Raw genomic sequence first — 71,533 nt, 5'->3', positions numbered from 1 at the left:
ACCCTGTCTTTAAAATTAATCTAAATAATCAAATAAATAAAAAATCTGTAAGAGGTTAATATGTCCAGGCCACAGAGCTAGAAAGGGGCAAAGTTGAGATCTGAACCCAAATATGCCTTGCTACAGGCTCATATCTTTAGATGGCTTCTTAGTTCCTGGTGCTGGTGCCAGGCTGCACTTTGTACACGCTAGGTATGCACTGCAAAGAGTCACAGCCAAGTCTCACACTGCCTTCTGTGGTACTCTACACTGTGCAGGTACCCCACACGGTATCCCCTAAGATGAAACAGTCATGACTTACTCATGGCTCACGTGAGGGACTGTCTTCCCCTGGTGGCGGTGGCTGTCTGGCTGTGAGGATGGGTGAGGCCTGCCCTCACAGCACTCTGCCTCTCTGGTCTTTCTCCCTGTGGTCGTCAGTCCTCTGGGGGTGGTTTCCTTGTCACAGGCACCACCTTGTCAGCTCACCCTCAGGACCTTGACTCTACTCCCTCAATTAGTTTTGGTCCCATGGGAGAGGGAAGAGTGTCTGTCAGACTAGGGGAGAGCTCATGACGGGATGTATATGGAGCATGTATTGAGTCATGGGCTCCACCCCAGCACTGGCAGGGGACTGGGTCAGGAGTGGGCTTCCTCTGAAGCCACCTACTATGTATCCTGCATATCAGATATTCACACCACGATTCCTAACGGTAACAAAATTTGGTTATAAAGTGGTAAGGAAAATAGTTTTGTGCTTGGGGCTGGGGAGTGCGGGGGAGGCCAGCACAGCACGAGGAACTGTGTTAGAGACCCGCAACTTTAGGAAGGTTGAGAACCACTGTGCTGAAGTCTGCGAGTTGGTCATCAGAAGGTTCAGAGCACTTGGGAGGCTGAGGCAGGAGGATCAAAGCCAGCCTCAATGGTCATATGAAATATTGGTCTAGGGTTTTGACTGTCTCAAAAACCTAGACCAATATTTCATATGACCAATGACACTTTGAGACAGAAGACAAATCGTCCACAAAACAACTGGCTTGCAGGCTGGCCGCCATGAGTGATTTTGTGTAGCCCGTGCCCTGCACAGAGGTTGCCTGACCACAGACGGGACTGGAGTGAGGCCTGAAATCTAGCCTCACGTTCCACCCACAAGCATTTTTGTCCTGATGAGAGGCTATGTCTGCCACAGGAAAAGCATTGCTTTTTCTAGTTTGCCCACCCAGAAAGGGGGCTCCTTTCGCTAACTCAATGAAGATACCATATTCTGAGCAGCAGCAGGGAAGGACTGCAAAGTAACAAAATAATATATGAACCCATCACATGGCACAAGCCACAGAAGTCAACCTGATTAAACCATAACAACATATTTATTAAATTTCCGGGGGGGGTGGTGGTGGAGAATTGAACAACTGAGCCCCTGCAAAGGCAGAAGCCATGGCAGGTCTAAGGAGCTAAATACCTCTCCTCATTAGAAACAGTTCCACAAAAGCAAACATGGCAGTGTTTCCCAGGCTCCACCTCAGGTCAACATCCCACCGTCTTGAGAGGAAGACTCTTGGGGCGGGGCCGGGGGTGGGGGGCAATATCACAGCACACAACGAAGACCAGGGAGCCTGGTGTGTGCAGTGAATGTGAGACACCGCCTGAAGCAAGGCAGAAGTGAAGTTTACACCCAAGGTTGTTCTCTCCTTCACATATGTGATGTGATATGTAGACAGACAGATACACACACACACACACAGATGCATGAATGCACACATGAGTTCATGCACGGGCACATACATACATGAACACACATGTGTGCTCCCCCACACACAATACTGCAAGGAAATGCTGGGTTGTTTGTTTGTTTGTTTGTTTGTTTGTTTCAGTTCGTCACTGACCGCCTTCCAACCTCCCCACAGTGCTTTAGAGGTGAGTGACTACTCTTGCCTTCAGTGACAGTCCTCTAAAGAAAAGAATATGAATCTGAGTCTCGGAGTACTAACAACACTGTTACACAAGAGTGGCAAATGTCTCCTGTAGGTGCATCTGGAGGGAGGGATAACAGCCAGGAATCCCCTTTGTGAATGGTCACATCAGGCTGGCCCCTGAGGATTCCGTGGGAAAACCGTCTATGACCTGTTGGCCTTCCTGGAGACACAAATCTGAAACAGGTCACAGACTACTGTAGCCAGCACTTGGAGCACTGCACAGCTCACAGTCAGAACCGTTACTCTGGGGACCACCCCGATACCCATGGGGATCTCTTTCAGAGGGCTTGTCCTAGAATTCTCATGCTATTCAATCCTGGCCTTCGCCTCCTCCAGGGAGTCCTCTCTGACTACCTCCTGCTGATCTCTCTCCCTTCTAGGAACTACAAATCTCATTTAATTATATCTATTCTCCTCTTCTTCTCCCTCTCCCTCTCCTTCTCCCTCTTCTTCTTTTTCCTTCCTCCTTCTTCTTTTTTCTTCATTTTGTTTTGTTTTTTGAGACAAGGTTTTACTATGGATGGCCTGGAACTCATTACATAGCTCTGGCTGGTCTTGAACTTACAGAGATCCTGCCTGCTTCTGCTTCCAGGGTGCTGGGACTAGCTAATTATACCTCATTATATCTAATTCTAGTTTTTATTATTCTCCCTAAATCATATTGAAACCACAGTGAGGGAAAAACTATCTCTAGGTTGTTGTTGGTTTTTTTTTTTTCAATTACATTTACTTATTTATTCCGTGTGTGTGTGTGTGTGTGTGTGTGTGTGTGTGTGTGGTGTATAAAGAGAGAACAACTTTCAGGAGCTAGCTCTTCCCTTCTTACCTTGTGCATCCGAGGGATCAAACTCCGATCACCAGGTTTGGCAGCAGTCGCCTTTACCCACTGAGTCATCTCCCAGCCCAACCTGGTGCCTATCAACACTTAACATGGCGGACTTTTACAAGTCTAGAGAAGAGAGAAGAGGGCCTGAGAGCAGAGTTAGGTTCCCAGCACCAACACTGGGCAGCTTGCAACTGTCTCTAACTCTGGCTCCTAGTTGCTCTACTTCCTCAAGTGAAGGATATGGTGCACACAGTGCTCTATGAAGTGTGGGGGGGGGTGGGGGGCGGGGGGCGGCAGGCACACCTCCATCCTGGGTGACTTCTTGGAGAACAGCTCATTTCTAGCCATCTCTTTAGCTTGCCTTTCTCTTTTATCTACTTTAGAAACGGAGTGAAGCCTGGAGGTGGTAGCACACAGCACACACTTTTAATCTCAGCACTCTAGAAGCAGAGGTAGATGGATCTCTGAGCCAGCCTTGTCTACAGAATGAGTTCTGGGCCAGTCATGTGTGTCTGAAAAAGCCACTGAGAAACCTCATCTGGGAAAACAATAACAACAACAACAACAGGAATGGGATGATCGGGGTAAAATAAACCAGGGTAGTTGCATAATTAACCAAAAGCACACCCAACAGGGTAGTTGTTCTGCCTCCTTGTGTGTGTCAACTTGACACAAGCTAGCATCATCAGAGGAGAGAGAAGAATGCCTCCATGAGTTCCAGCTGTAGAACATTTTCTTAATTAGTAACTACTCAGGGAGGGCCCACCCCATTGTGGGCGGTGCCATCCCTGGGCTGGTGGCCCTGGATTCTATAAGAAAGCAGACAAAGCAAGCCATGTTGAGCAAGCCAGTAAGCAGCATCCTTCCATGGCCTCTGCCTCCTGGATTCTGGGCATGCCTGTGAGGAATTATCTTAACTAGGTTAGCTGAGGTGGGAAGACCTACCCTAAAAGTGGGTGACACTATTCACTATGCTTGGATCTTGGATAGCCTAAAAAGGGGAAAGTTAAAGTGGGTTAGTGGTGGCACACACCTTTAATCCCAGCACTCAGGAGACTGAGGCAGGAGGATCTCTGTGAGTTTGAGGCCAGCGTGGTCTAAAGAGTGAGTTCCAGGACAGTCAAAGCTACACAGAGAAACCCTGTCTCAAAAAAAAAAAAAAAAAAAAAGACAGAAACAAAGGAAGGAGAGGGGGAAAGCTGTCTAACATGAGCTTCCAGGGTGTGAGTGCCGAGTAACCGCCTCATGCTCCTGCCTCCAGGAGCTCCCCACAATAAACTGGATCTTGGAACAAGCCCTTTCCTCCTCAAGTTGCTTCTGTCAGGGTGTTTTAGCAGCAATAGAAAAAGTCACTCAGCCAGCATCCAAGAATGTGAGCTCAAAACTGTGTGGTTCCTTAACTTAGGCATGGAGGTCCTGGGTGGTAAATGAATGAATGGGCATTCCTTTAAATAAATGAATAAATCAATAAGACAAGTAAGGGTGTTTGTGGGGAATGGCAGAGACAGAGTGCCGTTGAAGTTCTGCACCCTAAGGGCCAAACCAAACAGGAAGCTGAGGCTAAAATCCTTCGTGGAGGGCCAGGCTCAGGAAAGGGTGCTTACCCAGCATGAGCAAAGTCCTGGGTTTGATTCCTAGTACCACGCACACAGACAACAGCAACAGCAATGACAACCACACTTGGAAGTGTCACTAGCCAGCCACCTTTGAACAGTGATCCTGACTGTGGGGGTGAGGAAGCAGGGTACAGGCAGGATTTGTCTGCAGCTGGTGAAAAATTAGCATGGGGGTGAGGAGTTGGGGGCGGGGTCACTGAAGGGAGGGGCTGTGTGGGCTTTGATTAGTTCTTTTTTTGCACCTCTTAAATATATCACAATACTTACAGAATACTCTAAGAGTCTCAAGCCAGATCCTGCTGGCCCGAGTTGGAGGATGGCTCAGTGGGCATGAGGCTCCAGGAACAAGCACGGGGACTTGAGTTGGAATCCCCAGCGCTCACCCCATGTGCTTGTAGCCCCAGTGTTGGAAGGCAGAGGCAGGAAGATCCCAGAGCACACTTGCTGGCTGTCCAGCCTGAACGGAATGGCAAGCTTTCCCATCAGTGAAAGACCCCATCTCAGAGGAATAAGACAGAGTGATACAGGAAGACACGTGATCTCCTCCTCTGGATTTCATATGGGCGTGTACACATGTGTATGTATGTATGGGTATGTACACACATGTGTACATATATATACAACGCACACACAGTCCTTGGAGCTCAGGCAGTGAAATTCCACGTCACAGCAGTTAGAACAGCTGAACTCAAAACCTTTGACAATGCCAAGTGCTGACACAGATGCAGAGTAACTGGAATGTAGACACACTTCCCCTATGCTATGAGACACACAGAGTGTAGGTGCTTGAGAAACAACGCCAGCCTGCTTTCTCTTTTTTTTTTTTTTTTCTTTCTTTTTTTTTTGTTTTTTTGAGACAGAGTTTCTCTGTATAGCCCTGGCTGTCCTGGAACTTACTCTGTAGACCAGACTGGCCTCAAACTCAGAGATCCACTGCCTCTGCCTCCCAAGTGCTGGGATTAAAGGCGTGTGCCACCACACCTGGCTACCAGCCTGCTTTCTTACAATGGAATGCCTTCCCAGCAACTCCACATCTAGATATTTACCCAAAGGACACAGGGAAAATATGTATACAAAATGATCACATATGTATCACAAAATGATCACAGCGGCTCTTCTTACAGCAGCCACAACTTAGGTGCCTAGTGTCCATTAGCCTGCAGATAAATTGTTTAATAAAGGAAACTAACTCTGTATATACACTGTATGGATTCCAGTAAGAAATCCGAGATAAAGCAGCACACATTGCAGGACTCCATGGGTCTTCAATCCAAAGCCACATGAAATTTAGAGGATATGTCACCAACAGCAGAGCCTGGAAGGGTGGGGCTGGTAGGAGGATTCAGGGGACATTCTGGACCGATGATTGTTCTGTCAGTGTGCTGTGGATGACACAGGGCATAGATGTGGCAAAAGGCACACTGAGGAGCTGTGCCATGAAGGGCCTTCCAGAAGGGTCATCAGCCTTCTGTTGCTGCCCTTCTGTTGCTGCGGAGTCTAAAGAGCTGGGGTTAGTCTCCCAGGATCCACATGGTAGAGAGCAAAAAACGGACTCCCACAAGTGGTCCTCTGACCTCCATCCACATGTGCACTGTGGTAAAAGCACAGAGGACATGCGTGTGTCACACACACACACACACACACACACACACACACACACACACTAATAAATTTCAATACTTTTCAAGGAACTTTAGTTTATACGTTTTGTTTCACTATTCCACGGTAGGTTTTTAAAAACTTTATCTGTGATGCTTAAAGGACACTCCACACCGACTAAGTCAGGGACTCCTCTGGGTGACTCTCAGGAATCTGCCTGTTCAGAGCCCTAAGGTCCAGGTCCCCAGGGGTGACACCCACTCGCCCCTCCCCCACTTTGGCCCGTGACACTTCCAACAGGGCAGGCTTGGCGTCCCCCCTCCCTCCAAGCTCCCAACCCCTCTGCCTAGTCGCCCCTAGCAACCAAGAAAGGACTTGCAAATCCTCAAAGTGCAGCCGCCCGGGGAGGGGCGGCCGGTGTCAACGAGACAAGGACACGTCCAAAACGCTGGGTAATTGCCGGGCTGCTAATGCTCAGCCCTTTGTGCGTCCGCGCGGAGCCAGCGGCCGCGCTCCCAAGCCCCGGCTTTTCAGGGCGGGCGCGCAGGGGGCCCGACGGCCGCGCTCCCGCGCTCCGAGGCGCATAATTAATCGGCCTTCACAGGGTCGGGGACAAAGGCGCTCATTCACCCGCCGCTCCTCCCTCCCTGGGATATTGTTATTGCGGAAAAACTGCAGCCAGCTGGGCCGCAGGGCAACGTCAGCGCCATGGGAGAACGGACCGCACCTAGGAGACCCAGTTCTCTCTCCTCCAGAGCCCCCCAGAGGGATCGGGGCAGCCAAGAGCCAGGGTGGGCAGGACGCAGGGTCCCTTTTGCGGGCTACAGGACCCTGAAAGCGTCGAGGTTTCTGTCAGGCCCCCATACGTTGGAGCTGTGGAAATGGGAACTGCAGGTGCCTACACTGGCTCCTAGGAGAACTTAGATGGACTTGCTTGCCCAGGCTAGAGCCCTACCCGGCAGGCTCTCCACAACACCAAGAAGAACGGGCCTGTAGTTAAAGTCAAGGACCCCCCGAGGAGTGTTGGGGAAACTTGCCTAGGCCCACTGTACCCTTACCAAATCTATAAGATGGCTCCGTGGATAAAGGTGCTTGCTTTTAAACCTGGAGACCTCCACTCGATCCCTGTGACCTTTATTAACCATGGAAGCAGAGACCGCCACGTATGTGTACCACCGCTCAAGCAGGTTCCCTGCCCCACGGTAACGATAGGCTGGACATCTACCTGCATTTCCCTGTTCTTCAAGCCCTCTGGAAGCTCTCTGAAAGCAGCGGCAAAAGTGGCTCAGCGCTCCGCCCCAGTTCATGGGTGAGAAGACAGTCTTCAGAAGTGACAGTCCACGGGGTCACAGAGCAGGGCTGCTTGGACCCTGGGTATACTGGTTGTGCGCAAAGCAGAGCAGAAGAATGAAAAAGCTGCTAGAAATTGAGATACTGACCTTCCTCAAGCCTAAGCCCTCCCTGACTTCAAAGCCCTGGACCAAGGCTCTTATTAAAACCCTGACCTCTCCTTGTACTGTAAAAGACTCTGGCATGTTCTGTTCATGGGACCTATGGGGGTTCCCCTATCAGCTCCATCAGAGGTGTCTTTTGAGAGACCAGGCCCAAAGCCTTCATGGCTGTGTCAAGGCCACTGCCCACCAAACCTGAGTCATGGCTGATCATGGCAACAGACTCTCACCATTCAGAGGCCCTGGCCTGAGGGCTCCATTCCTCTTAAAGTCCAGTGTTCCCCCAGGCCCAGCAGAGGCCCGGGTTCCAGGCTGGCAAGGCTGGGCTTCACCTTTCCCTCTAAACCTAAGGCATTAGGCACCAGGCCATTCCTCCTCCTCAATGCAGCAACAGTTGTGATGAGCCACCATGGCTTTCCAAAACCTCAGGGTTCTGAACAGCTCCCAGAACAAGCAGGGGCTTTCCAAAACCCTGCCTGCCCAGCCCAGCCCAGCCCAGCCCAACCCAGCCCATCTCCTTGAGACGTTCTGTCCCTCTTAGCCATGCTCTGGAAAATGTTTCCTTTGCCTAAGACTTCTAGTCTTGAGCAGGACCATAGGACAGCAAGCCAGACCGCCATAGAGCCTCAGTCCTCCTGGCAAGATGAAGATAGGAAAGCTCCCTTGTTAGCTAAGGAGCCCATTCTGACCTCCAGGGCACAGAGGGGGCCCAACCAAGCTAACTCATAGTCAACATACAGTGCTAGACACTGGAAAGCCAATACCCTATGACAGTCATATCTGTGGATTGGGGAAAATGCACAGAAAATTCCAGAACAAAGCGGAGAGAAACAAGATAAAACAGAGTTCAGCCGAGGCCCAGCCAGGCCTCTGAGAGCACAGACCAGCTGTCCAACAGAAAGCAAACCCAAGTAGGGCTCCTGAGGTCAACACAGTTCTGACAAGGCTTGGGGCTCAGGCATCCCCCAGTGGTCAGGACACCAACATCATAAGCCTAGCTGACTCCCGCAGAGTAGGCGATATTTACAACCTAGAATAGCCCACCAGATACGGGATACGGCTTCATCGAAAGGAAAGCAGACTATATTAAAGAGCATCCTTGAGAATATCACCTGAAGTAATTAAAGCAAAAAGGTCAAGATGTCTAACTTTTCCTCAGATGTTTTCAGAAGCATAAATCATGGGTGAATCTGGGGAAGGCAGCGCGTCAGTGATCCCTTGGGCTAGCCTTGGAGGCTGCTGAATCATCCTGGACACACATGTAAACCGCAGGGCCAGCATCCCCACATTCAGTCACTGTACCCACCTCCTGTTGCCTGCAGCCCCATCCCCTACCACATTCCCTCCCAGAAGCACTTGCCTTCAAAGGCAGGTGTCTTCCATCAAAGCACTTTGTGAACCCCAAACTGGCTTGACAATCCTTAAGGGAATTACTAGCCTCTGAATCTCAGCTCAGCTAACATCATGATCTGTGAACACTGAATGCTCCCTAAACCTGGAGTCCAGTCATTTGCCCATGGATTCCAGTGCTGATGGAGTGGGGGTTGGAAGGGGGGGAAGAAGGACAGAGAAATGATCAGGGCGGAGACTGAATTGAGAAAAACAGGAGAAAACAAACAAACAAGCAAACAAACACCAGATGTGGTGGTGATGACCCCAGGACTTGGGATGTGAAGGCAGAAGGATCAAAATTAAGGGTAAGCCTTAGCTCCATAGCAAGTGAGAGGGCCAGCCTGAGCTACAAGAGAACTTTACTCAAAAAGTAAAAGAAAATGACAAACAAAAAGGGGAAGCTAGTGGAGACCACGTAGATTTTACAGTCTACACATCAATACTACATGTCAACACTACATGTCAGTATCCCATGTCAATACTACATGTCAGAACTACATGTCAATACACGTCAGCACGACACATCAGTACTACATGGGTATCACACACTCAGGCCAGAGCTAATGGGGCTCTTCTTTAGCCAAGGCTAGTTAGTTAGTTAGTTAGTTAGCCAGGCCCACGTACAGAGCCCCATAGTCTGAATCTTGCCTTGTGTGCTTCAATGGGTCCGTTACTCTCAAGCACACACTTCTTAGCCCTGAATATTTCAAGTTGATGACTAGTATTTCCTCAGTGAGATGAGTAAGATAGGGGGCTTGCTTGCTTGCTAAGCCTTCACCGGGCTGTGCTCACAGCCTGGGAGAAACACTGACCCACCAGTGAACCCTAAGTAGCCTCTTACCCCATGAGGAAAGGAACTGCATTGTCTCCCTCTGGCACTTGGCACTCAGCAGAGTCGCTGACGCACAGCTGGCACAGAGTCCTGAGTTGGGTTGAGATGAACAGCTGTCCTCCCTCACCAGGGCACACTGAGCGGGCTGTTTGACCTTGGATGGTCCATGGCAGAGTGAGCGAGCACCCAGAAGCCCTTCTTAGCGCCCATCCTCGGAGCAGGCTTCTTGCTACGGCTTGGAGAAAGGTCCCAGGCTGGTTTGTGTCTGGTATTACATGTCTCATGTTGGGACGGGGTCCTCTCCTGGTCCTGGGCATGGGAACTCGTCTGGAAGAGCAGTTCCGCTCAAGCGCATGACGTCTCTGGTGGGGGCAAGACCTTCTATAAGAGTGGTCTTGGTTAAAATCATCGTTGTTCCATCCCTACCCAGCACTCCCAAGTCTCCAGTGCTTGAGCAGTGAATGTCACCCATCAATAAACCACCCCAGTGTGGGTATTTTATTAAGGTGACCGACCGGAGAGGACTGAGAAGCAGAGGAGTCTGGCCTCACTTTGGAGGAGACACCCAAAGCATCTCCCTTCTTAGCCTCTGTGCTATCCCTCTGTCCCCTAAGGGTCAGTCACCACCTGGGCCTCTAGGGCAGTGGGGCATGTGTCCAGCACAGTCAACCTCTGCTTCCAGCATAAAAAGGCCAGGCATTCTGGTGAGAGCTCCTTCTCCCCTTCCTTTTCTTCTTCCCCCCTCTTCACTCTGCCCCTCCTCTTGCTCCAAGAGCTTCCCAAGTGACATGTGGACCCAAATCAAGCCTTTGTCCTCGGGCCCCTGCTGAAGCCTTTCTGGATGGCTGCCTGCCTTCCTCCCCAGCTCCTCCAGCCAGCCGCCTACCTCACCCTCCTCACCCCCACCCCCGCCATTCCTGTTTGTGAACAGCTTTCTAAATACAGCCAAACTTCCCCTTTCTGTCCATAGGGCCCACAGAGTAGCTGCGGCAGGACAGTGCCTCCGCAAAGGTTCTTTTCATGAAGTCTGGCTGAGGCCTACACCCTCTGGCTCTTGCCACAGTTTCCCCCATGCAGGCTCTGGAAGAAACCGTGCCCTCCAAAAGCAGTCCCAACCCTCTGCCCATCTCGTCTAGAGAAGGACGGAATCTACAGACCAAGGGTCCAGGATAACTGGGTTGGAGAGGAAAGAAGACCAGCAGTTGAGCTGTCTTCGGCCTGCCCCTGCCCCTGCCCCTGCCCCTGCCCCTGCCCCTGCCCCTGCCCCTGCCCCTGCCCCTGCCCCCTGCCCCTGCCCCTGCCCCTGCCTCCTGCCCCTGCCCCTGCCCCCTGCCCCTGCCTCCTGCCCCTGCCCCCTGCCTCCTGCCCCTGCCCCCTGCCTCCTGCCCCTGCCCCCTGCCCCCTGCCTCCTGCCCCTGCCCCCTGCCCCTGCCCCCCGCCCCTGTCCCCTGCCCCCTGCCTCCTGCCCCTGCCCCCTGCCCCCTGCCCCTGCCCCCCGCCCCTGCCCCCTGCCTCCTGCCCCTGCCCCTGCCCCCTGCCTCCTGCCCCTGCCCCCTGCCCCCTGCCTCCTGCCCCTGCCCCCTGCCTCCTGCCCCTGCCCTGCTGCAGTGCTGTGAGGCCCTAGGTTACCTGTTCCTTCTAAAACTCTCTTTGTTTCTGGAATGAAGGGGTAGCTTAGTAGATTTTCCTGGCCCCTTCTCTTTCTTGTCCATTTCTCCCCAAGGTACTCTCGTCCAGTGCCTGGAGAAACTGTTTGGCCAGTGACATGCCAGTACCAGAGGGTAGTCACCATTCCAGACTCCTGCGCTATACCTAGTGTTCTTTCTGTGGCACTCTCCCCTCAGGAAGGCAGTTCTCTCAATCCTGGCCACAGAGTAGGGTCACCTGGGGAGATGTTACAGTACCCCCAGCCTGTCCTCAGGCACACTTCATATCAAAGAAGTCAGTCTGTCTGGGAAGTGTCAAGGCTACCTTGGCTGATCAGGTCAGGGGTGAAGGCCTTGCAGAAAGGCTCCCAGAGGCTAAGACAGTGCTGCAAGCCAGAGTTAACACTACCGCCTTCTATGCTGAGCGAGGGTTCAGCTATGGAAAGAGCCCTAGTGTGAAGTGCATGTCTGTCGTGAGTGGTGAGGTGGGCCTGGGCCATACATATATTTGCCACCTAGTCATGGAGGCCCAGAAGCCCCCACTCTAAAAATGTGGTACAAGGCCAGCCTTCAGACTGTGGTCAGCAGGGGGATCACTTAGAGATTGAGAAAGGTTAAATAGAGAAGGGAAACCCAACTGGGGCAGAGGCTGTGGGAGAGATCAGGGCAAGAGGAAGGAGACGGGATGAAGAAGAGTCTATGAACAGCATGTGGACATCAGAACCCCTCCGTCCTCCCTCACCGTCTCCCTCCCATCAATCACTCCTGGGGAAAAAAAAAACCACTCAGCTAGCGGGCCACAGGGCACAGGATACAACACCCTGTCAGGATGCAGGACATGTTCTACCTCCAAGCCTGAGAGCCCTGCATGTCCCCTCTGAGCCCAAAGCCCCCATACGCATGCACACACAGATGCTGCCAGACACCCCCACCTCAGTACACCAGAACCATGGTTTCTTGCAGATATTGAAGCACAATCATTTGGCCATCCCTAGGCCAAAGGGAATGTTAGATCAGATTCCAGAGACACCACCGGACATCACATCAGGGCACCCAGATGCTTCGGTGATTGACTGTCTCTGATGGAGATCTTTCTCCCACATCTCATCTGCCCTCTGTCAAAACATCCTGGCAGGGAAGGAAGGCCAAGGACTCTGCTGCTAGCCAGCTCTGCAGCTGTCCCCTCACCTATCCAGTGAGTAGACAGACATGACAAAGGAAGACTACAGGCACCACGCCCCTGGAACATACCACTCATCATCTCAACTCTACAAGGGCTGCCCTTGGCAAACCTAAAGAAGATTAAATCTCCATAGAAAACATATGGAAAGGATAGCTCGGACCCGCGCAGAGCATTTAATTAACATGCTTACACGAGGCACTGCAGGAAGGAGGGAGGTAGAGGCAGAGAGAGAACTGAGCAGCAGTTGTGTGCAAACAGTTATCAGAACTGAAGGGATGTATGTAACTTAGAGGCTATGGAGGAGGCTCACCCGAGTGGCCACCATCAGAAAGTGAGTGCAGGGAAAGATGGGGACCCCAGGAATGCTGGTACTCAGTCAGGGGGCTTTGATCTTCCTCTCCTCAGAGGACATTTGACAATATCAGACATTTCTGGTGGTCTCACACAGTAAGAGAGACCAGCAGGGTTGTTTAATGTGTTACACTGCACAGGAAAGCCCCAAACTAGCTGGCTTTGAAATGTCAGCTGTGCAAAGTGAAAAGACTATAGCCTAGATAAAGGAATAAACAAACAGATACTGCACCACGTCGGACCATTAAAAATTAAAGGGGTGGGGTGGCAAGATGGCTCGGCAGGTAAAGGTGCTTGCTGCCAAGTCTGATGACCTGAGTTCAGTCCCACAGGACAGGAAAGAATTGACCCTCAAAAGTTGTCCTCTGACTACACACACACACACACACACACACACACACACACACACACACACCTTTCCATCATATGCCTCTACATACAAAACAAACTTGTTTGGTTTTTTTGAGATAGGGTTTCTCTGTGTAGCCCTGGCTGTCCTAGAATTCACTATGTAGACCAGGCTGGCCTCAAACTCACAGAGATCCCTGCCTCTGCCTCTCAAATACTGGGATCAAAGGCATGTGCCACCACACTCAGTGTTTTATTTAAAAAGAGCGAGTCTTGCCTGGGTAGTGATGGAGGTATGTTAGGAACTAAGGCATAACATTAATTAAAATAAATGAAATGAAAGAGCAGCCTTCGCAGCAGGCCCTGGTGTGTGCTGTTGCTATCCTTGGATCCATGGCTGCTCGCTGAGCCATCTCAACTCCTGTTCTTTGCTCAAGTGTCTACCTGGGGCCTTAGGCCTGCCTGAGGGAGCCCTGTCTCACCCAGAGAGGAGGGGGGCAGGGTTAGTACACAGCTTAGCAACCACCTCTGCAACCAGATGGAGGGTAGGAGCCGAACGAGATGTACTCAGAAAGAAGAAGGGTGGGTTCGAGTGACTGGGGTGACTGGGAAGAGGAAGAGAAAGGGGTGCTGCAAGTTTCAGTGTTTCACAACGTTAACAAAAATACCAGACAGCCTGGGGGCCGCAGGGACAACTTCAAGTTGAGCAACGGCTGTAGCACTGTTTCTAATCCAAGGAAAATTCTCTTTTCATTAGAGCCCCTGCTCGAGCGAAGCCAGACCCTTCATTACCACAACAGCGACTGAGAAGGAGACATTCGTCCTGTAGTCACACCAGGCCTCTCCTTGTTCTTCGACACACCCAAGCCAGTGCCCCACCCTGACTAAACTTCTTGGGATACCAATTACTGTGTTTACTGACCCCCCACTCTGGCTTCAATGGAGTCCAAAACATCCGCAGGACTCCCACAAAAGCATCACTAAAAGACAATGTATGTATCTGGCCAGTATCTGGAAAAAAAGCCATTTCCCTCAAATGGCAGCCCACACGGTCCTTCAAGAGTCTTAAGGTGCACCTCAAGTTTGCCTGTAGTTTCCTGGCGACCCAGATGAAGAAAAAGTTGTTGGGCATCAGCCTCACAAGTCTTGGGGTCTGCACGTCAGAATCCCCTGCCCCCAACTCGTCAGCAGACCCAGCGTTTTGCTGAACCACAGTCTAAAATGTCTTGTGCTTATGGTCTGAGGATCTGGAGAAGAGCACCCACAAAGTATACGCTACTGGGGGACTGGACTCCCCACGCCATAAGGGAGAGATGGATAAAGATTCTGTGATGACCAAGAACAGCACAGTTTCCCTGTCCTCTGACTGGCTGGGGCTAAGTATCTGGAAGAACGGCTGGAATGTGTGCCCTTTAAGTGACCCCCCCTTGAACTGTATTTCTCTCAACTGAGCTTTTGATAAAACCCAAGCAGGAGGAGGCAGTTGGAGGGTGTAACCGCTGACGATGGTCTGGCATGGGTACCCTGGCATGAGTCGAGGGTGGAGCCATGAGATTCTGGCACCTGCGGAGACATCATTCAAGGGCTACTCACACACTCCGGGAAAGACCCAGAGCATTCTCTTCTGGTGAAGTGTCTAGCAGATGTAGAAGCAAGATGGAGACCCCATGGGGACTGTGCGTCCACACCCACCTCTGAGCTCCCACCTCACTTTGTGTTGTCATGAGAGTAAAAAAACACCCTGATTTTACTCTGCCCCAACACTGTGCCAGTCTCCAGTTAGTCTTCCCAAGCAAGCTACTAGCCTGACGCCATGCTTGTTCATTTTGCAGACAGCAAACCAAGGCTCAAGCAGTCTGGCCAGGTGCAACCCAACTGAGAAGGGCAAAAACTGCGTTGCAAAGACTATGTTGCCCACTCAAATCTGTTTGGTTTCTAAGATCACATCCTTTTAAGGGCTACCTGAGAGACCCTAGGACCAGAAGAGATGAAGCTGTCAAGAAAGTGACAAGGTAGTTCATTGTCAGCATGAGTCAGAACTCAGAACTCTTAAGAAATAGTGACTGCGACGGGGACAACACAAAAGTGCCTCTTCCACTTGTCCTTTCTGGTTCCAGGACTCAGAGATCCAGTGAGAACAGAGCCACAAAGTGGGAACCGGAAATGCCTGGAGGAAGGCCGCCTGCCCAGCCACAGCATCCAAACCTTAATGAGGAGCAAATGCACTATGAGCACCCTAGGTTTTGAAGAAATTATGCTATTAATAATAATAATAATAAAATAAAATAATAATAATAATTTGGCAGAGGTTATAGTTTGGGTAAGAAGTGTCCCTCTAAAAAGACGTGGCCCCCCAAAACCGAGTTCAGAGGTGGAGCTTTCGGGAAGTGGTTGAACCCTGATGTGCTAACCACATCAGTGGAGTCTCCATTGATGGATTCCTAAAGGAGCTGGCGGGCACTGTGAAGCTGAGCTTAACCATGAAGATGCTGCTGAAGGTGTGTCTTTGCCTCGGCCTCTTCCTGTCTGTCTTTCTCTCACACCTGGCAGCCGCAAGGCGGGAAGCTCTCCTGCATCGTATCTCTGCCTCATCATAGATTCAAAAGCAAGGGAGCCAGCAGCCACTCCCTGCAGAGCATCCTCTGTATGCTGCCCCTTCTTCGTGGGACATCTTAAGCTTCCCCTGAATGCTCCAGATCTGTCACTTCAAGAACTCTTCCTGAAACTTCTGGACTAGGTGGCCGGCATTCTGCTACTGCACAGAGTACTGCTATGCTATGCTATGCTGTGCTGTGCTGTGCTGTGCTGTGCTGTGCTGTGCTGTGCTGTGCTGTGCTGTGCTGTGCTGTGCTGTGCTATGCTATGCTATGCTATGCTATGCTATGCTATGCTTGCTTACATATGGTGCCATGAGGGTATGTCTCCCTCATAGGATAGGGCCTTAGTCTGTGTCCAACACACAGCAGAACCTACATGAGAAAGAACACAGGTATCTGAAGACTAGAGCTGAACTCTAAGACATCATGGTCCCCCAAAAATTGTCGTGGAGCTCATAGCACAGATAGTTCTTGGCTTAGGAATTTTTAAGGAGGGTGCAAAAACAATATGCATTTGGTAGAAATCGTGCTTCAAGGTTTGAATTAGCTTCTTCTGGCTATCCCAGCCGGCCCTGGGTGACTACTATGAAGATACTCTTCAATGATACCAGTCAATAGCACCGAGTCACCACTACCTGTCAGCCTGTGGATGGGTAGGGGTGTGTGTGTGTGTGAGAGAGAGAGAGACAGAGACAGAGAGAACCATAGAGTATTGACTTAGCAATTATGGAGGCCAGCAAAATTGGAAACTTGCAAGGCTAATATCTGTTTAGTACAAAGTAGCAGGCTGCCACAGAAGCAGGAAGAGCTGACATCTCAGTCTGAAGGCTGTCTGATGGGGGACTTCTCCCATCTGGGGTTAACCTTCTCTTCTAGTCAGTCCTCCCACTTACTAGGTAAGCCCCACCTACACTCTTGCTGAGTAATCTGCTTGGGAAGGCTTAAATGTTAATCCTATTAAAAACACCTTTATAGAAATGGCCAAGATATTTGACCGAATATCTGGGTACCCGGTGTCCCTGTCAGGTTGACATACAAAGCAGAACTGCCCAGGAGTCATATAAGAAAGCGGATGTGATAGAGGCTTGGTAAGTATCAAAGACCAGTGAGGCACAACACCAGCAGGGGGTTAGTCACTCGCTCATTCCAAACGCATTTATCAAACGTCTATGACAAGATTCTCGGTTCTTATTGCTGTGTAACAAACCACTCCTAAATCTAATGGCTTAAAATAACACGGCTTTATTTGCTTGTGGTTTTATAGGTCAGTAATTTGGGAAGGGCTCAGCGCGGTGCGGCGCTCCTTCTGTTTCCGGGCACTTCAGGTAGTCACTCTCGCATTTGCGTTAGCTTGAAGAGCCCACCAAGACCACAGCGAATGATCTAGTGGGCGGCCACACTTTGTGCTGGGCGACCTCATGAGCTTACACCTCGGTCTTTTCATAATGGTGTCTGTCTTCCCTGAGAATATTCCAGGAGCACAGGCAGGCATGAGGAGAGGCCAGGCTTCCCAGAACTCTTCTCGGCCATGGTTGTCACGTTACTAAAAGCAAGTCACATGCTCATGGAGGAAGAGACCTATACAAGACATTTGTATCAGAGTGTGGCTCGCTGGGGCCCCTAGACAGCTCTCTACCCCAAGACACAAGGGACTCTGTCCTTCTTCCTGTTCCCCGAGGATCCTGAATTCTACCAAATGTCAATATCACTCATGCAGCAAACAAGCCCATTTGAGTGTTTCTGACATGTTCACACCCTGTAAGAGCAGGTTGGGATACGACAGGGCACTCATAGCTTAGCACTTTCTCATGCAGATGTCTGGCTTTCTTTCAAAATATTAGTTTAACTTAATCTTGAAACAAATTCTTTCTTTTGATTTTCATTTTTTGGGGGTTTATTTTTCCAGACAAGAATTCTCTGTGTATCCCCTGGCTATCCTGGAATTGAAATCACAGACCTGTCTGCCTCTGCTTCCTGAGAGTGCTGGATTAAAGGTGTGCACCATCATACCCAGAGTAATTTAATGTTGTTGTTATTATTGTTGTTTCTAGGTACATGTGTGGTGGCTCATGTGTGGCAACTCATGTGGTGACTCATGTGTGGTGGCTCATGTGTGGTGACTCATGAGTGGTGGTGCATGTGTGATGGCTCATGTCACATGTAATGAGGTCAGAGGACAACATCAGTTCTCCAGTTCTGCCTGTACACAGTTTCAGGGATTGAAGGAAGATTATCAGGCGACAAGGACTTCGCCTGCTGAGCTGCCTCACTTCAGAATAATTCTCTAAAGAAAATTGGTACCACTGTACTTGTAGGAAAATACCTAGAGTTTAAATGTTCTCAGCACTTCTTTGGGGGGGGGGAAGCTAACAGCAGTGGTGGCGCACGCCTTTAATCCCAGCACTCAGGAGGCAGAGGCAGGTGGATTTCTGAGTTCGAAGCCAGCCTGGTCTACAGAGTGAGTTCCAGGACAGCCAGGGCTACCAGAGAAACCCTGTGTCAAAAAACAAAAACAAACAAGCAAAGAAAGAGGAAATTGGATTCTACTTCCTGGTGGAGGAGGCAGAAGAGGAAGTTTAGGAGAGAGGCAAGATTTCCAGAAACTTCCTCATAGCTTCCTCCTCAGAATTGCTCATCCTATCCTCAGTATGGCTGGTCCTGCCTACGCCTACCCTTCAGGGCGAAACCCAGCTCTGCCTGGCCCACAGCGTTCTTCCATGCCTCCCTCTCAGAGGCTTTGGCCTGCCTGGTTAGGTGAACGGTAGGCAGGAGGCCTTCCTTTGCTTTCTGTCCTCTGTGCCCCAGGTCCCAGCCTCAGGGACTCTGGGCAGGTTGCTGAGAACGGAGGAGTCAGGCCATATTCTCATCATTGCAGGACAAGGAGGTTGAAAGGCCTGGGGTAGCTCAGGGACTAGTACAGCAGGCTAGCCAGTGCTGGGGAAGAGGGGACCACTAAGTGCTTTCAGCACCTACACACTGACCCATACCCTCAGGCCACCCTCTGCTCTCCTCCGTATTTCAGCAATGATAGCGCTGGCCTCCATTCCCCACCACCACCACCACCACCTCTGCCCTGAACCTCTAGACTTCCCTCTCAGGTAGGCGTCTTACCCAGGATTCATAGCTGCCCATCCTCCTCACAGGTCTGGGAAGAGAATGCAGAGCTCCATGAGTTTGGATAAGGAAGGGTGTGTGTGTGTGTGTGTGTGTGTGAATGTGTGTGTGAGTGTGTGTGTGTGTGTGTGTATGTGTGTGTGTGTGTGTGTGAATGTGTGTGTGTGAATGTGTGTGTGTGTGAATGTGTGTGTGTGAGTGTGTGTGTATATGTGTGTGTGTGTTTATGTGTATGTGTAGGTATTGTTACTAGCCTTTAACTTCGAGTCTGCTCTTCCTGTCTATGTATAGGAAACATGTACAATAGCAACAGGCACAGATCACTTTAGACTCGTTGCAGAACTTTTAGAAAGCTTACCCGTCGCCACTGCGGCACAACCTCCAGGTAAGTGTTACTCAAGGGCAGGTGAGATGGCTGGGAGTTAATGGCGGGTAAGAGTGCTTGCCACACAGCCTGGTACCCCAAGTTGGAACCTGTCACCTTCCTAAAGCTGGATGTGGCAGCTCAAGTCTGAGATCTCAGTGCTCCTCTGATGACATGGGAAGCAGAGATAGAGACTCACCTGAAAGTTGGTGGGCCCTTGCCCTAGAGACTAAAAAGCAGGAGGAGAAACAAGATGGATGGGGGGTGAGAACTGATTCCCAACAGATGTCCGCTGGCTCACTGGGCAAAGGTGCCTAACACCAATCCTGACGACCTGAGTTCAATTCCTGGAGCCCATATGATAGAAGGAAAGGACCAAGCCCCTCAAACTGCCCACTAATCTCTACAGAGTGTTATGTGTACACACACACATACACACATATACAAAACACACTGAGAAACACACACTCAAAGTCACAAACACACACATATACACACTAAATTAAAAATAAATAAACTGTAAAATATTCATCAAGAAACACCTCAGGGGAAAGGGGCTGAAGAGATGGCTCAGTGGGTAAGAGCACTGGCTGCTCTTGCAAAGGACATGGGTTCAATTCCCAGCACCCATAGGGCAGCTCACAAAAGCATGCAATGCCAATCTCAGGGCATTCCGTGCTGTCTAGGTTCTACAGGCGCTGCTTATGTGTAGTGTATAGACGTGCATGTTGGTCAAACCCCACACATACAAAATTAAAATAAAGATGAAAACCTTTTAAAAGAAACTCTCCACTCCTCTCAGGGCTGCCTCCCTGGCTGGAGCTCTGTGTCTTATTCTCCTTGGTTTCTTTGACAGTCCTGATTTGGTTCTACATGTTTGAAACCTTCCTCAGAGAAGGACCCACAGTTCTCCCCAGATCCTAGAGGTTCCAGAGTACAAGGAGGTCAAATTCTAGGTTTGTGTGGTCAGTCTACAAAGCCACACCCGGCCCCCCACCCCCGAAAGTGACCTCTGCTTGCTTTGCATTTCTGATGTTCTCAAGATGGAGGACAAGCCTTGAGAGCCGAGAACTGTTATGTAACGCTGCCCTCAAAGATGACAGTATGGCTCGGCATTTGCAAACCAGGCTGGTCTGCGTCCAGAGCCTCCTGGAGCTACCCTGACCACTGCTTGGGTTCATGGGGTTAGATTATGTGAGGCTACCAGGCACTCGCTGTGAGCCTCGGGGTGAGTCACATCCAGTCTGAGCCCCAGGAGACACAGTCAACAAGTACAAACTGACTGGAGTGATCTGAGTTGGCTGGCTGGCTTTCCACTTCTCCATCAGCTCTTACCTCACTTAGGTGTGGAGGAGGAAGCTGTGGGGAAGGATGCCTGGACTAAGCAGAAACAAAGGGGCCCACTTGTTTAGATTTGTAGCAAATAATAACTAACTTTTTAACATAAATACCTCCCAAGTAATATTCAAGACATGTCTATGATGAAAAAAATTGTGTGCTGTCTGTCAGAAGCCTACTCCTTAGGGGCTGCTCCGGGCCAAAACCCCACAGAGCCAGGAAAGCATAGAAAATAACTAAAAACAGCTGAACTCAAAAACATTGACAGTGCCAAGTGTTGACACAGATGGAGAGTAACTGGAACGCAGATACACTCACTTCCCATGTGCTGTGAGATGGATGGAGTATAGATGCTTGAGAAAGGAAGCCAGCTGCTTTCTCTTAAAACTAAATGCCAGCCAGGGGTGGAGGAAGGAACACCTTTAATCCCAGCAGCTTTCAAGGCTAGCCTGGTCTACAGAGTGAATTTCACGACAGCTAGGACTACAACCAGAGAAACCCAGTCTTGAAAAACAAAGCAAAACAAAAATAACAAACGAGAGAGAGAGAGAGAGAGAGAGAGAGAGAGAGAGAGAGAGAGAGAATAAAGGATGCCTCTCACACCAGCAGAGCCTCAGCCTCTAAGCCCAGTGCTCCTTGGGGGCAGGCCTGTGTGACCTCCATGGCCTCCTTCATAGCTGGCATGCCCACAAGACCTACAACTCTGTCAGAAAGGCTGCAATAGCCAGTCCCTCAGCCACACACTGCACATGCGGAGAGACACGCTCAGTGAGGGAAGTGAGGCCATCAGATTGTGAGACGCACACACCAGACCATCCACGAAGAGCGAGATCCAGGCCCACAGGCCTACACCAACACCCACGATGAGATTGCTCACAGACCCACCTGGTTACACACTTGTCCCACACACACATGCTCAAACAGGTCACGAACTACAGTCACCCACCTGCACACACTGACACACACAGTTCCTTAAGGTGACAGGAACCCAGCCAACCCTAGCTGTAGCCCCAGATATGCCACACCTGTCGTTTTTATCCTGAACCCAAGTGCCTAAAATGTTCCTGGGGCCCATCTCTCTCAACTGCCACACCTCAGGGCTCCTCCCAGAGAGAGAGCCTTGCTTTCACTCTAAGCTAAGGCAATACAGGTTACCTTAAAACTTCATGCCAGGCACTGAAATGGCCACTGTGAAGATTACAACACTAGATTTATAATATAATATAATATAATATAATATAATATAATATAATATAATATAATATATATTATATATATTATAGCCACATTTGGCAACATGTTGTGAGCACCAACTACACACACACAGACACACACACGCACACACACACACAGACACACACACGTACACACACACACAGATACACACACACACACATACACACAGATACACACACACGCAGACACAGCCACACCTCTAGTACCTTCCCTCCAACTCTCCCAGTAACCTAGAGCACAGGAAGTGTCAGTAAACCCATTTACGGATGAGCAAGCCAAAGCTTTGGAGGAATTAAAGTTCTTGTTATATTGCAGCATCTGGCTCCAGGACTGGTCCCAGAACATTCCCTGCCCCACAATACCATGGGATAAGATCCAAGGATTGTGGGACTGTTCCCATGTCTCACGTACTTGTACTCTCCTGGCCCTCAGGAGATGCTGTGGGGCCTCGCTGTGGAGAATGTGGGAGCAGGGAAGCTTGGCTTCCTGTTCTCCTCAAAGCCCCATCCTTTGCTTAGTCAGGTTTGGGCCCTTTGAAAGGAAAAACAGGCTGGAGCCCTCACAGGGAAGTGCTCCTGCTCTCCATGGCTTGAAAGGGAAAGAGTCTCTCCCTCCCTGCACCCTCACATCCCTGCCCCTCCTTGGAGCACCACCCCCAGGAGGGAGCCAGGCCTTACAGAGTTCTCCACAGGCGACAGGGGGGCACCAAGAACCCCGGATGGCCCAAGCCCACCTAGAATTATGCAGAGGAGAGCTGTGTCATGATGACTAGCCTCTGGGACATTCCTAACCCCAGCTAACGGGGATGCCTTCCTTGGCCTCCAGCGCTGCACTGGGGCCTGGCCAACAGCTGTTCCTGGCTGAAGGCTCTGCTCTGTCCCACCCACCCAGTCAGTTCCTAGGAGACGTGCAAGCAGCTTTGATGCGCTCGTCAAAGCGGTCCTGTTCTGACAGCTGTTTCCCAGGAGGGCAGTTATTGCCACAACCACCTCCCACATCTGGCTATGGGAAGAGTGCCCCACCCATCAGCAGACAGAAATGCTGAGCACACAGGAACAGCTGAGGACCTCAGTCCATTGGGACTGAAAGGGGTCACTCCATCCCCATTTATAGGCACTCTCTGCTCCCAAGGGCTGGCCACACTACCCTAAGGACTCTAATTCAGGTCTGGACCCTCCTCCTTGGCTCAGGCCCACCTCCACTTGCACAAGCCACATTCAGATCAGAAAAGTGTTTCAGGGCATCCAGAACTCCAGAACTATGGAGGACAGAGAAGGAACAGTTACAGTTGATTCAGACCTTGCTCTGTCAATCCTCCAGGGAGTGCTCATGTCTCCGGTGGGACCCACTGACCCTGGTCACTATAATAAAAATACCAGATCTGAATTTATTTCAATCAGCGCTCATAACCTGGGCGCTATTCTTTGTGCCTTGTAGGACAATGGCTGTATCTCTGACACTTATTCTAAGATACCATTAGCATCCAGGCCCCACCCACACACCCAGACATTATCAATGGACATTGCCGATGTGCCCCAGGGGCAAGACCACACCCACATGGTTACAGCTGATCTTAAAATCACTTTAGTCGCAGCACTTGTGAGGCTGAGACTAGAGACCAGTAAGTTCAAGACTAGCCTGGGCTACATAGTGAATGTGAGGCCAGCCTGGGCTATGTGAGACCCTGTCTAAAACAAAATAACAGGCATGTTCTGTCCCCCTAGACCTTCCCAGAGCTCCAGGAAAACAGGCAGCATGAGGTCTTCCACCTAGTGGTCTGAGCTTCTAAAGATGGGATCAGATAACACTTGCACAAGACAATGAAATATGTGTGAGAAGTCCTGCAAAAAGCCTGGAGCCAGAGAAAATCCCTGAAGCCTGGGGCCATCTAGGAAGGCTTCCTGGAGGAGGGGGAATTTTGTATTTGGCTAGATACAATCAGCCTGGGAAGACTACAGTGTAGGGAAGTCTCACCAGCAGTAAAAGAGCTCAAGGTGGGGCTGAGGCTGAGTTTGCTGACTTTCCCAGAGGCAGTGGGTAAAGCCACCGATGTGGAGCAAGGGTCTGACAGAGATATGCAGGCAGGGCTGAAGACCGCCCTACCTCCTTCTGCTTCTGCCTTCTGCAGATCTGATGAGGGTCAGGCTCAGGGTACACAGGTAGGGTTCCTCATTCCTCAAGCCTGCCCTTATGTGATATCCCCCACCAGTCCATGTGGGCTTGGACTGGCAGACTTCAAAGACTCAGGAGCCTACTAAACTTTATCCTGGGAACCCCGGCTGGCTTTCCAACTCCACCCGCCAGCCTGGACTTCATGCTGCCTAGGCTTTCTGGGGGCCACTTTTGATTTAAAATGGGCGTACAGAGGGCAAGACCCCATCTGTGAAGGAATGTGGGGTTCGGGCTGCCCACAGGGAGCTTCTGAGAGAGCCTGCCAGCAGGGGGCGCTGTGAACTCAGGCACACGGCCCAGGCTTGGGGAGGGAGGCGGCAGCCACATGGTGAGGCCTCCAGACTCTGAGCCTAGTTCTACCCCAGGGAGCTTGCCTGCCCGCGCTCAGCAGGGTGTGCACCTCCTCGCTGCTTCCCAGGCTCACCCACCCACCCTTCCCCCTCCTCTGAGGAAGGAGAAGGGACTGTGCTGACCATTTGGCAGACGATGAGACCAAGGTCAGAGAATGCAAAAAAACTACCCGAGACTCAACAGCCTGCAGCAGATGCCGGTTGACCTGCATGCCAGTGTGTCAGCCCCATGTGGTTGGGGCAACCTTTGGGCCTTGTTGGCAAGTCTACCCTGTCCCCAGGCTAACACTGCATGCTGCAGAGGATAGCGTGGACAACCCCACGTTCCTGAGAGGAAGGGCTGGGGAAAGAGGTACATGTTCAGACTTAAGTGCCATTTCAACTGGCACCCAGCTTGCTGGTGCCCATCAGCACCCAGGTCCGACTGGAGAGGAAGGCAGGAGCTGCCAGGAAAACAGGGCAACACATACCTGAGGAAAGGACACCAGAACTGTGGGTTCCACCGGCAGCTCTCAGGAAAAACTGGAAACACGCACCAGTTTTTCTTTATTCAAGAGGCTAAGGCAGGGGAAATTCTGAGCTCCAGGAGTGCTTGGGCAATTTAGTGAGAAGTCTTCCCAAGATAACAGTAGTATAAAATACATTTTTTTAAAGAGGTACTAGGGATACCTGGCATGGTATTATATACCTATAGTCCTATAAAATAACATTAATGTTTGGTTTTTTGTTTCTTAAGAGAGGGGAAAGAATTCAAAAGACGGGCAGCCCCAGGGTGTGCTCTTACCAACAAAGACAATCAGAGTTGAGTAGGATTAGACCAGGCCTGCAGCCAAGGAAGGGGTACAGGAGAGCTGGCTAGGCTATGTTCTAGAACTTGGAGGTCTTAGGCAGACCACAGGTGAGAGTTTAGCAGTGGTGACCAAGTCTGAAGAGGTGAGGTGTACCTCTTGGTTGATGAGAATTCAGCTCAGGGCAGAAGGGTACTTAAGTAGAGCTTGGGGGCCTAGTCAGCTGGCCCTAACCCAACTAAGGAGTACTCTCCTCTCTGAAACTCTCCTACTGACCTCTTCCCATGCCTTCTCAGCCTCTCTATTATCACCACAATGCTTGTCTAGCACTGGCTGTGTGTGACAACAGAGCACTGAAGTCAGGGATGCTGCAGGAGAGACAGGAGGCCGAGGCGGACTGCGTGCTGGGCAGAGCTGCTGACTCCTAGGGCCGGCTCCAGTGCACCCAGCGGCTCTGGGGCTCTGTTCTTCAGCTGATGGTGAAGACGATATGACCTTAGTGGTGGGCTCTCTTGCTTTTGTGGTTTCCTTTTTCCACCTAATGAACAATTTCTTTTGTTCCAGATAACTGAAGGGAAAGTGGATGCTGTTTAAAAGTCTAAACTTGAGGTGCCTTCTCATGGGGTCCCCTCGGTGGGCAGACATTTCTCCCTGTCCCTCCACTCACATTCCCCCTGACTCCTTGACCTGCCAGGCTCAGGTAGCCTCCTAGCACGGGGTGGAGATGGGGGTGTGTGCCTCATATGATGCTCTCTCAGCCTTCTCTTGCAATCCAGCTCCATTGATAGAGAAGATGGGTGGGGACCCGCCCGGGGACCACCCTTCCATCCTGCCTCTGCCATGAAGTCCTGTGTGTGCATGGTCACTGCTCTGCTGATCCTCTGGTCCTTCCATATGGCAACATCCACAGGTTACCTTTGAGAACAAGGACAAGAAGGCAACAGATACAGGGCTGACCCTCAGCCCCCAAGAAGCTGCCATGCCACAGTGGGCCTAGGTGAGCTAAGAGACCCAACGACCCCATCCCAGAAGCTCTAGGGACACCAGGCCAACAATAGGTAGAAGTTGGGGAACCCAGGCCCAGGCCACAGTGTGTGGGATTCAGGGCTTCCATCCAAGAATGCAATTTGGCATCCTTCCTAGGAGATATTCGGCTGAGAAAGGAGAGGGAGTAACTATGGCACATGGTAGAAAAGAGCCTTCTATGTTTAATCCCTATTGGTAGGCAGGGACCTGCACAGCAAAACCAGGGCTGGGCTGAGCCTCCACGAGGACCTCTTAGGCCCTCTGTGGAGATGCCCTGGTGGTCTTACAGGCCAGCTCGCCCAGGATATGCCAGGGCATTTAGGCTATGGTTCAGTGCCGAGAAGGAGAAGGCAGAGGTGGGTGATGTCACCCAGGATGAAGCAAGCGAGGCTACTGATAACATCGCCAGTCGGGCTCACTGTGGGCAAGGTGACTCATCCAGACAGCCAAAGCCACCAGGACATTGTTGTTGTGCCCAGCCAGTAGGACTGGGAGGAGTGGCTCCTGTAGCTGGAACAGGTCCCCACTGAGGCCTCAGTTTGAGACCTCAAAACACCATGTCCCCAACCTCCATTACCCCACCAGCTCAGGAAATAGCCCTCCCCGTGGCGGTTACCATTATCTTGGTCCCCAGCATTTGGTGGGTGTCTGTGGGGTGTGTCGGGTGATTTCCCTACCCGCCCACTGAGCACAGCAGGTACCAGAGATTCTAACAGCACACCAGTTGCTCCCCCCCTGGGTTGGACAACTGTCTTTGGAGACAACACCGGATGGCAAACTGCTAACCATAACCACGTGGCACCCTCACAGAGGGTACAGCCTGTTCTCCTGCTGAAGATACCTTTGAGCCTGCCCCTAACCCATGCATTTTTTTTCCACCCCAGAGCCTGCCAAGGCCAAGGTTGTCCTTCCCCATCTGTGGGGAGTGCCACAGACTGTTGTCCATGTGGAAAATTGAACAACTGCAGAAGGTACCATTGAGCTTTGAGGTCTCATGACTATACGTGGTGGGCCCTGTTCCTTCTCGTTTCTAAAGTACTTCTCGTTCTTCTCAGCCGCCTAGAGTTATCTCTTTGGCTTGCCTTTAGTAACTACCCTCCCGCTGAACTTTCCCCCACTTAGCTGTTGTCTTCCACAGCCTAAGTTTCTTCATTCCTTCCTTTCTCCATCCCATGAGAGATCAGCTGAGCATCCTTCTCCGTAAGGAACCAGAGAGACTAGGACCTCTGAGGGTTGCAGTCTAGCTGGGGATTAATTAACTAATAGACAGATTGACTGGATGCATAAACTAAGTAGACAGTCCTGGTGGCACAGGCCTGTGATCCCAGCTACCTGAGAAGCTGAGGCAGGAGAATGGACTGTAGTGTAAATTCAAGGCCAGCTTGGGGAGTCTGTGGAGAACTTGTATCCAAATGAAAACATTAGGACACCCTGAATGGTGGCTCCCAGTTTAATCCCCCCCCCAACACACACACACACACACACACACACACACACACACACACACACACACACACACACTCAGGAAGCAGAAGCCTGCTGAAGTATTTGGAGGCTAGCCTAATCTGCATCACAATGTCTGGGCTAGCCAGGGATACCTAGTGAGACCCTGCCTCAAAAGAAAAAGCAACAACAACAAAAAAAAAAAAAAAAAAAAAAAAAAAAAATCAAGAAAAACAAAACAAAAAAGGAGCCAGGGAATGTTGCTTCATGGCAGAGAGTTTGCTTGCCTGGCATGGTGTGTGCGAAGCCCTCAGTGAGATGATCCCAGATACTGAGGAAAATAAACCAGACCAAGCACGGTATGCTATAGGCAGAGAGCAGAAGATGTCAGTCAGGTCCTGCTCAGCTGGGGCTATCTGAGAGCCCTAGAGGTCCTCACCAGGAGCTTTCCCAGCAAAGCCCCTCCCACCAGGTTCCCTTGCCAAGGGACATTCTCCACCCCAGAGAGGTTCTGCCAGAAGCCCATGGCATAGCCTGGGGCACTTGCTTCCTTCTCGACAAACAGGAGGCCTCTGAGGACTCTTCCAGGATGAATGAAGTCTCTCACCCCTCCATAGGCCCCAGCTAACAGGAAGCCATCAGGAGCCCCCAGGTGGGAAGGGCTGCTCTGCCATCTCTAAGCTACATACCAGGCAGGGGCCCTACTGTCACTGGGATGACTTTCTCACTTATAAAGGATGGGGTGGCATAGAGGCTCAAATGAAGGTCTGGCTATGAAGTTACCTAGCCCATAGTGGATACTAAACAGTATTTCCCAGGATAGCACTTGGGGGAGAATGGTCATTTGCAGTGGGGGGTGGGGGGGTGAGGGGGGTAGTTGGGGGGTGGTAAATGGGTCATTCAGAGTTTCACCCTGTCACTACCCACAGTAGCTGGGGGTGGGGGTGGAGAGGCACTCCCCATGACATCAGCAGGGTAAGAACCAGGCAGGAGATGCGTGAGGCCCTGGAACTGTCACACCACAGCCCAGTTCCACAGCCCAGCTCCGACTTCCTCTAGACAGGGCACCCAGCATGCAGCCTCTTTTCCTTCCTTCTGCATTTGGAAAGAGCTACCCACCCTCCAATCTAGTGCTGGGCTGGGGTTTGGTTCCCAAGACCCAAGTAAGGGGGTAGGGATCGTATGCTCAGGTCCCGGGAGCAGGCAGTGACAGCCAGGTATCACCTGGCATTATCTGTGCTGTGGGGATTCTTGTACCCTTCACACTTGAGGACCCCAGGTCTTCAAGAAATACAGGCTATGAGCTCTGGGCAGCAGAAGAGAAGCCTGGCAGGGTAGAGGCCTGGAGAGGGGTGGAAGCTGGGACCATGGCAGCAGAAGCAGTCTGAGGCTGGGTGGAGAGAGGCTGGGTGGGTTCCTGTCCCACAGATGATGAGATGGAGAAACCCTCCCCAGCTCTCACCCTTGTAGCATCATGTTCCTGTCTCCATGGAGACCCCAATGTCCTGATGGTTTGCTGGCTGGGGCTGCGAGGCCAGAGCAGAGAGGTCATGGCCTGTCCCTTCTAAGGCAAAAAACCAGATGGTGCTGACTACTGTCTCTGCACAGTAGACTTCAGGGGAACTCACAGAGCTCTGCCAAAAAAAAAAAAAAAAAGACATGGAGAGATGGAGAGGCCATGTGGCCTACCCCAGGTTCTGCTGAGCTGGCATTGCTGCTTGGCTGGACCCTACCTCCCAAGTCCATCCCCAAAGCCAGGAAGCCTGGAGCAGACACTGCAACCTGCAGTACACATCAGCCTGGGGAAGTCTGGGGCAGACAGATCTCCCAAAAGCCAGGTGGGTTTCTAAGCCTGTCCTCAAACTGGACACACAGGGTGCCAGCCCCGTTGAGCACAGAGCGAGCAAGCTGGGCCCCACTGAGGGCTGAGTGTGGAAGCTGGCTTATGGGGAAGTGGTTTTGACATGAGAAGGCAAAAGAGCCATGCTTCCCCCCAAGACAATAGCTGATAAACAGCCGGGTACCCTTTGTGAGGTCCAGAGAACCAAAGGTTCCTGTTCAGAGGCAGGAAGGTGCCCTCGCCGCTTCCTCCATCTCCCTGGGCTCCAGTACGGTTGAAAGCGGGGTGCTGTACCTGAGCCCAAGGTCTAGGGGTGTCTGGACCAGAGCAGCTGTCTGTCCATGTGTGCACCACACACATGTGCATGCTGGACAATGCAGTAAGCGCCGGATGGACGACTGCTGCATGTATGCATGTGTGTGCGCATGTGTCTGAGTGTGTGTGTGTGTACACGTGCGCGGTATCTGTTGTTACCCCACCCCCACCCCCACCTGCACCATAGCCTCTGAGGACAGGACGCTCTGTCTCTGACTCGGGTCTACACCAAGGGCTCCAAACCACAATGACGTCAGCAGCACATGCAAACTGTCTGAGAGTGAGGCCACCTCTGCAGGGTTCCTAGCTTGGCACCAGCATGCGTGTACAGGGTGGTATGCAGGACAGTCACACACCCATTCTTCCCCACCCCGACCCCAAGAGCCAGCCAGCCAGCAGCAGCAGCAGCAGCAGCAAATAGGCCATGGAGCCCATCATGAAAGCGCTATTTCAATATCTTGGGGAAAGGAGCCACCCAGGGTCTGGGGAGGATGTTCCTCCAAGCCTGTGTGTTACACTGTTCCTCTCTCGCTTCCTTTCCTCCCTCTCCCTGCCTCTGAGGGGCCCACTGGTCTCCCAGCACCTGATGTCACCCTCCTGGCTTCTTCATTAGTACTGACTCAAGGGAACACCTCTAGTCAAATGTCTAAGCCACACTGGCCAATGACAGGCAGTCCCATGTCTTCTCCTCCTTAGCTTCCTTCTCCCTGACCCCTCACTCTATATCAGCTGTTTCTCTAAAAATGAATTCTGGGACAGCAGCAATGGTTGCTAGCTATGATCTGCTATGATCTCTGACTTCTGGAGTGGTATCTGGGTCAAAGAATTCAAGAACTGTAGGATGGGTGGATGGATAGATAGATAGATGGATGCAGGCAGGTAGGCATCTATAAAGTCAGGTCAGAGGATCGGAGCAGGACCAAGCCTAAACAAGCCACCTCTCTGTCCCAGGATATGTTGTCCCAGCATTTCTTTCCTATCACACACTGTACCTCTAGGGGGTGAGCAGGATGGTTTTCATTTTAGAGCCAGAAGCCTGAAGACCACACAGGTCATGACCTGGGGTTGCTGGGCTGTCCCAGCCTCCCTCCCCTCTCTGTGAGGAAGGCTCTTCTTTCTCCAGAGCCAAAGTCTGTTTCTCCTCCCTCATTCCATCCCTACTGCAAGGCTTGGGGCTGCCCTTGTGACCTGCTGCAGCCAAAAGAATGTGGCACTTTCCATTGCCACTCAGTACACAGGGTTTAAGCCAGGCATACACACAAGTATACACACCATACATTCACAGGCACACACGCTCATGTACATGCTCACATACACGTATTCACTCATATATGCATATAAGCACACACGTGTGCACACACTCACATACATGCTTACATATACACACATATACACATACAAACGCACACTCACAGCAGGCATACACACTCGCACACACATGCTCATATACACGCATACACTCATATATACATATATACAACAAACACATACACAGATTGTTGCTATCTCATAATATCCTATATAAATTATAATTTTTAAATATTCTCATACTTATAATCTCAGTACATGGAGGTAAAGGCAGGAGGACTAGGATCATCTTTAGTTACAAAGCAAATTCAGGGTCAACCTGGGACACAGGGAGAATTTATCTCAAGAAAGAAAGTGGGGTGGGGGGAGGAGGAGGGAGGAAGGGTCAGAGAGAGGGAAGAACTGCTAACAAGCGTGAGTGCTGTACACCAGTGGCAGGACTTGGTTGGTTGGTTGGTTGGTTGGTTGGTGGCACTGGAGTGCACAGCGAGGGCCTGACACCCTCAGCTCCACTCCTGGGCTGCACTGAAGAAATTTTCCCACGTTTTATTTGAGGCAGGGTCTTCCTAAGTGCCCCACTTTAGCCCAGGCAGGTCTTGAACTCTCAAGCTGCCTATCCCAGCCTCCCAAAGAGCATGGGTTACAGGCCTGGTTCAGCAAGAGCGTGTGTGTCCTCTGGGGACCTACAGTGCTCATCTGCGGAGCTTCCTTCTTCTCAGTGGGGTGGTAGAGCCACACTGACTCCTGGCCTAGTTTGTTCTCAGCCATCTACCCCGCGGATGAGGAACAACGGGAGGAAGAGGGTGAGACTGGGAACGGGTCCCCCTCAGGTCCCTCCATTCCCTGCCCCATCAGACTTTCTGAGACATAACTCCATGCACAGACTACACGAGCTGTCCTCCAAGCCCTGCCCAACTGCCAGAGATAGGAGCAAATGAGTTCCTCTTTTGAGCAACTAAGTTTGTTCTTTTTTTTTCATTTTGTTCATTTGTTTGTTAATTTTTTTAATTTTGTTAATTTTTGAGACAGGGTCTTATGTATTCCAGACTGGCCTCAAATGCAGCCGAGGATGATCTTATACTATTTTTTTAAGATTTAACACATAATAAAAGAAATGATCTAAATTTTTAATAGTGGCTTAAGAAATGGCTCAGCAGTTAAAAGATTTATTTATTTTGCAGGGAGAGGTGGCATACATCTTTAATCTCAGTATTTGGGAGGCAGAGACAGGCAGATCTCTGTGAATTTGAGGCCAGCCTGGTCTACAGAGTGAATCCCAGGCCAGCTAGAACTACATAGTGAGATCCTGTCTCAGGAAAAAAAAATGTAAATATATATGAGTTTTTGCTTAAATGTATATATGTATGTGCATCTGGTGCCAGTGGAGGTCAGAAGAGGGCTTCAGATCCTCTGGGACTGGAGTTATGGATGGTTGTAAGCTGCTGTGTGGATGTTAGCAATTGAACATGGGTCCTGTGCAAACGCAGCCAGTGCTCTTAACCGCTGAGCTATCTCTCCAGGCCCCAGGTACTTAAAAAAAAAAACAACAACAACAAACAAAAATGTATTAATTATACCTATGTGTGTTTTGTTGTTGCTGTTGTTTTAAAACAAGGTCTTGCCATGGCTGGCCTGGAACTCATGGAGAGCCACCTGCCTCTGCCTCCTTAGTGCTGAAATGAAAAGTGCACCTAGCTTGTGTGTGTATATGTGCATGTGTGAGTGTGTGTGTATGTGCATGTTTGAGTGTGTATGAGTACATGTGTTTGTATGTATATGCATGTGTGATGTATATGAGTGCATGTGTCTGTGTGTATGTGAGTATGTATGTATGTGCATGCATGAGTGTGTATGTGCATATATGTATGTGCATGTATATATGTATATGAGTCTGTATGTATGTGCATGTGTGTGTATATACGTGAGCATGAATATGTGCATGTGTGAGTGTGTATATGCACATGAATATATGAGTGTGTGTATGGAGAGCAGAGAACAATTTGTAAGGCTTGGCAGCAAATGGTTTTTACACATTGAACCATTTCTCCAGTTCCAGTCTAGAATTCCTGATCCTCCTACCGCTACCCTTGAAAGTGCCGGGTTAAACTTGTATCACTCACTATGCCTGGTTTATTTGGTTCTGGGGATTGAATCCAGCCAGGGCTTAATGGCATGCTAGGCAAAACCTTTGCCAACCGAGTACATCCCCAGCCCTTCAGCTACTAAGACTGTGACAGTTACACAGCAGTTGGTGGCTGACACAGGGCTTGGGAACTCCATGACAGGACAGGCCTCATTCGAAGGTGTTTGGTCCAGTCAGTCCCCAAGTCTACATTCCTACCCCCAGCTCCCAGGTTGCTGTCAGTGTACCTCTGCTCCCTCCAAGGCTTCTTCATGGTGACTTTAGAAGTCTGAGGTTGAGCTAAGGCTAAACGTTGCCAGGTTTTGACAAATCCAAAGGATTATTAAAACATGGAGGCAGCCACAGCTGGGCCTTGACATGGGGAACAGGGGCTTGCTGGGAGGGTCAGAGCTGAGAACAGGCCCCACTTCTGTCCAGGCTGAGCCTGGGCCCAGCAGGGCTCCCGGGCACCTGTTTTCTCTCTGGTGCACTGAATGAAGCTGCTCTCCACAGTACCCCAACCCTGAGCCCACCTTCTCCTCCTCTGACCCCATAGGAAATAGGTCAGAAGTCTGGCAAACAGGGTGTGGGTCCCTCTGATGGGGTAAAGGAGAGTTTGGGTGCAGAACCAAGCTGAGGTGTTCTCTTCCCCTCTGAGCCAGTGAGGAAAGGCTACTCAAGACCTCCTCTGGAGAGAGGGTATGATTTTCCTTAGCTAGCACACTTCTGTTCCTACCGGTAGCTATGAGCTTGGGTGGTGGTTCTCCAGACTCCGTCTCAGGCCTCAGAGATGTTTTTATGACAAGAAACAGGAACTGTCTATTCAAAGTTCTTGGACAAAAAGGAATGTATATTTTTTCACAGAACAATAAGTCCAGAGGAAGGGCTGCTTTCAAGACAGGTTGACCCTGGGGCTCAGCATCATCAACAGTCCAGGTTATTTCCTCTTCCCCTACCTTTAGCTGGCCACCTTATCCTTGGCTAGCTCACTTTAGAGTTACAAGATGGCTGCCACTGCCCCAGACATCACATCATCACCCAATAACGTTCTCAAGCAAAACAAACAAATAGCAGGAAACATCTTGCCCTCTGCCCCACTGTAAAAGTAAGGACAACTTTATTCCAGAAGCACTCAGGAAACTGACCTGACTAGACTTTGGCTAGAATGCCGCCGCCGCCACATCTCAGGCCAGAATGTGTTCTGGACAAGGGGGATCCTGGTACTGTGGCTGCTTCTGCATCAATCATTAGCTGAGGAGGGAGACAGATGCCTGGAACAACGTAGACACTTGGACACCCAGGAGAGTCCAGTGGGGGTGGGGGACCCTGAGGAGCCCCTGCCAATCTGTGGTGCCGGTCAGTCTGTCCGTCCGTCAGTCGATCGGTCGGGGGCAGCCGCAGAAGCTTCTCCTGTGAGTTTCAGGGGCTGTGCTCTCCTGAGGGAAGTAAGCCCCCAAAAGAACATAAAGCCTGCAACTGAGGCAGACGCTCCTCTCTCTCTCTCTCTCTCTCTCTCTCTCTCTCTCTCTCTCTCTCTCTCTCTCACTTGCTCTCCCTGACCACAGACTTAGTTCTTAAGAGCATTGACGTTGAAGTTAGACTCAGATTTGTTTTCTGGTTTATTTTTGGTTGCTGTTTTATTTTGAGACAAGGGCTATCTCACTTTATACTTGGACCTCATTATGTACCCCAGGATGGCCTATAATTCTCTATGGAGCGCAGGCTGGCCTGAAGCTGGCCACAGTCTTCCTATCTCAGCCTTCCAAACACTGGGATTTCAGGAATGAGTTATGGTGCCTATGAATTCTGACCCTGTCCTTTTCTGTTGTTACTTTTTAGATATGGAAGTCTTGATTGGTAGCCTAGGATAGCCTTGAATACAAGATTCTCTTGCTTCTGTGCCTGGAGTGCTGGAATTACCAGAAATTCTTTAATTATTCTCTAGCACCCTTTCTTTGTATGAAAAATACCCAACTAACCAGGCACACCTTTAATCCCTGCACTTGGGTGGCAGAGGCAGGGAGGGGATCGCTGAAGTCAAAGCCAGCCTGGTCTGGTCTACAGAATGAGTTCCAGGACAGCCAGGGTTACACAGAGAGACCCTGTCTCGGGAAAGAAAGAGAGAGAGAGAGAGAGAGAGAGAGAGAGAGAGAGAGAGAGAGAGAGAGAGAAGAAAGGAAGCAGCTATGACTGACTGACTGACTGACTGAATCTGGCATTTGACTCGAGTTTCCCAATCTTCAGAGCAGGAATGGACGGCCCTGGGCAGGACTGTCACACTGCTCATGCCCATGGTGAATTATCAGCATCCAGGAAGGTTCTTGCTCTGAGCCCAGTTCCTTCTAGACCACCATTCTGTCCCAGGACGCATGACTGAAGTCCTGAGGAGAGGGAGGGCCAGGCAGGTCTGGACAAGACGCTGGACCTGGACCCCTCTGCCTGATCCCCCAAGGATTCATTCCTTCAACTCCTCATTCCAGTGGGTCCTTTTAAGCCAGAAAAGATGGTCAAGAATTGGTCCTGAGGCTGGTGGTGGGGAGCACCTGCCTAGAGGGTGACAGCTGTAGGCTTGGCTTTGTCACCAGCACTAAGAAGAATTTCTTTCCCTCCCACCCTCCCTTCCATTCTCCCTCCCCCTCTGTCTGCATCCCTTCCTTTTCTCTCTCTCCCTCCCTCCTTCCTCTCCTCCCTCTCTCACTCCCTCTTTCTCTCCCTTCCTCCTTCCTACCTTGTTTAGAAGCAGGTCTCATTGAGTAGCCCACGTCCACTCATGAAGGAGAGTTCAAGCGCTCCTGCATGAACCTACCAAGTTCTGGTGCCTCAGGGCCTAGGCCATCATGTCCAACTTCAAATGATTTTAAAATCCTAAATACATCTCTCTTTTGCTATAAATCTGATTGATAAATTAATAAATACATATGTAATAGAAGAAATTAAAACAAATGGCAGAAAGATGGATGGATGGATGGAAGGATGGATGGATGGATGGATGGACAGGTGCCATCTGTAAGGAGAGACTCTGAAGGAGGAGACAGACAGACAGACAGACAGGATCTATGGGATCCTGTGGGAGATGTCAGGAGGCTCTCCCAGGTAGCCTGGAGCACTGAGAAGGCCCAGCAGAGAGAAAGGTGGATTGGTGGGTCTCTGACCCGGGAAGGCTGTCTCTCTCTACCCCTGTCCCCATTGAAGCTCCTCCCTAGAGGATATTTCAAACCGGGAAAGCCCCAGCTATCAGCAGGATACCGGCTGTACCATGGCAAAAATGAAAACAAACAAACAAAAAAGGATGGATGGAAGGATGGATGGACAGATGGATGCAGTCACCAGTTAATCCCAGACCAAAGAGTTAGTCACACCTTCTCCCCAGAAAGCTCCCTCCAACTCAACAACAAATAACTCCCTAGGCTGCCTCGTCCAGCTGTTCAGGCTGTCTGCTGCCCAGTGCCACACACAGTCATGTGAGCAATGCTTCCTCATGGGGGATGTGGTGTGCTTACAAAACACAGCCTCTTCCTCTTCAAAGCCCAGGGAAAGCACACTCACACTGAGAAGGAAGAGAGTTGGGGAGCCTCCCTGCCCAACACCATGGGCTCTTCCCGACTTTCCTCTCTGGTATCTGAAGCTCCAGTCTTTGCTTCTTTCTAGTCTGGATTTGAGATGGCTTTAGGCCAACAGGCCAGTCCCCTGTTCCGAGCCTTGGGTCCGGAGCTTCAGTCTGATGACCTTGGGAAAGCCCTACCTAGGATGCTGCTGCATCTCAGTTTCCTCAGGAGAGACGTGAATGAGAACAAGGTTGGCCATTGCTTGCCTAGCACGCAGGAAACCCTGGCTTCCATGCCCATGCCCCCAACCCCTGTGTCTTTCAGCCACACAACAGCCAGCCTTTCCAGGGGAAGCAGTCTGATGAACACTAGGATGTGGGGAGTCAGTGCTGGGAAAGATGGGGTTTGTGTGATCATACCAGTTGGGGTAGATTGAAGGAAGAAGAGACAGAGATAGGAGGGAAAAGACCAAAGTGTCCCCAAAGACACCGTGAAACTGTTTCACAGTTGGCTTTCTCTCTTGCTTGTTTTCTTCATTTTAAGAGGAAACAGCACATGTCTGGAAGAGGTCAGACTAGGGAGCAAAACAGCACTGAGGGTTCAGGACTGGGGGCCATGAGAATCCCAGGCACCTGTGCCTCCTCCCTATCTGCCTTCCCTCCCTACTCTGCAGCCCAGAGGAGTGTCCCATCACCCTCCGACATGGTGGGCATCAAAACCTGCTCGTGTATAGTCTCCGCCCACACTCATGTTAGTCTCCTCCCCTGAGCCTGCCTCGTCCCAGTCTTTATCATATGGTTTAGCCCAAAGACAAACACACTCAAGATCTACGCCGTCCCACTGAGCTGCACAGCAGAGCGGCTCAGGTGGGAGCAGCCTGAATCCCACCTGTGCACAGTTCTAGCTGAATAATCATTGTTCCTCTGAGCCCAGTGTCTCCACTTTCATAAAAAGCATAAAGAAAGCGTATGCAGCTAAGATGGAACACAGAGGCACATTTTCAGCTCCACGCCTAACAGCTGGATCTAACTAACTAACTAACTAACTAACTAACTAACTAACTAACCCACCCTAGCTCTTCTGAGCTCCCTTCTCAAGATTCAAAGAGGGAAACTGGCTTGAGCAGAGCCTGAGACACACGCAGCAAGAGTATGGCCTGGCCTGGCCTGGCTGAGGTCTTCCTGGAAGGGGAGGGGGAATAACCTACCTGTCTTAGTCAGGGTCACCACTGCTGTGATGAAACACCATACCCAAAACAACTTGGAGAGGAAAGTTTTCACTCACGGTTTCATATATCAGTTCCTAATCCAGAGCCATGAGGACGGGAACTCAAGCAGGGCAGGAATCTGGAGGCAGGAACTGATGCACCCACGGAGAGGGTGCTACATAGCTGGTTTATGCCTCATGGCTTGCTCGGCCTACTTTCTTATAGAACCCAGGCCCACCAACCCAGGGATGGCACCACCCACAATGGGCTGGGCTTTTCTCCATCAAAAACTGATTAAGAAAATGCCCTATAGACTTCTCTACAGCCAGATCTTCTGGAGGTGTTTTCTCAATTGAGGCTCTGTCCTCTCGGGAGACTCCAGCTTGTGTCTAGTTGATGTAAAAAGCAGCCAGCACACCACCAAAGAGGGCTTCAAGCTTGTCTTCCTCTTATCAAGAGCCTTGGATGTCCTTCAATAGAGGAGGGTTGCGGGAGGATGCCCTGGTGCTGTTTGTATTTGGATGTTAATTTTGCTTCCTCAACAGGAGTTGCCCCAAGGAGGAGTGGATCACTGCTCCAGTGATTTTCCCGGAACCTTCTTCCCCATTCTAACTGGTCAAATAAAGGCTGGAGCTGGGGGTTGGGCAGTAGAGATGGCGCTGGAGGTTTGAGAGAGTGGGGGAAGGGAGGGGAAGGACAGAGGAGAGAGAAAGGAGAGGTGGAAGGAAGATGGCAGAACCACGTGGCCTGGAGAAGTAGCAAGAGGTCTCATCGCTGGAGAATAGAAGAGTGTGATGGTAGATCTGCCCAATCTAGGCGTACAGTTTATAAATACAATAGCTGAGTTGTGTGTTTTTTACATGAGATTATTGGGGTTGGACGTTTACTGCAACAGAGGGTCCACTGTCTGGATTCTCTATGTGTCTGTATTCTACAGGGAAGGGCTTCTGGATACAGCTCAGCTCTGCCAAGCATCCCAAGACCAGCAAAGGCCAAGGACCCAAGTGACTAGGGAGTCCGGGACAGACTAGATCTCCTTTGTACTGCCCTCAATTTGAGGATTGAAGATGTGGTCTCACTACACATGGGGGTGGGGGACGGGGATTGGATCGGGAAGTCTCCAAGCTGGCCTCAAGGGATATTGTAAGAGTTCACAGGCGTGGTGTGGTGTGCCTGTTGAGACCCAGAGGGCTTGCAGCTGGGCCTCCTTCAAGGCACAGAAGCCTGGGTAATAGCAGGTAGACCTGCAGATCTGAGCTGGGATTTCCCCATCTGATCAGCCAGCAGATCAGCAAAGCCTTCATCCAGCCCACCCAGGTGAGCTAGGCCCGGAGGCCACTCCATCTGAAGGAAGAGCCTGCCTGCGTGGCTGGCTGAGACAGCTTCCCTCAGCAGGTAGGCTGGCTCCCTGGGCCCTCTCAGGCAGCTGGGCACCTGAGCAGGTGTGGAGGCGGGGGCGACAGGCTGACACTTCTAAAAATAGAGCCCCGAGCCTGGGAGTCAGTCAGGTGTATCTGCCACACAACCTTCCCAGCACAAACACCCGGGACAATCCAATGGCACTGACCTGGGTCTGGCCCTCTTGACAGTGAGGCCCCCTGATCCAAACTATCATAAACAGCCCTCGGGGGCTCCCGCGGACATCAGCCTGATGCCCTCTTGGCTGCTGTGTCTTTCGGGTCTAGAGTGGGGTTGGCACATGGAATGCCTGGGAAAAGAGCAATTGTTCAGTGACTGCCTCAAGTCATGCAAGGCTTCTGTGAGAGACTCTCTGCTGCTCAAGCACACTTAAATTTAACCAGCAAGGGCCCTGGCTCTAGCTCAGTTGGTAGAGTACTTGTCTAACATGCACAAAGCCCTGGGTTCAATCCCCCCCCCCCCCACACACACACACACGCATACTACAGACAGCCAGGTGTGGTGGCTCGAGGCTGCAATCAAGTTTCCTGAAACTTGGGAAGTTGAAGCAGGAGGATCAGAGGTTCAGTGTCATCCTTGGCTACAGAGAGGATTTGGAACACAGGAAACCTCGTCTGGAATACACTGAGTCAAAAATAGTGTGTGGGTATCTTTCAAATCACGTCATGGGACCAGCGAGATGGCTCAATGGCTAAAGGCACTTGCTGTAAAGAAAGCTGACAAACTGAGTTCCATCACCAGGACCCACTGTAGAGAGCCAACTCCTAAAATTGTACTCTGACCGCCACATGCCAACTATGGCATCAGCCCATGCATCCCCGTGCACGGGCACACACACACACACACTAAATATAATAAATTTCAAAAATTATCTCATATGTTCATGAAGGTGTTAGCTGCATTTTGCAAAATGTCAACTCTCCAGAAGTGTGTCCGTAGCTGCCACTTACTTCCGGGGTCCCCAGTGTGTCACTATTCCCCGTGGACTGGCTCCTGAGACATGGCACACAACTGTAACGCCAGCCCTTAAGACCTGAAGGTTGAAGAGTCAGAAGCCCGAGTTTCAGATCCTCCTCGGCGACACTGACTTCCAGGCTAGCCGTAAGCCACAGGAGACTCAGAAAAAGGAAAAAAAGAGAAGGCTGAAGAGATGGCTCAGCAGTTAGAGCACTGCTCTTACAAAGGAGTTCGATTCTCAGCACCCACCCTGGGGGGCACACAACCTCCTGTAACTCCATCTCCTGGGGATCTGACACCTTCACGACCTGTGCTCCTGTGCACAGACCCACACACAAATAATTCTGCAGACGCACAAATAAAAATAAGTCATTTGAAACAACAACAAAGAGTACCCACGGGACCCTGTTCCTATTGTCCTGGGCCTCCAGCCCTGCCCTGTGGTGACGGTAGGTATGAACGCTGGGATCCATGCAGGAAAACATAAAGTGCAGCTCAAGAAGGTAAACTCTTGGGCTGGAGAGATGGCTCAGTGGGTAAGAGCACAGACTGAAGGTCCTGGGTTCAAATCCCAGCAACCACATGGTAGCTTACAATCACCGGTAATGTGTCTGAAGTAATAATCTACAGTGTACGTATGTGTAATAATAAATAAATCTTAAAAAAAGAAAAGAAATTCTTTAGAAACCAAATGTTACCCTGGCACATGGCCTGTTTTGCATGCACGCAGTATTTGGAACTCTTCCGAGCCCTAGCTGGGGCCCTTCTGGGCTGCCCCTCTCACCCAGGGTGCAAACAGCTTGAGGGGAGGGAGGTGTACCCAGGAAGCAGGAGGGTTGTGGGGAGCAGAAGCTTTGAACCTTGTAGGAGGTGAGAGGGGACTCCCATTTTCCACAGGGAAAGCCTCCCTAGCCAGAAGCACTGTGCTGAGGTGAAGGGATGTGACTGGGTCTGAGTGGCAGGAAACCCCAGCCAGCAACCCTATAGCCTGCACATGGCTAACGTGGGACCTGAGGATGCCCAGCTCATGGCCCACGCTTGGGTGACCAGGAAGACCCCATGGCAGAGACAGATCCGCAAATGTGAAAGACCACAGAGCCTTCTGGATGAGGGATGGAGGCACGGAGGCATGGCAGACGTCGTGGGTGGATACATTTTGCTTTGTTGTGTTGTGGCTGCTTTCATTCCAGGGCTGGCAAAAGAGCCCTCCCCGTGCTGGGGCCTCATGACACCCACTAAGAGGAGAGGAGGATGAGGAGGGTGTGCCAGGAGCAGGGCCCAGTCAACAGGTCAGGCCCTGATCCCATCTTGCATTGGGTGACTGGAGAATGGTGTGTATGAGGAAGCCAGGGAGGAAGGGGAGGTAGCCAACAGGCAGCCACTGGACTGTTAAACGTCACCATCACAGTTCATCATTAGAGGAAGCCGAGGTAGGAACTGAAGTAGGGCAGGAACCTGGAGGCAGGTGCTAACGCGGAGGCCGTGTGGAGTAATGCTTACTGGCTTGCTCTCCATGGCTCTTGCAACTTCACTTTAGCATACAAAACCCAGGACAGTCTGCTTAGAGGTGGTGCCGGCCAAGCGGCCAGTCTGATACTGATCATTTCCTCAAATAAGGCTCCTTCTCTTGTGATGATGCCAGCTTGTGTCATGTGGACGTACAACAGAACAAAATAAAAGCTAACCAGCACAGCATGTTTGGAGTTTGTTTACAATGTAGGTGTGTATATGTATGCATTTGTGCATACCTGTGAGTACAGGCACACACATGCCCTAACATGTATGTTCAAGCCAGAGGAGACTCAGTGGTGTCTTCCCCCGCCCCCTTCCCCTTTGTTTGAAAAAGTATCTCATTCTGTGCTGTGCAGGTCAGGTTAGCTGGTGTATGGGTTTCCAGAGATCCTCCCGTGTCCATCTCCTGTCTTCCTGTCTTCCCAGAGGGGTCCACTGGGATTACAGTCCCTGCACCTGCTACTCCCCCTTCCTCCCCCCCCCCCAGCCTTAAGTGTGGTCTGAGGATCAGAACGCAGTGTCAGGGTTACACAGCAAATGATAGGTGGATAGGTTTTGCTTTGCTGTGTTGTGGCTGCTTTCATTTCAGGGCTGGCAAAGGAGCCTTCCCTGTGCTGGGGCCTCATGACACCCACTAAGAAGAGAGGAGGATGAGGAGGGTGTGCCAGGAGCCATCTCACTGAGCATCTCCTTCCCTCTCCCCTCCTGTTTCCTGACCAGCGTGAGACGAATGTCTCTGTACTGCCAAGCCCTTCCACCATGACAGACTAAAATCTCTTGAGACCGTGAGCCCAGGTAAACCCTTCCTCCCTGATGCACTTGTCAAAGCAAGGGCACACTGACTAAGACAGGCAGAGGTAAATCACCCTCGGCTTCTCTGTGTGACACACAACTAGGCCTCCAGAAATGTCTGTTGACCAGATGAAATCATTAGAGCCATATAAGTCAGCTACGAGCAAGCCTGAGAAGTTGGTATGAGCCAGAGGCCCAGGCTGTAGTCAGTGCATGGATCCCCCACAGGCACCCCCACGTCACTACAGTCCACACCCTTAAGCCTGTGTTTGCTATAGAAATGAGGCTCTCCCGGCGGCACCAGAAAACAGTGAGTGACGAGGGCCTTCATCCACTGCTGGGGGCTCCAAGTCTCCTGCTCTCTCTACCCACCACACCTTGGGAAGGGCAGCACTCTTCTAGCCTTTGGGGCTAAGAAGTGCCAGGGCAGGACCTCCGCCAACTCAGCAGGGGACTTTGGATATGTTGACAGTGGTCACCCTACCACACCCTATGCCAGAGCTGTGTACCAGCCTGGGCCTGGGGATAACTGGATGACAGGTAGTTTAAATTGTTCAATAAGGACACACACACACACACACACACACACACACACCATAGGGATTTGTGTAAAAAGCTCTTTCCTAAGCAATCTGCTCTGATTATTATAATCACCCTATGAAGGAGATCATGTTCCTGTGCCCATTTTATAGTTCTGGAAAACTGAAACCCAGAGACAGATGAACTAAGTCACACAGTGGGAGGTCAGGTTACTAAGTCTTACAGTAGGTAGTCCTCTGATTTCAAGCCCAACTGTCTGCTTCAGGCTACATTTTTGCTTTAATCTCTTAGATTATACCATCAATAATCTTTTCCTCCTCCTCCTCCTCCTCCTCTTTTCCCTCCTCCTCCCCCCCCTCTCCCTCCTCCTCCTCCCCTTCCTCCTCCTCCTCCCCTCCTCCTCCTCTTTTCCCTCCTCCTCCTTCTTCCTCCTCCCCCTTTTCTTCTTCCTTCCCCCCTCTCTCCTCCTCCTCCTTTCCCTCCTCCTCCTCCTCCTTTCCCTCCTCCTCCTTCTTCCTCCTCCCCCTTTTCTTCTTTCTCCCTCCCCTTTTCTTCTTCCTTCCCCTCTTCCTCCTCTTCCTCCTCTCCCTCCTCCTCCTGAGACCAGGCCTCACTATGTCATCTGGTCTGGCCTGACACTTATTCTGTAACCTTGCCTTCCTCAGTGCTGGAATTACAAGCATGTACCTATGGCTGTCACGTCCCAGTTTGTGTGGTATGCGTGTCAGTGTAGTGTGTATATGTTTGGATATGTGTGTAGTGTGTGGTGTGTGGTGTGTGGTGTGTGTGTGTAGTGTATGTGAGGTGAACATGTATGGCATATATATGTGGTATGTGAAGCATGTGTTATGTGGTATATGTGTGTCATATATGTCTATACAGTGAGTGTATGGTGTATGTATGGTTTATGTGTGTATGATGTATGTGAAGTATGTGGGAGTATGTGTATGTATGTATGTATTGTGTGTGGGATATATAAGTGTGTGATGTAATGTGTTAGAGGGGTATATGTATATGTGGTGTGTGATATGTAGTACATGTGTGTGATATAAGTGTATGTATGTGTGTGTTGTTTGTGTATGTACATGTGTGTATGTGTATATATATATATATGTATATATATATATGTATATATATATATATGATCAGTGTGTGTGTGTATGTGTGTGTGTGTGTGTGTGTGTGTGTGTGCGCGTTCACCTTTGTGTACAAATGTAGAGGTCAGAAGTCAAACATTGGGTGTCTCCTTCGATGGATCAAGTCCCGGCTAGTTTTATGTCAACTTGACACAAGCTAGAGTTATCTGAAATGAAGGAACCTTAATTGAGAAAATGCCTCCATGAGATCCAGCTGTAAGGCATTTTCTTAATAAGTGATCAATGGGGGAGGGCCCATCCCACTGTGAGTCTGTTAGAAAGCAGGCTGAGCCAGACATGAGGAGCAAGTCAGCAAGCAGCACCCCTTAATGGCCTCTGCATCAGCTCCTGCTTCCTGACCTGCTTGAGTTCCAGTCCTGACTTCCTTTGGTGATGAGCTATGATGTGGAAATGTAACCTGAATAAACCCTTTCCTCCCCTGCTATGCTGGTGGCAAAGGGTAACCCCGACTAAGACAGATCTCCACCTCATTTTTGAGGCAGGTCTCACTGCCTAAGACTGAGCCTTAGACCTGCCTGAGCTGTCAGCCAAAGAACTCCCCATAGATCTTCCTGCACTGGTCTTGGATCCTCCTCAGGGCTCGTGACTCCAAGACTCCACAGGTAAATTTCTGGCTCCTGTTTGCCAGCCCAGTGGGCTCTGGGAGGAAGGGCAGGGAACTAACCTGGCTTTGAACAATCTGATCTAGAAATGCCACATGGACTGGTGAGAGTGTTCAACAGCAGTTCCCAATGACCCTTTCACGGGGGACCTGAGACCATCGGAAAACAGACATTTACATTGTGATTCTTTTTTTTTTTTTTTTTTTGGTTTTTTCGAGACAGGGTTTCTCTGTATAGTCCTGGCTGTCCTGGAACTCACTTTGTAGACCAGGCTGGCCTCGAACTCAGAAATCCGCCTGCCTCTGCCTCCCAAGTGCTGGGATTAAAGGCGTGCGCCACCACGTCCGGCTACATTGTGATTCTTAATAGGAGCAAAATTACAGTTATAAAATACCAACAGAGATAATGTCATGGGTGGGGGTCAGCACAACATGAGGTCACAGCATTAGGAGGGCTGAGAAGCGCTGGTTTAACAGGTAAGGGAGGCTGCTGCCAAGCCTGGGAACCTGAGCTTGATTCCTGGGCCCCGAGTGGTGGAAGGAGAGAACAGATTCCTCCAAGTTGCCCTCTGACCTCCACGCCCCACACAGGGACGTGTGTGCCCACACACCCTCTCACAAGCTCACACACCCAGTGGTTCTGACAGTATGAAGTGTCCTGGTGTGGGGCAGAGGCAAGTAGGAAGGAGAGCTGAACTACTTATACAGTCTTCTGGGTCGGCCGCTCACAGCAAGCTATGCTCTTCCAAATGCTGAACAGACACAGCGCTGGAGCTGTGGATCCCTCCCTGGGACAGGCAGTAATTCTGAATGTGTGCTGAACGATCAGTGGTTTCCTATCTCTCTCTGATACACACAATCCTAGGTCCTCTGTGATCTCCTCAACTCCACCCCCACCCCCACCCCCCATTCCAAGCCCTGTATAAAGACCGTCAGGATTAGTGAGAAGGCTTAGGGGGTAAGTAAGGCTGTTCACCACCAAGACCAGCAACCTGGATGTAATCTCCGGCAGCCACATGGTAGAACACAAATGAGTCACAGCGTTGTCTTCCGATTTGTGACTATCACATGTTTATTGTGGCACACACGCACCCCCACATATACACACACACAAATGTGCAAATATACAACAAATTAAAAAAAAAAAAAACTAAAGAAAGGTTATCCACCTGTCTCAGTCTTGGATTCTTCCCTCAGCCCCGTCGTCTGAGCAAGACCTGGCCGTCAGTTTTAGAGTCTCTCTGCCCTGGAGAGCCTGACTCTGTCCCGCCACCATGATGCATGCTGGGTCACTTTTCACTGCTTCACACTAGCAGTGACATAAAACTAGCCAGGACTTGACCCATAGGAGACACCCAATGTTTGACTTCTGACCTCTACATTTGTACACATAGGTGAACGCGTACACACACACACACACACACACACACACACACACACCGCCCTATAGATATATACCACACACACATATATAATGATCATATACATATACACATATACATACACATATATTACACACACATACACATATATCACACACATGTACTACATATCACACACCACATATACATATACCCATCTAACACACAGACATGTTCCATGCACACCACACACCTTGAGCAATGTACTCCCAACTGTTCCCAGCGTGGTAGGCTCATCTGCCTTTGAGTTCCTCGTTTTTTCAACATGCAGTTTGCTGGACCCCACGTCCACTCCCCCACCACCATGACATTGGCTGTTCTCACGTCTCACCGCCAGGCCCTCTGCCCTGAGCTAACACACGCTGATTCATCTTCTCAAAAGGCCTGTGAAGGAAGTACACAAATGACAGTCATTGTTTAGATGGAACCTGAAGCTAAGGGGACTGAAGGGCGATTGATACTCTTCTACCATCTGCTACCCCTCCCTCCCAGGGTCACTTTGGGCATTCCTTCCCGAGGACTCTCTCCCTTCTAACAACCACCAACATAGCATACACCAGGCAGGCGAAACCTTCTGCTTCCAGCCACCGCCCCGTAAGGCACCTTCTGCGACCCTGTTCTCAGAGATTTCTGACTTCCTCTCTATGACACAACCTTGCAAGAGCTAGATTTCAGGCTAGCCTGAGTCACCACCCACCTGGACCAAGGATCGCATCGAGCTAGCTAGGTACGACCCCACGTACCTATCCCCAGACCCTTTCCTGCCTGTTCCCTCACCCCTGCACAACAAGGCCACATTTCCTGCTTCTGCCTGGCTCTGGGGTTGGACCCTGCATGTTCTGAAGGGCAGCCCATTCCTGGGCTCAGTCTGGGAGGACTGAGATTAGCACCAACTCCCTCCAGCCATCTCCCGAGCTCAGAGTGGGTTCATCCTGACCCAGCACCTGGTCACCTGGCATGATTGAACGTGTGAGGGACAGAGGAGGCCCACAGGGCAGGAACAGGAGAAGAGCCCCTGGGGTCCACCCCCAGTAGCCTTATTTAATGAGCATGGAGTTAAAAATGGTGGCTGAGAGCAGGCACAGACAAGGAAGCATTCCAGAAGCCCTGGTGACATAAGGGCCCTCCTCCTGCCTTCCCAAGACAGAGATGGGTTGGGGATTCTGTCAAGTGTCACATACCTGCTCCCTGCATTCCTGGGTGGCCACAGTAATAGGTTCTGTACATCACAGATTGCGGTGTTTCACAACAAAGTGTGGACTTTAGACCACATCAGAATCCAGCAGAAAATAACTGAATGCTTGCTCCATCACCCTGACAACGTCCAGAGTGGGAGACTGAGGTTCAGGCAGCTGTGACTGGCTCAAGGTTGTGCAGAGAGAGATGAGAACAGGGCCTCCTGGCCCCCACCTCTGGCTCTACAGGTTGTACTATGTCATGTCAAAGGGATCAGATGTCACAGACTGGAATAGGTTTAATTTCATGCTGTTATGTCAGCAGTGGGGAGGGAGGGGCTAGGAATAAGGGATGGAAATAAAGAGGTAACAAAGACAGTAAGCCTGGTGCACAGGCGGGGAGCTCCCTCCCTCCCTCCCTCCCTCCCTCCCTCCCTCCCTCCCTCCCTCCCTCCCTCCCTCCTGAGAAGTCTAGTCAGGTGTAGCAGGTGTGGCCAGGTTCAGCACCCAGTGCCCTAATTAACTCCTGGTGACAGTTTCTAGCTTGTGCGTTATCACCTTGGGTTTCTTGTCTTTATCAGAACCAAAGGTTGATTGGAGGCTCTGGCCAGGGCTCAAAGCAGCTGCAGTTCTACAGAGCATTTACAACTATGAATGAATAACACCCCTCTCTCTCTCCCTCTCTCTCCCAGATGCCGCTGCCTCCCATAAACCTCTGCTGGCTCCTCACCTCGCTCACTCCCTTAGAGGACCACACCGCTCTTTCTTATCTGACCACTGGAGAACAGCAGGGCCCAGGCTGAGTTGGCTGGGACCCAGCTTCCTGATGGCTACACTCAGCATCCCACAAGGGTGCCCTCAGCCACGGACCTACCAGAGTCTCACAAACTGTCCCTTGGTATGTACTCCTCAGCCTCTCTCACTGGGACAAAGGTTCCTGGTTTTATCAACAGAGAGGTAGAATATTAATCTGGCCGTGTCTGCCCCAGCCCTGACCCCTGATGGCCACTATTCTGCAGAGGTTAGGTGTTAGTGCCGCAGAATGGGTGAGGTAGGTATATGACCTGAATCAGACCTTTCCTGTCCCCTAGGGTTCCTGTTTGGTCCCTTGGGGAGAGTAGCCCAGAATCTGTTAGCAGAGGGAATACCTGGGTCCTCTTCCTTGCTCAGCCAGGCTCTCCAGTCTCAGTCCTATGGCAATTCCCCACACCCCAGATCTCAGCTGCACCACCACAGGCTATGTGGACTTTGAACTGTGGCCAGATCCTTGTTCCTCTGAGACTTGGCCCCCGAGCCAAGTGATCCCTCCTCTCCTTCCACATAGATCCAGACCCTGGGCAGAACTCATTTGTGTTTGCACCCACTGAGCCCCACCCGTAGCCCTTGGCTTCTGGTCCAGAGATCACTTGGAGAAAGCAGGGGTGCCTTGCAGGGATGACCTAGAGACCTCAGCAGAGGCAGCTTGCTCTTCTTTGATAGGTGTGTGTGTGTGAGGGGGGTGTGTGCACAGGTATGTGTGCCATGCCTACAACACTCTCCTGCGACTTTCACTGTATGAAGTGACACTGTCCATACACCAGGCGGTGGCCTTTATGGCCAAGTATAAAAGGTAATCATTGGCCACTCGGAGGCCACCCTGCGCGTCAGAGCCATCCAACCTCAACCCTACCAGGCCCCAGATTACTTTACAGTCACATAAAAGGAGCCTCCAGACTGTTCCCTGAGGACTTTGGCCCTCGAGGAAGGAGTGGTTCCTTTGAGACAACCCTTTCTTATAATGTTTACTTGACCAAAGAGGAGATCCATGTCTTTTATCTAACACTGGGATTGTCTCAGCATAGCCCACTGAGCTACACGGCCTATGTACACCTGCCCTTCACCATCTGCCTCTTCCAAAGGGACCCTACAGAAGTTCAGACACACCTGGCAGGGCCCTGCCCACCTTGGAGCTTAGGCAGAGCTGGGACATGTGTTTTCCTTTGCATGGTGTGTCTCATTGAGTCCTTGTTGACCTGTGCAGTAGGCATAAACATGATGCCCATTTCACAGACAGGAAAGGCTGGGCTCAGAGAGGTCAAGCAACTTGCCCCCTATCACACAGCCTCAAAAGGGCCAACCCTGACAATATACATGGTTTCCAAACTCTTCTATGTACTGACTGCTGCCGTTGAAAGCAACTCTTAGCTGAGCTTCAGTACACCTGTATACCTGTCCTCATAAAGCACAAAGCGGCCATCAGAAGTCTGTGTATCATGCATCAGTAAATGTCCCACCCCAGTGCTGATGCTCAAACCAGGTCAAACCAACGCAACACTCTTCCCAAGTCTGCCGGGGAGCCCTGAGCTTAACTCGGGAGGGAAGACAGGCAGGTCTCATGCTCTGGAAGGACATTCCCATAGAAGAAATGCCCAGAGCAAACCTCAACTGGCATAGAAAGACAGGGATGCTGGGCCCAGGAGAAGCCCTGGGGCGTAGGAGAGCCAGAGACTCTCAGCGGAGGCCAACTTCATCTGCCTGCTAGTGCCAGGCCTTGTGTAGGTTGTTGCTGGGAGCCACAGAGAGCTCGTGACCAGAAGCGTGACTTTACCAGAGCTGAGTTCCAGAAACTTCTCTCTGGCTGCAGCGGAGAGAAGGGATTGCAGTATCAGGTTAGTATTTCCCAAGCTTTATAAAGCAGCCCCTGAAGTCCTACGGCTTGAGACCGAAAGCTGTTGGGATAACTTCCCCTCTCGCCCTAAGCATCCATGCTGTGTTTACCAACCGTGGTGGGCTCTGCTACCTCTGTGGCCTTGGTTTCTCATCTATACAAGGAGAACACAACAGTACGTAGCCTAGAGCTACCAGGGAGAAATGTGGTGGGGCCTGCTTCCATCCGTACCCAGGACACGGCAGACACCGAGTAAGGGAAGGCTTTCCTAGTTACTGAGACACACACACCACACCCTTCACTCTGCTTGCTGTTCAGCCCAACCTCTCACACCCTGGTCAACTTCATTCTGAGCACCGAAACTCTTTCTGCTTTCTCCTCTAGGCTTGCCTAGATCTAGAGAGCAGAGCCCCACTTGTCACCATGGACAGATCTCTGTCTAATCTAGGATTCCAGGATTCCAGGTCTAACACTTGTGGCCCAGTAGATAGGGTGCTTATGCGACGTAAACAAAGGCCCAGGTTCATTCTCCAGCACTGAATAAGCCGTGAAGGAAGGCGCTCACCTGCAATCCCAGCACTAGGAGGAAGAGGCAGGAAGACCTGCAGTTGAAGGTCACTGTCTGCTGGAAATCAAGCTTAGGCCAATTTGGCAACTTGAGTTTCATACTGGGAACCTAAGTAAAGGGAGAAAAAACCAAATTCCGAAGTTGTCTTCTCACCTCCAAATACGGCATCACACACACACACACACACACACACACACTCTGTATACAGAGACAAACACACAACCCAACTCCTTGTGAGTCTCATCGCACAGAAATGTCTACAGCACACAAGGTGTTCTTCGATTGGCGCTCTCTTCAGAGTGAGGAAGGGGAGGGCCTTGGGTGCCGTTAAGCACAGGGTTAAGGGTGATGGAGAAAGAAACGAGCAGGAAGTTGGAGAGAGACCAGGGAGACTTAAGCAAACTGAGAGAGTAGACACTGTCAGGGAGAAGAAACACAGATTGGCGGCCTCCCTCTTACCCATGCCTCAGTTTCCCACAGGTTTAAAGAAGGTAATGTGAGCCTGAAAAGCCACAAGGCTGCTGTAGGCAGGAGTGAGCTTGTAATAGAAACTAGCACAGGCTTGACCCCAAGGTGCTAAGTAGACAGAGCCCTGCCCTGCCAGCTAAGCCAGTGGTTGGGCTTCCCCTTGAGGTGGGGTAGGGTGTGGCCCCGTGAGCCATCTTTACTATCTTGGCCTAGGAGATCTGCAGAGATGGGGACAGATGTGTCCAGGGGAGTGGAGTGCTGAGGAAAATCTGCTACCTAGACAACAAAGCCTATGAAGATCTTGTCTGACCTTCTGCGCCCTGCTCACTTCCCAGCGGTCCGTCTCTCAGGACTTTCTGGGGCACGTGCTTTCAGAATTGAACGTCCTAGGGACAAGAAACAAAGCACTCTGGGAGCTCCCAGGCTAGCTGGCTCGCCACTTAGAGAACAAGGAAAAGCAATGGCTCGGAGAATGATGGGTAAGAGCCAAGTGGAGGCAGGAAGGAGCCAGAGCCTGCATGCTGTAGGGTCCGAGGGGGTGTGGGATGCACTGTGCCCACAGGCTGGACCAGTGACAGTGAGGATGCTTCAGAAAGGAACAGTGGCTGAACTATGTGTGGCCTGGGGAGCTAAGATTAGGATAAACAGAAGTGCCAAGGGGCCATGTCTAGTGAGCCATGGGTGGGACAGCTCTGACACCCGGTAGTTGTGACAAATGTTAAGACAGACACTGGAGATCCTGAATACTGAGCTCACTGGAGCCGCCACCACCAAATGCAGAGACGGCCAGCACCTCTGGATAACTTCCTAGCTCCTCTATCCAACATGCCAGGTCTAGCTCCCCACCACCACCACCACAAGCTGCAGGCCCCAACTGTGTTGACAAATGGGCCCTTCCTCCCGCCCCATGGAACTGACATTGTAAAGCTGGAAGTGAGTCATAGAGCTCTTTCCTTCCTTCTCTTCCTCTCCCCTGTGCTTGCAGCCACCCCTCCATTCCCAGTCTCTCAGCCCTCACACCCCAGCTTTTAAAACCCATAAACTCTATAGAAGTGGCAAGCAGCATAAATGCCCCAGTCCAGGCTGGGGTACTGAGGAGCTAGCTGGGCAAGGGCTCTGAGTGTGGGGTCTGTATGCAGTGGGAGGCAGTGTGGGACACAGCAGATGTCTGATCCTATGAGCTTGCTGACATCAGTAGGGACCTGAAACGTCTGTCTGAGAGGCTATGGTTGGGATGAGAACTTCTTGGGGGCACTGTTGGAACTGACATCGGTATGTTTTTCACCTGCTCTACTAGTGAAGGGACTGTGTGCGTAGCAAGGGTGTGTGGGTCCCAGGCGTGTCCTTGTGACCATCTGAGTAGTGAGCGTGGGAGAAGGCAGTTGCTCTGTATGGTGCAGGGGTCCCTTAGAGTGTCTCTGTCCTTGGGAAGGGAAGGGGGTGGAGACTCAGAGCTGAGGGGTCTGTAGCTGGTAAGCCTGTCTTGGCCTTTGGTTCTGCAGGATGTGAGCGGGCTGTTTTTGGATGGAGCCCAGCATCACGCCCTCCAGTCTGTTTCCCGCAGCAAGGCCAGATTGTCAGTTAGTGGCTGTGGTTGGAGTCTGTGTCACTTTTTCAGGGGAACTACAGCAGGTAGGGAATATATATCATATATCCTAAGGTTCTTGCAACCCCCTCCTCCAAATCAGGTTTCCCTCATCTGAGCTCAGCTGGAGAGAAGGGTGGCCAGACATGTGGGACACAAACACCATCCAATGGGACCTTGCTCCTCCATGCCTTGGTCTCCTGGAAGTGGAAAAGCAGGGCAGTGGGGAGAGCATCCGTGAAGACATGGCCGTGAAGCACTGTGCTACATGTACTCGAGGAGAGCAATGCAGCCCTGTTTTTCCCTTCTATTATATTCTAAGGTATCTACACACAATGGCTAGAGTTCGCTAGGTGTCCTCCTATCATCCTGAGGTTTCCAGATACACAGGAAAACCCCCAAAGCCTACGGTATTAAAGGATCACAGCCAGATCCCTGTTTCCATCTGAGGGTCATGTCTTCCCTCCTGACTGTAGACAGGTCTTATACAGATCTATAGACAGACGTTACCTACTTGGAGTCATGGCCTCCAGGAAGCGGAGCCCAGCAGATGAGCTGTCTCCTTTTACACCCCCTCCCCTAAGGCAAGAATTCCATCAGAGACTCCCTGGCTAAGGGTTGAAGGTCCTTGGGTTATCACTAGAAGGTACTGACAGGCAGCCCACCCGCCCTTGAACCTGTCTATAGATGAAATGGAATTTTTGAAAACTCATGGCAGGCCTGGGGGAGGCAGAGAGGGGCTTAAGGAAGTTGGGTGGGGCCAGGCAGGGTGGGTCTGTCTGTGGGATGTGTAACTTCTGTCATCCACTGGTCTGAGGAAGAACACCAGAGGCCCTCTGAGAATAAAAGCCCAGGGTACCAAGGCTCCGTCACCAGATTTACAACATCACCTCGTCCCAGGCTCCCTCCTGGGGTGGTGGCTGGGGTGTGGGCAGAAGTTGGGTCTGCGTTCTTTCACGCTTCAATGCTGGCCCCTGATCTAACAGTGCTTTCAGAAGGCTGCCTTTCACCTCAGCCCCAGGGGCTGGCAGCAGGCTGACTGGTGGAGCCATCTCCATCACGAACTCTGGAGGGAGCTCTGGGATTCTCTCACCTTCCAAACGTGGCTGCTGCCTTCTCCTGGGATTTTTGCCCACGGTCCCTGGGGTCCTTGGAACAAAGCCAGTTAGTCACTCCCCAGGTTCAAGCATCCCTGGGTGTCAACACTGGCAGAAGAGCGGCAACTCCAGGGTCAGCTCTGAATTCTGAATCCCAGGGTAGTCTCAGCTCAGGAGGAGCTGCTTGCCCATCCATAAAGGGCATTTGTGCCCAGGCAGCAACCTCCCACCTGGGGCTGTTCACACAGTAAGGCAGTGAGAGGACAGACAGGCCTGTGTGAGCCTGGCTGAGGTGCAGAGGAAGCGCGGCTGGGGCGAAGTGTTAATGGCCTCCTTCCCGCCTAGCCCGAGCCAGCTCTCCCAGACTCCCCAGAAATGCCTCTTCCTCCAGATCCCAGCACGCTCCCTCCACGTCCCTGGCTGCAGATCTGTCCTGCTTGGACAAACATCCCACTCAGCTCTTGGGTTTATGGCTTTGCCTGGTACCTTCCTTTGTGTGGTTGGGAACCTGTACTGTGGTCCTGGCAGAGTGGAGGATTCTGGGCTGGGAAACGGGGCTGGGTCGGGCCAGCAAACCACAAGAGGAGGGCTGGGTGGACAACATGGAGAGACACACTTGCTGAGCCAAGCTGTGTTCGGGGACAGAAGTGAGAGTTTCAAGGAGGTGCTGAACTTGAAGGGTGGAGGGGACACCAGTTCTGGAGGGGACAGCAAGGAGCAAGCTGGGGCCATCATGGGTTGGTTTGTTGGCTTGCTTTGAGACAGACAGTCTTCCATATTCCAAGCAGGGCTGGAACTCACAATTACAGCCAAAGATAAACGTGAACTTCTGACCCTACTGCCCCTACCTCCTGGGATTATACACATGTACCACCATGCCTGGTTTTACTCTGTGCTGGGAATCAAACCCAAGGCTTCTCGCACATGCTAGGCAAGAACTCTACCAACTGGATTACACATTCAGCCCTTTGGTTTGTTTTGAGATGCAATGTTTATTAAGTACCAACTATCTCTATCTGTCTCAACTATCTCATGAATTCTTTATCTCACGTCCACAAAAACTTGTAAGTGGAATCAATGCCATTTAAGAGATGACAACACAATTCCAGGGCCCAGGGCCATGAAGTAGAACATGTGTGTTGTAGAGAGCGGGCTGTGGAGCTCTCAAGCCCAGGCAGGTGGCTAAGGAAGTGCATGGTGCTGGAGAAGAGCCATCACACTGTTCAGTCTTGTCAGGAATTGTAAAGTGTTCAGATCTGGGCCTCAGACTGTTGGTTCAGTGTTCCAGGAAGGCTAATAAAGGCTCGCCCTATTCTAGAACTCTCTGTACCCTTGGATAACCCAGGATCCCTGGGAGATTTGAGTCTCTTAACTATCAGCATCGTCTATGCTAATGTCTGACACAGGGTCTCATATGTTCAATGTACATAGAAGTTATAGACTAGAATAACACGCTAGGGTGCAGGGTATGGCTCAGTTGATGCTGTGCTTGCCTAACATACATAAAGCCCTGGGTTTGGTCCCCAGTATCACACAAACCAGGCCTGGTGGAGTATGCCTGAAATCCCAGATCTCAGGAGATAGAAACAGAATAAGTTCAAGACCAGCCTCAACTACATATTGAGTTTGAGGCTAGCCTGGGATTTATATGTGACAGTGCCTCAAAAATAAATAAATAAATAAATAAATAAATAAATAAATAAATAAATAAATAAATGCACCACACTCCAAATGTGTTACTTTGTCATTTGCACACAGCTCTCTTTCAGAATTCCAAGTCAAACTGCTACCCAAGGGACCAGGTCTGTCAACCATGTTTGCTATAAAAGAAGATTTTGATTTTAAGGATTCAGGAACCACATTGCAGACAAGATACCGAGATAACACTTGGGGCCAAGTTTCAGAGCAAGATGGGGGCACAGTAGGGACATCGAAAGCACCTGGGGCCCCTTCTGTGTCAAGACAGCATAGTCCTTCACTCCCAGGAAGCAGCCCAGTTGTGGTGGTGCATGCCTGTCATCTCTCGCCAAGAAGGTAGGAGAAGCCACCCAAGCTGGAGACCAGGCTGGACAGCAAGAAGCACAACGGGAGGGGTGCTCTAGCACTCGGGAGGCAGAGGCAGGAGAATGCACTTAAGTTCAAGACCAGGCTAGTCTCCATACAGAGTTCCAGGCCAGCCAGGCAAACAGCAAGACACTACCTTGAGAAGGTAGGGGAGAAGAGAGGATATGATGGTGTGTGTGTGTGTGTGTGTGTGTGTGTGTGTGTGTGTGTGTGTGTGTGTGTGTATACGGAGTATGAAGTGTCTCTGTCAGGAGGGAGGAGGTGAGGGTCTGGAGTACAGGAGACTAGAAGCCTGGACAAGCTCACCCTGTCCCCCAACAGAGCAAGGACAATCCCAGGCACCAAGGAGTCTAACATGGCCAGGCCAGCGTTTGTAAGTTGGCTGTGGAAGGAATCAGCTCTGTAGTACAGAGGACTCGGGCTTGCTCTCCCCACTGTGCGCTGGACCCCAAAGGGGAAAAGCAAAAGAGGAAGCCTGAAACACCTACTTCATGTCCAGGGCAGTCTTTTGCGTTTTCAACTTCGTTTTTGTGATTTTTTTGTCTTTTATGAGTTTTTTGGGGGGTGGGGTGGGGAGTGGTACTTTTTTTTAACCCTTGACAACCTTGTAAAGGGAATCTGAGGACTCCCACTTTTACACACAAGACTCAGAAAAGTCAAAGCAATTGAAAGGCAAAGGCAGCCCTGCTAATCAGTGGGGCCTGATCTTGGTCGTGGGGGCCTCGCTGGAAGTGGGGGCAAGAGGAGAAGGTGTGGGCTTGGCAGGGGAACATCCTCCCGCCTGCCTTTATTGTTCACAGAACCGAAAAAGTGATGATAGCTTTCCTTCCTGTCTTTAAGAAAACAACAGAATCAAAACAAATAGAGAAGGGGAACTCCCCTCTGCCAGTCCCTGCGAGAAAGAAAAGGAAGCTCTCCTGCCGGTGGCGACCTGTGCTACTTCATGCTGGGACAGAGGCTGCTAAGCCAGCTAAGCCGGCACCTACACTCTACCCCGGGGCTGCTGGTCCCCTGCATACTGAGTCTGGTCTTAGCTTACCTTCAAGCGAGGACACAGCCACACACACGAGGCAGCCGAAGCTCCTGGGAAAAGCAAGGAAACGGAAATATACAAGTCGAAGATCTAAAACTAAGGGCTCTGGAAATGACTCCCAGTTAGTTATCACTCAGGGCTCCCAGGCCCCACCTCATTTCTCAATGCCAGAACTACCCACACTTACTGTACTCAGAAAAGGGGAGCCACCCCCCCCCCCCGCCCCAAGGTCCTATTCTTCCTGTCCTGAGCCTGTGTGTGCTTTGATGACCTTGGTACAAAGTCTTAGAACAGCCACAGGGCCCCTGGTAACTTAAGATACCCCTCACCTTACCCAGATCTCTCCTACTTGGCTCTTTTAGTCCCAGGTAGCTTGTGGTAACTGGTTGTCTAAAGTGACTGACAGAGTGATTTCTGCCCCTCTGGACAAAGGTCTGAGGCCTTAAAAGGTCCGGTGTCACCGTTACTAAGCCCGCAATGACAGTGTTTTCACCGCGCAGGTCCGCCTCTGCTTGAACAGATACTCTAAGGCCATCTGTGCCCGCTGAAAGCTTCAGTTCAATTAAGGAATTTGTCTGTGGTCTGGGTTCACAGGGAGCTGGGAGCTGGGAGAAGAGTTATTCTCCACGGAGGCTAATTAGTCTCAGGAAATGGGAAGTGACTAGTGCATCGCACTCAGGCCTGTACCTGCTCCTGTGGGAAATGTCAGCGGTCTCCCAGGGCCTGAGAGAACTCCTCAGAGGCTGGACCAGGGAGATGTTTCTTGATGTTGCTGTTGTTGGGCGATTGCTGCCCCCCACCCCCGACTGCCCACTGGCTCATTCCTGTCTCAGGACCTGCACTGAGTGTCCCTGGGTTGGTGTCAGCTGAATGAAGAGTCACTACCTGAGCTTCCCTGGCAGCCGATGGCCAGAGGTCAGAGGTCAAGGAGGGGTTGCTCTCTGAAGACCAGGCCTGGGCAGGGCTGAAGCCGGGTTTTCTGAGGCCCTGCACAATCTCTTCCTTAGCATCCCCATTGCCCGAGGCCGCTGTTACCAGTTCTCATGCTATATTCAAACCTCATCTCCCTTCATGATCTCTTATCAAAGCACAAGCCAGCCCAAAACCCTGCCCCTCCCTCCAAAGTTTCTGCTGGTTCCCCATTGCTCAGTGGATAAATTCTGGTCCTCCTGGGCATTAAGGGTTAATGGCTTCTTTCTTGGATTCCCATCCCTGTCCTGCAGCTGGATGAGCACAGATGTGCTGGGAGAGTTGCCCTGCCTGTCAATGACTTCCCAAAGGTCCAGTTGCAGTCTCTATAAGCACTTGTCTTTCTCTCTTCTGTCTTTCCTGAGGCTCGTGACTCTAGGACCTTGGATGTACTGAGCAAGCCACCCTGGAAGCGGCCTAACCCCTGTGTAGCTCCGACCTAGAACTTGCTAGAAAAAAAAAGCTGGCCTCACACTCAGAGAGCCATCTGCCTCTGCCTCCATGCTGGATTAGAGGTGTGCACCACCCACCATGTCTGGCTTTCACGGTCTTAGACAGGGTCTAAGTTTCTCAAGCCCCTCTTGAATCTTCCTGCCTTGGCCTCCCAGAGAGCCCAAGCCTAGCTAAGACCCAGCTCTGTCTAGAAAAAACCTCCTGACCCTCAGGCCCCTCGGGGACCTCTCTGTACAAAGTGCAGATAAGGCTCTGTCAGGTCGGGGCTCTATTGTTATCTGTTCTCACAGCTGGCTCTCCAGGTCCTGGGCCTCCCCAACCGCCCCATCTCTTGAGTCTGACTCAGTGGCACCCCAGGAAGCTCTGCATGAATGAATCAATGTGCTCTGTAACTTACAGTCAATTCCCTCTGCCCTGCTGTAGCCGAGAGAACATTCTCTCCTGGGTAACTGGGAAGAAGTGGCTGGCCTATGGGAGGTGCAGGGCAGGGCACCACTGGGGTGGCTTGTGGCACCTGCTATTGTCTAAAAGATTCGCCTGGAGTATCCACATCGACTCGCGAGTAAATGCTGTGCTAGGCATTTATGCTATGTCTTCACGTGGCTCTGATGGAGACCCTGGGACTACATGAAAAAGCATGGGGGCTTGACAACGGAATTAATAATCGTTATAATTATTATTTAGTATATAAACTATATTATTTATATTATTATTGTTGTTGTTGTTTGAGACACGAGTTTGAAAACCAGCCCAGCCTCAAACTTACACCTGCCTCTGCCTCGCCAAATACTAGAATTAAAAGAGTACCCCCATCCACCCAGCTTGGAAATCTTTTTAAGAAGTCTGGGGGGGGGGTGTCTGGCTTGCATGAGATCCTACATTCCATCCCCAGCACCAAGTAATAAGTAAATAAATAAATAAATAAACGAATTAAATAAATATAAACAGGAAGTCAGCTTCCCATTAGGGGCCAGGGCCAATGACCCTCCTGCAGGATCTGTCCTTCTCTAAGTGGTCTACAGCTGTCACCCACAGCCCTACTCAAGTCCCACCTCAACTAAAGGGGCTCAAGGCACCACCCAGGAGGGCCTGGGACTGGGGCCCGGGATGAATCCTGGCTAGCCACCCACCTCCAACTGTGGTGTTTGGCACGCACCGGCCACTGGGTTTCAGGTTTCAGTGTTTTCCTCTCTAGGGCACTTTCTATTTTTCAATACTTTTCCTATCACAGCCAAATAACAGAAAAAGGAAATTGGTCGAACCTCCTGAAGACCACCAAGGGTTGTGGGGTGGGCAGTGGGGGGCAGAGCAGGACAAGCAAGGCGATAGGCCAAGCTAGCTTGGGAAAAGCTGGAGGCCAGAGTTGCTGGGTACCACTCCCCCTCCCTGCCCAGGCTGACTCACACTTCTCCTTCCAGGGCTGACTCATTGTTTCCCTCAAACAGCAGGCCTGCCAGGCCCCGTTCCTTCTTAATGAACAGCTCCAGAGCCTGCTGGATGACATCCTGGCCTGCCAGGCCCAGAGCAACTGAGTTCTCTCTGCCTGTACCCACTTCTAGAGGGCAGCCGCTTGTTCCCTCAAGGGGCCCAGCTCTGCACAAGCTTGAGAAGAGAGGGGAGCGGGCAAGGTAGCGTCCTGGGAGCAGTCTTCATCTAACCAGGTTTAGGCTTCTCAAAGATTGGGGGGTGGGGTGGGGCATGGTGACCAAGCAAGTCCTAGGCTCCCCATCTGTAAAATGTTGGGATAATCACCCTACTTCTTAGAGGTGTTTGGTGAACCAATGACTTCACCTTTATCCCTTTGCATGTGCAGGGTGCATGCGAGCATGTGTGTTAAAATTAAGCCTTGGGTTCTGCACCCGGGGCTACATCCTTTTATACTGAAGTCTCTGTAGCCCATGGCCTTGACTTCCTAATCCTCCTGGTTCCACCTCCCAGAGTGCTGGGATTACAGAATTACATCACCACCCCCCAGTTTTAATCCTACTCATTTTTTGAGAAAAGCTATATGTAAGTATGTTACCGTTGGGGGAAGAAAAGAATGGTCTGTGGGGAGCTACTGTTAACTAAAACACACCCAGAACCCCTAGGCCAGGATCAGAGGGGATATTCATCTGTGGGGGTGGGGTGAGGGTGAGGGGCTCCCCCAGGTCTCAGCAGGCCCAGCTCCTTCCCTCAGCACCCCTCAATGAGAGCATTGAAGATTCCCAGCAGGATCTGCCCCAGCCCCTAAACCCCTTTTCTCATGGAAGCTGTGCTGGGCAGTCCTCTGGGGAGTTAGGCGCCAGCTCCAGCTGATAACCTGCCCACCTGGGCCACGGCTGAAGAGACCCAACCCAAAGGTTTCCATCCAGGGCTTTTTGAAATTTCAAAAATGATGGGCCCACGGAGATAGCGACCGTGGTGGGGGAGGGGAGCCCAGTTGCAGCCCCCACTCCACCCTAACAGTGAGTCTAGGCTCACTGTGTGCTCATCTGAATCAGTGATCAAAATTGCTGGAGATTCGCCTCAGCAGAGGTGTGCAGGCTTGGCATGGCTAAGGCCCCCCACCCCCACCCCCACCCCCGGGGTCCAATCCCTAGGATCACCAGACGAGCAAAGGAAAAAAATGAGTGGAATTCCTATGTGATTTCTCCGGCTGGAGTTGTCGATCTGAATTGGGATGGATGGTTCTGGCAAGTTAGCGCCCATCTCTGAGCCCCCACTTCCATGTCTGTATTAAGAGAAGAATCCTTGCTTTGAGCGTTAGGACAAAGAAGGCACCCCAGACACAGCGGAGTGGCTAGCCCGGTGTGGAAACGAGCTTTAGCTTCATCAGACTTCGTTCCTCTCCCTACACCCGAGCCTTGCAGCTCTGTGCCTCAGGCCCTGCACAGGACACCCATTGGTGTTCGTGTCCCCTCTTCTTAGCCTGACTCCATTCACAGTGGTTCTGTGTCCCTTCCCACCTGCTTTGTCCTTTTGATTGAGTCTTGGGCCTGAGAGGCCTGGCCTATCAGCCTTTCTACACGGCTCCCTTCATGAGGACCATTCTACAGAAGCTAACGATGCTCAACTGGTTACTTACTTATACCTTTTTGATGTTATGGGTGTTTTGCCAGGATATATGTCTGTTTACCATACATTGTTATGGTAACGCCCGGAGAGGGCGTTAGATTCCCTGAAATTAGAGTTACAGACAGTTGTAAGCCACCATGTAAATGTTAGGAATCAAAGTCAAGTCTTCTACAAAACCAGCCAGTGCTCTTACATGCAGAGCTATCCCTTCAGCCCCAAGGCCTATTTTTAAACTTTATTTTAGAGATAAGGTCTCACCTACCATGTACCCCTGACTGTTCTAGAACTTGCTCTGTAGGTCAGGGTAGCTTTTAAACTCAAAGAGATCTCTGACTCTGCCTGGGATTAAAGGTGTGCACCAGTGTGTGTGTGTGTGTGTGTGTGTGTGTGTGTGTGTGTGTGTGTGCGTGTGCGTGCGTGTAGGTGCCAGATAGAGAAACATATGGTTGTAAACCACCCAGTGATAGAACTAGGAACTGTGCTTAGGTCCTGTGCAAGAATAGTAGGCGCTCTTAACTACCGAGCCATCTCACCAGTCCAACAATGGCCAATTTAGGGCCCCAGAGATTAGAATGATGTCTGGGCCTCTCTGCTGACTAGCAGTGTGAGTCCTACACATAGTCCTGAGTCATCTCACGCCTCCCCGAGGGCTGTGGTCAATGGTGCAAGGAGACCCAGCATGTCCAGGGAGGAGCTATGAGGGTGGGCTTGGTCGGCCGCACCTTCTCTCCCAAGAGATCAGAACTCCTACTGGCCTTAAGCAAAGAATTCATTCAGAACATTCTGACAACTCCCTCCAGCCAAGGAAGAACTTAGCACCAAGCCACATGCCATGAGGGGTACAAGCCACATGCATTCAAATCACAGCTGCTGGGACAGCTCGATGTGATCAGAGAAGGGTGGCCTTGAAGGAAGTTTCCTGACAACCCTTCCTAACCTGCCACTGACAGAGGCCAGTGTCCTTCAGAGGGCCCTGGGGACAAATTAGGGAGCAAATGTGCACATGGAGGATGAGGGGGTTTGATGGCAGACCAAACGACCACATGGAAGCTTTTCCATTTGCTGTCCTCTGGGGACTCCAGCTTAAGGAGAGGGGTTCTTGGCATCAAGTATACACTTGACGTATAACTCAGTAACTCAGAAAGTAAAGACACTGTTGCCCAGAGTCTAACGCTGCTCTTGCTAAATCTACACTTGGTCTTGCTCTGCAGCTAGGATGGAGCCTGGGGGAAGGAATGGCAGAGACACAGGGCCTCCCAGCCATGGCCATTCCCGGACCAGACTGTGGAGTGAATCCTGATCTCAGAGAAGTGGGAATTCCTCCACCCGAGTCACAGGGCCTTGAAGACCCCAGAGCAGGCTCCGGTGGTGGGGCTACATGGAAGAAAGGGACAATAGAAACTCCTCCCAGTCCAGGACAGCTTCTAGAAGATCCAAGAAGAGGTCACTTCCCCAGACCATGGAGATCCCACTGGAGAGAGTGGAAGAAGAACTCTCCAAGGCCCAAACCCCCTGCAAGGGGGCCAGAGGCTCTATCTGAAGAGGCAGGGAAGGTCTGGCCTACCCCAGATCAAAGCAGGCTCCTCAGTCTTTGATTCTTAAACAAGCCCTGTAGGAGGGTGCTTCAGGAATTGGAGACCACTGGCCTTGGGGCCCAGGGAAAGTAGTGAGAGAGAGATCCTGGCCAGCTCTCTTTTTGCATAACAGCTTGGCTGCCTAACAAAAGGGCAATCCTTAAAAAGGCCTATAGGGTTGTTAAAAGCTTCCCGGTAATGGTTTAATTGGGGGCGGTTTAAAGTGTCTTCCTTAGGAAGGCTAGCCCTTCAAAGGCTAGGCAGACCTGGCTCTCCTGTCCTCAGCATCCACCAGTACCCCAGAGCTGGACCTGTCCCAGCCTGTCCCTCCCCCGGCTCCCTGCAGACCTGGCAAGTCAGTGGACAGACCCTTTGGCCAGCCTGTCTAAGGGGATTCCGTCTTGCCCCTGGTCCATCAGCACCATTTGTTCACACAGTTTGGCCTCGTAGCTGGGTCTGGAGCCTAAGGAAGAAGAGGGAAGGCTGAGCTAGACACATACAGGAGTTAGGGCCACTTCAAACACCATGGTTGTCTCCCCTTTGCCACCCCCTTGCCCTGCTCTCCTCCTCCCTCCGTTTGGAACTTCATGGCCACTGCTCGGGGTTCCATCTTCATGTCAGTGCTCAGCCCTCCTGACATGACATCTGCTGAGCATGCTAACTGGACGGTCTTGATGAGTCAGAAGTGACCAGACAAGGACCAGACCTGTGGCAAGGGAGATAAGCGAAGAGGCAAAAGCCTTAGGGTGTGAAGCATGAAGTGGGGCTGCCCGGGAGGGACATGGTTTCTGGAAGCACAAAAGGCCTGGTGTTAGAATATGACTAGCTCCTGTAGGCTCATTAGCCAACCCTGATGTTAACAGCGATACCGCAGCCAGCTTCAAGACCAGACATTAGTCACTCAACCATCTCAGGGTCCTGAGAGGGGAAGTGTGGGTGTCACTTAGCCTAGAAGTGTCCTTCTGGAAGCACGGGGACAAGTGTGTCATCCCCTGAAGCTCGGGCACATCTGACCTGTGGGGTGCTGTCTGAGGAGTCACCCCTGAAGGCACGCTCCTCTTACATCCAGCCTTCCCAAGCACTCCCTTCAGGGTGCCCTGCTACTCCGATGAGCCGTCCCCCACCCCTGCTGTAAGCTTTTACCTTGTCTATGGAGCAAGATGCCCATTGGGGGACTTGGAGTCCCTGGGACATCTTCACCAGTTGGCGGGGTTGATTGTGGGGGTGTTCCTAGGCTGTGGTTTTAAGCAATTATGTTTTATTTTTATTTATTTATTTATTTATTTATTTATTTATTTATTTATTTATTTATTTATTATATGTAAGTACACTGTAGCTGTCTTCAGACACTCCAGAAGAGGGAGTCAGATCTCGTTATGGATGGTTGTGAGCCACCATGTGGTTGCTGGGATTTGAACACCAGACCTTCAGAAGAGCAGTCGGGTGCTCTTACCCACTGAGCCATCTCACCAGCCCAGCAATTATGTTTTAAGCAAGCTGTGGTAGGCAGCCACCCTCAAACAGGAACAGCCAGAGTTGGGTGTACAGAGCCCCTGCCAAGAGAAGTCTCTCTCGGAAGGCTAGAAACAGACCTCCGAGCACTGAATCCTCTGCCCATCTAAGCTTCTGTGGGCACAGAGACCTGGTAAGGTATCCGGCTCTATATTGGTCACCTCCATTTGTAAGCAGGTCCCTCCAGGGCAGATGTAGGGTGCTGCTGAGGCCATAGTGATGGAAAGGCTGGAGAGGAAGGAGCCTTCCTTCAGCCCTTCATCCTGTTACCTGCTCTCTCTAGGGCCCACCATTCATCCATCCAGTCACTCCCAAAGTGACCACCCCTCCTTGGGTGCCCAGAATAAAGAGAGTTCCCTAGATGAAGGTCTTTCATCTGTAAGACCTAACAAGTGGTCCTGTGCTGTCTTAGGTCTTTGGAGTTTCCCAAGAACTGTGGGAAAGGCCCAAGCCAAAGCTACCTTGCTATCGCTCCATATACCAATTTCACTGGTTTCCTGAAGCAATGGCCAAAGGCTACCATTAAATACTTCTGGTTTCTCTTGCCTCATGGGGGAAGGTGGGAATGCTGGGGTTGCACCCAAGGAGCCTGGGGTGTGGGGGTGGGGGGGAAGGATGAGGGAATTGACCATGTGAGCGCCTCTGTACCTCTTGCTTGTTCCTGACTCCTGCATCGCTGGGTCTGTGTTCTTTATCACACTTGGGCTGCCAGAGTTGCTGGAGAAGCACCCCCCCTCCTCACCTATCCCAGCTCTGTCTGATAAGCTGAGGCGCTACCCCTGCCCCCAGTCCAGGGAAGAAAGGGCGGAGCCTTGGCTGACTCCTCCCCAGCCACGTGCCTCCACACCCTGGGCTACACACCCTTCCAAAATGCAGCAGCAGCAGCCCCTTGGCTTGTCACCAAAGGTAAGAGTGACAGTTATACATTCCTGTGCCCACAAGACAGTAGGCAAGACAGGGGCTGAGAAATGGCTGGCCTAAGGTCATCAGGCCAGAGGCATAGAAGGATCCCAGTGAGCATCCTCTATGGAGGTATGCTCCTAGTCTAGCTAGGGAGCCCATAGATGCAAGCCCTACTAGTCCCGAACCAGTGGTCCAGCTCCATTGGAGCCCAAAGCCTTGGGCCCCTCTTGTCTCTGTCCCTATCCCTCATGACAAGCTGTCTTGGGCAGCCACTGTGGCCACAGATCTTCCCATCCCCAGCCTTGCATTGTCTCTTCATGCCTCTGTTGTCCCTCCTCCTCAGGGACGGGGTAATTCTCTTCTCTCTTGCTGGAGGGATCTAGCTAAGCCTCCAAGGGGGTATATGACTCCTCCTCCTGGAAGCCTCATTGAACAAGCCAGTCAGAAAGGAGCTTGCTGTCCGTCCTTCAAATGCTCACCCTATCCACTGTGCGCCCCAGCACCCGCGGCCTGGGGCAGATGGTACTTTACCGCTGTCATTCCTGGTCTTTACACAGCCAGCAAGACGCAGGCCCAGGAGGTGGCCTGTGCTTAAGAGCACTTGCTCCTACAGAAACCCAGGTCCCCTTCTTCACAACCACATGGTGGTCCACAACCATCTGTAACTCCAGTTTCAAGGGGTCTCTTCTGACATGGGCACCAGGCACATACATGTACATACATACAGGCAAAACACACATACACATGAAATAAGTAAAAAAAAAAAAAAAAAAAAAAAAACTTTTTTTTTTTTTCTGGTTTTTTGAGACAGGGTTTCTCTGTGTATCCCTGGCTGTCCTGGAACTCACTTTGTAGACCAGGCTGGCCTCGAACTCAGAAATCCGCCTGCCTCTGCCTCCCAAGTGCTGAGATTAAAGGCATGCGCCACCACTGCCCGGCAAAAAAAAAAAAAAAAAAAAAAAAAAAATTTAAGAAGAAAGAAACAAGGCAGAAAGGGATCAGGCCCAAGGTGACATAGCTGGAAATGGACAGACAGGATTTGGGCTCTGGACTCTGCACCTTGAGATGGTAATGGCCAGCTTGGTGGCATCTGCCATTCCTTTTGGACCTCTCCCTGGGTCAATGTACCCTCTTATTCCCTGTCTTGTCCACACTGAGCTAGAAGATCCTTTAAGTAAGGACCCTACATAAGGCCTGGCTTCCCACCCAGGAACATGAGTGGTCACAGACAGATCCAAGCAACTCCCTGCTGATATAGCCCACAGAGCCATGCCAGGAGAGGCATAGGGAAAGACTGTTTCTATAGACCTTTAGCCTGATTTCTTAGGAGTCTCTGTCTGGCTTCTTTTCATCTCTGTGAACCTGGGCTTGGAAAGTGGTCACTCCATGAGGGTGGAGGGCTTGGGTCCCACCCAGGAAGCGACTGGAACACACAGGACCCAAATCCCTCCTCCTTAAAGATCAGCTTTATAGCCTCCTCCTCCAGGGAGCCCCCTCTGCCTTCCCTTTTCCCATCGACGGACGTCCTGAGCCTCCATGGCCACACTGAGCCTCTCCTCTGTAACTCCTGCTTGGGCTCAGGGCTGGGAAGAGAAGAAAGACTCCTACCCTCCCTGGCTGGGTGTGATGTACCCATTGCCAGTGTGTACCTGCGTGGGGACTAGCTGGAGCATGAGTCCTCTGCACCCTTGCAACAGTCTGTGTCTGGGGATTCTGTGACGCGGCGCCTTGCATCACGTGCTCCAGCGCGTCCCAGTTCCTATTACAGACGTGCTGCACATAACTCCTCCGACGCCCGTTCATCTCTCAGGAACCTCTCCTCACTGATTCACCTTTGAAGCCTTCTCTGATCCTCGGCGGATGCACACTGTCCTTCCTCCTCACCCCTCCTCCCTGCTAACTCTGCGGCTCTGACCTGCTGACCTTCCTCGAATCTCCTCTCCTGTTCTGGTTCAGCCCTTGAGCTGGTCACCTTTGCTCCCCCCACCCCCACCCCCTAGGGCAGGAGAGGTTGGCTGTTGTGTTTTTCTTTTTCTTTCTTCCCATTAGCCCCAAGGCCTAGTTTGGGACCTGGGCAAATAAGCTCATTAATAACCATTTGATTACCCAAATTAAAATCAGTTCCCCGGAGAAGAGCAACATCTGAATGGAAACGCGGTCGGCTTTCTTCTTTCATCTTGGCGCTTTTTATGACTCTCTCCTCCCTATCTACTTTCAACTTTGCACCTTTTATGGCGACTGCCCTTTTCTGTAGCTGGGAACTGTCTCTAAGCAGCTTGCTGGCTATCTCAGTCTTCTGTCTAGAGAGCACTTCCTTGTATGCCCACATCTCCTGCAAATCTCACGACAATCCTTCAAGTTGACTAGTGCGTTTCCTCATTCCGAAGACAAAGAAACCGAGGCTCAGAGAGGCTGTGAGACCTGCCTGAAGTCACAAGGCCCCAAGACAGCAGGCATTGGAGCACTCACGCTTCAATGGATACCACTCCCATCCATTGGCCAAGGGGACTCTTTCTACTGTCTCCATGCCCTTAATGACCAGAGAAAGAACCATGCCAGGCTCTCCAGGACCACGAGCGATTCCCACCCAACCAGCACCCCCAGCCTAGTCAGGAGAGGTAGAGAAATCTGTGGACATTGTTCCCGAGGCCTGTGGTTACTGATCTAACGACAGCCCTGTCCTCCCCGGCCCGGCTAGAGAGTTAATGATTAAGGAGGGGATTAAATATTAACCACCTGTCGGGGCTGTGGCGTAATGTCTCAGTCTGTACCTGAGCCCATCTAAAAATACCTGCCCCTGCTGCGGGCTGGCCCCACACAGGGCCTCTAAGCCCCTGTCCTGGCTACCTCCTCCTGAGGCACCCCATCTGCGGCCCTGGACCTGCCTTCACACACCTGGTCCCAGCTATCTCATGCTTTCTCTCTGAGTTCAGTTTACACCCAGCGCCTTCAGAACACTCTCTGTACCTCCCGAGGCACTCCTGATGGGCCTTGTGGAAGAAGGGCCAGCTGCCACTTGTTCCTGGGAGGAGGCCGGTCAGTGGGTTACATTCCTATGTGGGATGCTGGTTTATCAGCATCCTTATCTCCTCTTGATCCCTCTGATCTCCACATCCCAGGCCCCAGCACCCCAGGCTACAGCAACTGGCTAGGTATTTCACTGAAGAATCACGGAAAAGCTCTTTCCTTGACCTTCTTCTGGAAGTTAGGACCTGGGTGGCTGCCTCCAGAAAGCGCCTCACATCAGCTCAGGGCCTGGGGTCTCTTTAGCTCTCACTCCCCAGGTCTTCAGGCCTGGGAGGCTCTGCTTGGTGGGCAGGAAGCCACATCTGTTAGAAAGGTCCTTTGAAGTTCAACTGAGCAGCCCTGGAACCCTCCCCAGATTCGGGACAAGAACACCTGAGCCTGAGACTGTCTATGGGCCTGCTTCCCCACAGCAGAGGCTGCAGGGCAGGGTGCACGCAGTCTATTTCTAGAAAACATGCCCTCTTAATCAAGTGCTGACATCACTCATTAGCTCTTACTTGGGCGTCCTGGGGAACCAACCAGTTCGAGCCACTCTCCCATCCTGAGCCTATGCAGCAAACCTAGTTACTGACATTACAGATCATCTGTAGATGAACCGAAGCAGGCAGGTCCTGCAGGACTTAGCTACTTTCAAAGAGCCATGAAGGAGCAGAGGCTAGCCTGCCTGACTAGAAATCCCTAGGACACTTAAAATACTGAAGCCCTGATTCTCCCACTGCTGCTCCAGCCAGACTTGACTCTTCCCTGACCCTGGTTTCCCAGGCCACCCCTGCACAAAGAGATGATCCCAGCTCTCTAGTGACTGTGCTCCTGATCTCAAAGCCAAGCATGTGGACTGAGGAGAGGCCATGTGGCGACCCAAGGGCTGAAGATGAAGGTCCTTGGCAGAAAGATTTGTGGCTTTCAGATTCTTCACCAACTCCTCCTAGAAACTTCTGAAAGGATGCCCTGGGACCTGAAAGATGGCTCCACCATTGAAAGGTTGCGCTATCCCAGAGGTACTGAGTTTGGTTCCCAGGACTCATGACAGGCACCTCACAGTAGCTCAGCAGGAAGGGGGTTACACAACGCCTCTGGCCTCTACGGAGATGTGGACGGACATGCACCAGCACACACAATTAACAACAATAACAATGCATCTTTACAAGGATCTCTGAGCTTAAAGGAGGTGGCATTCGCCTTTAATCCCTGCACTAGGGAGGTCGAGGCAGGTAAAGCTCTGAGTTCAAGTCCAGCCTAGTCTACAAAGCAAGTTCCAGGACAGTCAGAGAAACCCTCTTCTGCAAAAAATGAACTAAGAAGAAAAAAGAAAAAATGGAAGGAAGGAAGAGAGGGAGGGAGGGAGGAGGAAGAGGAAGAGGAGAAGATAATGAAGAAACTGCAATGGGGATACCTCAGTGGTAAGCCACCTTGTCCCGCCCCCCACGAGTCACTCTAAGAAGGATGCCCCTGAGCAGAGGATGGTGTCTAGCAGCCCTGATGGAGTCACAGTCTTTTCAGACTCAGAGCTGTGCCACCCCCCTCCCCCATCCCTGGACTTCTGTCTCTAGCCTCCTACCCACCCCACCCTTAGCAATGACCCCAAGGCTCAGGAAACATTTTTTAGCCATGCACAGTCTCCCCTCCCTCTCCTCCCTCTCCCACCCATTCACCTCCTCCCCACTCCCTTTCACCGAGTCACACGTTCAGGTGACTCAGGCAGAGCAGAGAGGGAAGCAATGTCTGAAGGTGTGTTGGTTTTTGTCAGAGATGTTGAACCTGATTTGGGTGTGCATTTGCACAGGCTTCGCTGAAAATTCCTCACTTCCCCAGAAGCACTGAGAGGTAACAGGTTTGTAGTCCCTGGGGACATTGAGGCATGGCAGGGTCTGGGCCTGACATGCAGGAACAGAAAGGAAGAGAACATTTGGTCAGTGGGTCAGTGGGGAATGAGGGAGACACTGCCACATTTAACCTGGTCTGGAGGGACCTTCTGGTGCCTTCTAGTGACATGGACCTCTGCTCTGGATACTCATCCAGTGGCAGATGACTGCGGGGCCACACTAGAGGTAGCAGGCACGGAGCTCTCAAAGGTCAGGGCATCCTAAGATCCAGCTCAAGGAGGCTGAATACAGAAGGAGGCAGAGATGAGGGTGCGGGCAGAGCGAGAGAGGGAAGGAGCCAGGGCCTGGAGCTCGAGGTGAATGCAGGCCCAGTGCTAGCTGCCCTCTGAGCAGAGTCTCCGTTTAATATCCGTGGGAATGCACGGAGTGTAGGCGAGCAGAGCTCTGACCAGGCTGCATACCCTTATTGATTAATTAGGTGCCCCGGGGAAGACCCTTCTCTAGGCTTAGCCTCCTCTCTAATAAATGAGGAATATGTAGGTGGCTTTCAGCAGGGCCTCACAGGCCTTAAAACCCGGGATGCCATCCAGCCCAGCCTCTCCTTCCTGTAGCTCAGGAGGAATCCTTTATGTCTACCTTTAGCTCAAGTCAGAGCCTTCTGGGTTTGGCATCGCCTAACTAGCCAGCCTTATCCTTCCTCGGTTGGGATGCTCCAGCAGGGCCAGCCCTCTCCCCATACCTTGGATCCTTGCTCTAGCTTCTTTCCTTCCTTCACCAAGGTCCCCACTGTGGCACCCTTGTCCCTGTGTAAGGACAGCTTCACGGACATGTTGACTGTGTAGGCTCTTGGGATCCCAGCTAGGGAAAACACAGTGGCTGCTTGCAGGCCCACAGATGCCGTCCCTTGAGCTAGTTAAGAGAGTGCTCTACGGCCGAGCTACACCCTACCCCCACCTGAAGTTGAAAACCGGGGAGCAAGGCCTCAAACACTTTGTATCTTGTTTATTCATGCCCTTTAGTTGAAATTTTTAATTTTCTTTTCTTTTCTTTTCTTTTTTCTTTTCTCTTCTCTTCTCTCCTTTTCTTTTCTTTTTCTTTCTTTCTTTCTTTCTTTCTTTCTTTCTTTTCTTTTCTTTTCTTTTCTTTTTTTTTTTGACAAGGTTTCTCTGTGTATTCCTGGCTATCCTGAAACTCACTCTGTAGACCAGGCTGACCTCG

At 51.2% G+C, this 71,533-nt stretch overlaps 1 long non-coding RNA gene across 1 annotated transcript; it reads right to left on the bottom strand.

Annotated features, from left to right (window-relative positions):
- Nucleotides 1-45,901: 45,901 nt before the first annotated feature.
- Nucleotides 45,902-57,393, bottom strand: LOC110284141 (uncharacterized). Its single transcript, XR_002376902.3, has 6 exons — nt 57,332-57,393; nt 57,004-57,047; nt 50,748-50,858; nt 48,410-50,152; nt 47,542-47,874; nt 45,902-46,744 (listed from the first exon to the last, which is right to left on the bottom strand). It is a non-coding gene; the product is annotated as an uncharacterized LOC110284141 (long non-coding RNA).
- Nucleotides 57,394-71,533: the final 14,140 nt, after the last annotated feature.

The sequence above is a fragment of the Mus caroli genome, unplaced genomic scaffold (genome assembly GCF_978045245.1).
Source record: "Mus caroli unplaced genomic scaffold, Mus_caroli_1 scaffold_18, whole genome shotgun sequence".
Taxonomy (NCBI): Eukaryota; Metazoa; Chordata; class Mammalia; order Rodentia; family Muridae; genus Mus; species Mus caroli.
This window is presented reverse-complemented; position numbering and strand designations above follow the sequence as displayed.